Consider the following 72,089-nt stretch of genomic DNA (forward strand, 5'->3'; position numbering starts at 1 on the left):
AACAGACCAACAACTACACTATCTGATCAAAAGCATCTGAACACCCCTACGTAATGCCGAACTTCCCACTAGATGTGACAAGATCGGGAACCGCAAGTATAGGAAGCAGGGAGTAATGTGTTGTCGCTAGTGGAGCAGCAACGGCAGAATGGGTCGGTCGGGAGAACTCATTGACTTAGAACCTTGACTTGTCACTGGACGTCACCTGAGTAACAAATCCATCAGGGACATTTCAACCCTGCTACAGCTGCCCAAGCCTACTGTTCGCAACTGTGAAGTGAAATACCAAGGTGCAACCACAGATAAACCGAGAACAGGCAGGTGACATGTAGTGATGGACAAGGACCGTCGAGCAGTGTGGAGGGTGGCTGTATAAAAACCGCACGAAATCAGCGGAAGAAATCAACCGTGAGTTCCAAAGTACTAGCAGTAGTGCAGCTGCCACGATGACTGTGCGTAGGGAGTTGGAAGGTATGGGGTACTATGGTCGAGCAGTTCCTCATGAACCAATGTCAATGTTAAGCGACGCTTGAGCTGGTTATGTTTAATTAACCCATAACTTGCTGGAGAGCCAGATAATTTTGTACTATCAAATCCTCTTGTACCGCCAGATGTAAAGAGCGACACCATTGGACAATGGATGACTGGAAACGAAGGATTTGGAGTGATGAACCACATTATAGTTTGTGGCAGTCCGATGGAAGCGTTTGGGTTTGGCGAATGCCTGGAGAATGTTACCTGCCATCATGTGTAGTAGCAGGAAATGCAGAGGAGGTGGTGTTACGGTACTGGCGTGTTTACCGTGGCTGGCGTGTTGTACACAACACATTTTCAGCATTGCGTTCTGCGTACAGTAGAAGAACAGTTTGGAGATGATCACTGTTTGTACCAGCATTACAATGCAAGCTTTTTTATACACTGAAGAGCCAAAGAAACTGGTACACCTGCCTAATATCGTGTAGGGCGCCGGAGAGCACGCAGAAGCGCCGAAACACGACTCGGCATGGAATAATGTCTGAAATAGTGCTGGAGGCAATTGACACCATAAATCCTGCAGTACTGTCCATAAATCCGTAAGAGTACGAGGGGGTGAGATTTCTTCTGAACAGCACGTTGCAAGGCGTCCCAGATATACTCAATAATATTCATGTCTGGGGAGTTTGGTGGCCAGTGGAAGTGTTTAAACTGAGAAGAGTGTTCCTGGAGCCACTCAGTAGCAATTCTGGACGAGTGGGTGTCGCATTGTCCTGCTGGAACTTCCCAACTCCGTCGGAATGAAAAATGGACACGAATGGATGCAGGTGATCAGAAAGGATGCATACATGCGTGTCACCTGTCAAAGTCTTATCTAGACGTTTTAAGGGTCCCATATCACTTCAATTGCACAAGCCCCACACCATTACAGAGCCTCCACCAGCTTGAGCTGTCCCCCTGCTGACATGCAGGTCCCATGGATTCATGAAGTTGTCTCCATACCCATAATCGTCCATCCGCTCGATACAATTTGAAACGAGACTCGTCCGACCAGGCAGCATGTTTCCAGTCATCAACAGTCCAATGTCGGCGTTTATGGGCCCAGGCGAGGCATAAAGCTTTGTGTCGTGCAGTCTTCAAGGGTACTCGATTTGGCCTTCGGCCCGGAAAACTCATATTTATAATGTTTCGTTGAACAGTTCGCACGCTGACACTTGTTGATGGCCCAGCATTGAAATCTGCAGCAATTTGCGGGTTGCACTTCTGTCACATTGAGCTATTGTCTTCAGTCGTCGTTGGTCCCGTTCTCGCAGGAACGTTTCCCGGTCGGGGCGATATCGGGGATTTGATGTTTTACCGGATTTCTGATATCCACGGTACAGTCGTGAAATGGTCGCAAAGGAAAATCCCCACTTCATCTCTACCTCGGAGGTGCTGTGTCCCATCACTTGTGCGCCGACTATAACACCACTTTCAAAGTCACTTAAACCTTGATAACCTGCCATTGCAGCCGCAGTAACCGATCTAACAACTGCGACAGCCACTAGTTGTCTTAAACAGTTGTTACCGACCGCAGTGCCGTATTCTGTCTGTTTACATACGTCTATAGTTGAATATGCATGCCTATATCAGTTTCTTCGGCGCTTCAGTGTTGCATCTGTGAGTCAATGATATGAGGACAACGAGATTCCGGAAATGGAGTGGCCGTTACAGAGTTTCGACCTGAACCCGATGCAACACATTTGGGATGAGTTGGAACGTCGACTTCGCTCCAGGCGCCAGCGTCCTTACTTCACTATTTTTACTGGTTTCGGCTCTTGAGGAAGAATGGGCTGCCATTTCTCCACAGACGTTCAGACACCTCACTGTTAGTGCCTCCCCCCTCCACATAGTTCAAACCGTTTTAAAGGCGAACTGTGGGCTCATCCCTGTTAACGTCCACTAGTAGGCGTCGGGTACTTTCGATCAGGTAGTATATACCTGCACAAACGTTTGCAGGAATTACGACATTAAGAATGAAACGAACTTGTACCAGAATGTAAATAGGCTACTATGAACAGACCGCTGAACGAATAATCGTAGCCAAAATGGATGCAAAGCTGCCAGCCACAACAGAGCATAACTATACAGAGTGTAAAAAAGTTACATCGACAAACTTTAACAGGTTGTACGGGATATCTTGAAGAACGAATTGAGGATACGAAATCACGCCTTCGAATGTCATTCAACAACGCTACGGAACACAGAAGTAATAAGGGCCAACGCCTTTTGTGAGGACACACCTTCAGCAGCAAACGTGAGTTAGCACAAAGACAAGCCGCAGGCGGAAATTCTCGTAATGAGCCTGACAGCATTCAAGACGTTACATGGTGTGGAAAGTGTCCTCTCTTATCACAACAACACTGTAGAGAATGATAAACGCAACGTCATCTTACAGACACACATATGAAGCCGAAGCGATGGACTAGGCGCAACTATTGGTGGTTTTATTCGACAGCTTTTAGCTTTGTGAAAACGCGTTTCCTAACATGGAGCCCAATCATTTTGTTCCGCAAGATGCCTCTACAGTCCCCAGATGTAGTCGATATCGTTTGGTACGTCTTGTTCATGCTTACTAGCTCCACAGCTCATGAATAGTTTGGAAAAAAATGCACACAGAAATAAGAAATTGTTCGGTATGTTAAAAAGAGATTAACATTTAATAGTCGTGCAAGACTGGCGTTCCATAATGTGAATGGGAAGTGGAGCAGGCGTCGTAGCGGAACATGAGTCTAGGAAGAACAGGAATTTGCCTGGTACAATTTTCCACAATGCAAACTTCAATCATTGTCAGCAGGCGTGAATAGTACTCAGTCACCAGTTTAATAAAGTAGGATTCGAGTTATTTATGGAAGAATGGAAAATATTACAGAAGCCGCTACGGGGAATATCGGTATGGGTTTTGGAGAGACGTAGAAACACGGGAGGCAATACTGACCCTGCAACTTATCTTTGAACATGCACTGAAGGCAAATCTCCGGCTATATAGTTTGTAAACTTAGAGAAAAGTTATGAAAATGTTGACTAGAATAATCTCTTTGAAATTCTGAAGACAACACGATTAAAATATAGGGCGAAATGAGACTCCAGAAACAAGTCGAAGGACATGACAAGAAAGCAGAAGTCGAGACGAGAGTGAGGCGAGGTTATATACCATCCCCAGTGTTATTCTGTCTCTACAAAGCACAAGCAATAAAGAAAACGAAGGAGAAATTTGGAGAGGTAATTAAAGTTCAGCAGGCTGAAATGAAATTTTTACGAGCAATCAAACATTGCAGTCAATTGCAGTATGTTGGATGGGGTTCCTAACAAAAGCATTACACAAGAACCAGATATTTTTGCTGTAAATTACTAAATATAAGGCCATAAACAAATTTGAAGGAACGTCAGGACCGATTGGAAGAAAGAAAGAGTCCAAAGATGGCCGTACAGCAGGAAGCTAAAGGAAAAATGGAATAACGACGGTCAGTTAAAAGCTGGAACGAAGACTAGAACAGGTCGATAGGCCTAATCTATGAAAATCAGAAGAAGAAATAAAGTTCAGGGAGAAGAAATAAACGTTTTGAGGTGTGCTATTGACGTAATTCTGTCAGAGACGGCAAAGGACTTGGAAGAGCGGAATGGATAGTGTCTTTAAAAGAAGTTATAATGTGTACAGCAGTAAAAGCAACACATGAGTAATGGAATAGGGTCACCCGGTGATAAATTATACTGGCAATACGACACTAGAAGCAATAGATGGGTTTTGATGTCTGAGTATCAAAATATCTGACGGTGGCAAAAGTGCAGACGAAATAAATTGCAGAATGGCATTATCAAGGAAAGAATTTCTCAAAACCAAAAAGTTATTAACACTGAATATAAATTTATGTATTAGGAAGTATTTTATGAATGTATTTGGCTGAACTGTAGTCTCGTACACATGTGAAACGCGGACTATAAACGGTTCAGACAAGAAAGGAATAGCAATCTTTGAAATGTAGTGCTACAGAAGAATGCCGAAGATGAGTAGATCGGGTAGCTTATGTCGAGGTATTGAATCAAACTAAGGACAAAATAAATATGTGGCACAATTTGACTAAAATAAGGGATCGATTGATGAATTCATCAGTTCAATAATGGAGGTATGTGTGAAGTATGTAAATTGAAGCGGGAGACCAAGGTTTGACAACAGTAGGTAGTTCAAACGGATGTAGGCTGCAGTACTGCAATAGGTGAAAGTAATACATAGATGATCAATGGTTACCTTAGAGGGATGTAGTGAAGGCGGTAGAGAAACAACCATGCAAAATTATATAGCCCAGTTGAATAGATGACACTAAGAAATTCATTTCAGAAGAAAACATAGAAATGCAGGAAATGAAGCTTGAAACTTAGATTTAAATTGCAGCTTTCCGTAATTAAGCTGAGACCTTTACAGTTAAATCAATTTCACGCACTAGTTACCGCAGACTAACTGCAAAGTTGCAGTTTTGTGGCCAGTGTCGATTTCGAAGAACATATAACATATGATTACGAAGAACTAAGTTACCTTTGGGACAGTTTGCGAGTTATCCACGAAATCTTTTTTGAGTTCCAGTTAAGCCAACCAATCAAGTCACTGCCCATCTCACAGAGAATCGTGGGGCATGAGTTTAAGTAAGAACCCTTGTGCTCTGCCATCTTGAGTGGTTCGCGCTTGTTGTCAAATGACGTGAGCTGCTGGCTGCTGGACGGTGAATTGGTGGAATGTAACTTGGCTGCATGCGGGAAGTGCGTACTCATGGAACGATTTCGTTAATCAATTGAACGTGTGGTTCACTCTTAACTATTTCCTTGAAGTTGCTGTAACCTTCATGTGGTGGACACGCGTCTCAGATATGGATGTCGGGTCCTGTCTCTTTGTGAGACGAGTATGTTTCCGGACTCACTGCAGAATCTGTTTGCTGCCAATTCGCTCGAATGTTAGCAGCCACTTCAATCACACTTCCTACCAATGAACCTGTGTAAATGCTTTTCAACTTTTATTTATTGTATTTTGATTTTCTTACGTCTGGAACACTGTGTACCACGTGTTTTCTGGGTACCAGTAATACATGTGCCATTGTAATTTACTTACTTTTCTGAAACTAGTTGTATGAATTTAGATGCCAGTATTCTTTAAAATCAGTTTTCCTTGGCACTCGGCTTGCAGTTTAAACGAATTAGATCGGCTTTTACTTACAGTCAGTACACATTCGCATGATGCGAAATGTGCCTTTTGCCTTAAGCCAGGGCCGGCAACGGCATGCGAAACTGAACGTGACCCTAAGGTTCAGGCCGCGTGTAGGCCGAGTTTTAGCCTGTCTCGGCTTTGCTTCGACCTTCTCGGAAGTACTGGGTACAGCCAGACATTTTATTTACTATTGCGGTGCTGCATTCGTCGGTCGGCACGACTCTCTTCAGTTTGGTAGAATCATGGAGTCAGTGCTGTTTACCATTTGCTACTTGTTCCTGGTAAGAATTTCACAGGTCCAGTGGCTGTTTGAACGAAAAGAAGCAGTCTAGTGATCTGTCGCCAAAAGCCTTTGAACATGAATGGGAATTACAGATAAGAAAGATGAGAATTCTCAACATTTGTCGTTGGGTACTGCAAATTTGCTATGAAACCACGACACCACACAGGATGAATTTAAAGGTTCAGTTAAAAATGAAAGAATAAAAAATTACAACGATCGACAGACGGGATTCATTGTTCTGTACATCCAGAACAGCATTGTGTCAAGTTTGCAGGCATGCAGCGCGTGAAGAAATTAGTGTTACGAATAGTAAATTTTCGAAAGTCGCATGCATTATTCCACTGCAAGTTGCAACAACTTTCAGTGGAACTGAACTAAGAGTGTGGAGACTTTATATATTATTGTAGAGTACACTGGTTAAGTCAAGGGTCATGCCTGGAACGAATTTTCAATTAAAACCATTTATTGTTGAATTTATGAAAGAAAAAATAGAGCAGGAACGAAAATTAACACATCCAGAATGGATTTCTGACCTCGTATTTTAAGTATACTTGGCTGCCCACTGCCAACAGAAAGCCATCGAGGTGAGAAACAATTTACTTATAATATAAATATAAGGAAAATCACATTGGGGAAGTGACAGATTCTGACAAACAACACAGCAGAGTTTCCTAACCTTACTGGTGTTAAAAAAAAACGCGAGGATCGGAGAATTCATTCTGACCTTGAAAGAATTACAAGGGTAGTTTTCTAAACGACTGCCAATCTTCCATCTGTTTTCGAGCCGTTTTCGAGGCCGTTTGTCGTTTCAGTTGAAAGCACCCCTGTGGAACTCATTGATCTGCAGTGTAGTTCCCACTTTAAAAAAATCCTTGTACGATGAAACTGTCCAGGACGTCTGTATTGTTTTCCTCAGGTAGAGTTTCCCCATTCCCATTATAAGCTTGCAAAAGTGCTAATATGTGTCGATCAAAATATGCACTTCAAAAACCTTTTTTCGATTATGAAAGTGAATAAGTTACGATTACGTGCAAACTGAGTGCTAAAATCTATGAAATTGTCTGTGTCTGTCTGTATGCTGACAGTTTGTACCAGATAAATAAATTATGTCTTCAGGAAGACAAAAATAATTAAATAATGCTGTGATGTATGTTGATGAGAGACACGAAATTTGAAATCAAATCATATACAGTGTGACTGCATTGTAATCAAAATGCGCACGTACGCAAATTCGCTCAGGTAGCGTGGTGTGGTGGTGGGGGTGTGTGCAGCCTAGCGATTGAGCTACGGCACACGAGCCAGAGAATAGCTTGCAAGGCTGATTCTTGGCCACCTCTGTCTTAAGCAGTCAATACAAACGCTCTTGTTCCATTTTACGTAATAGTAGGAATCACTATGAAACTGTACTTCACATTTCTTTGCATGCTGTACAACAGGAAAGCTACGTTTTGGTGTTGATGCAGGCGGCATAGACGTTTTGCTCTGTTCTTCAGAAACTGTGTTTATTTGATGCCTTACATTTGCGTATAACAGATTGGGTCAGCAAGCCCATTTGCACGGCGCAGAGCTACACTTAAACAGTCTTATTATGGGTGAAACGTCTGGTACACACACAGTTCATAGATGAAATTATAGCCGTCTATAAACGGATTCGTTGTATTCAGTAAATTTAGCACAATATAACCGTAAGGTTTCCTAGCCGCAAATCACAGATTCAGATACACAAGACGATCAGTAGAACACAAAGGAGAAATTCTGCCTAGCCCCCATATAGACGTAAGCACAGGATAAACCGATGGGAATCACATATGAATGTTTGCAAAAGAATCGCAGGAGGGTGATTGATTGTCAGAACGATTAGAGAAAAATTTAGATTACCAGAAACCAGAACAGGGGCCTATCGCTCATAATACATGAAATTTGTAACAAGTGATCAACTGCACTTGTATTGAATGCTATGAGAAACTTGCACTAGATGAACTTGCAAGCATTAATTATCGGGAGAGGGAGGTGGAAGTGGGGAAGCATTTTACCTAACTAAAAAGATTATGGAGCAAGCATGTGGTCGTATCTGGAGAAAGAACAAAGCACAGTCATGAGCCCATGCATTTTATGCAAATTTATTTGTATTCAAAACACGAACCTTACTAAAAACATTGACCGCTAAACTGAAATAAATTCGTTGAGTCCTTCATTATCGTCCACACTCTATACTATACAAAACAATCTGAACTCGCAACGAACCACATTCTGAAGAACAGAGATAAGAGACGACTGCCGCATTGAGAGTACCTTAAGATATGCGGCACCTGGACGGCTGTTGGAAATGCGGCCCCTTTTTTCACGTGGTGGGGGGAGAGTCTGCTATGTGGGCCTAGCCAATAGAACAGACAAAGAAAAGTGGGAAAGCTCCGAGTTTAAAGCCTGCTATGTTACTGGAAACATATGGAAGCTCTGCTACAGCGGCCCGTAGGTATTATACAGGGAATGGCAAGGGAAAGGAAAAGGCTGCTGATTTTAAAAGAAATAAAACAATAATTTTACATCGTATTCTTTTCCCAAGTACTGACAAATGCTCCGTTAGACATCAAAAACAACATATGACGTTATCGATGCATGAGATTAGAAAAAAGTGTGAAAAGGGGCAAAAAGAAAGACTCCTTTCATCACACTAATTCTTGGGAAAAAATTACACTTGAGCTGGTCTTTTTATATGAAAAAATAGAAATAAGTAAATTTTCCTCCTTGCTAACTCGAGATATGTGGCCGCAGGAGAGGACCCTAAATGCTTGGCAGGATCAAATCAAGTATTCAAAAACAAGTTTTGATATAGATTGTCTCTTTTATTGGCAAATAACGTTGAAATATATTTGCATCTTACAAGTATCTCGAAAAAAGCCTGTCACCCCATTTGAACCACATGTTAACCATAAGAGATGAAACACCAAAGGCATATTTAAAGTTAATGATTATTCATTATGAGCCAAGTCAACAAACACAAGAAAATTACTAATGTTTTAAGTTCAAGTGATTACCTCGGTAAGTATGGCTGTACGTCTCCAAAGAAACCAAGTTTGTGTCCCCGAGAAAACATAGATCCCAAAGTAATAGATCTGGCGGGTATGATTTATACTGCTAACGCCAATCCTAAACATACAGACACAGCCTTGCAAACACCAAAAAGAAACTTTAAACGTAGTATTATGAGTACTGTCTTCCTCCTGCAATAAAATAATCACAAAATGTACACGACACTACAGCTAAAGCATATCGCGAGTATCCTTTATCACTGCATTTCCCTCAAGCATGACAGGGTTGAAAGAAGAAGAACTTTTTGATGTATGGATAATAGGTTAGGTAGTCGTCTCTTCGACGAGGGGCGTTCACTAAGTAATGAAAAAAATTTTACTCCGCCTTTTTCAGTTGAAAACATGCGAAGCTTTTTGTGGGACATTGCGGAATATTCCCGCTTTAGCCCCTGTAGTTTCATGAAGCTACAATAGATGGTGAAGCTATAGGTAGCCGTGAAAATGGTGTCTGTAATGGAGGTGGTTCTAAGCAGTGAGCTGTCATTGAGTTTCTTTTGGCGGAAACTGCACTCAGCTACCGCAGGCTACACTTCAGTGTGTTCGTCGCCAGAAAGCAAACGAACTTTTCCATCACAGCGCAAGGCCTCACTCAAGGCTGCGCACCCGATAAGAGCTGACAAAACTTTGTTGTACTTCTCTTGCACGTCCACCCTACAGCCCGGATCCCGCACCTACAGAATTCCGCCTGTTTGGCCCAATGAAAGGTGTAGACAGTGGAAAGGAGTATGTGAATGATGGGGAAATTACTGATTATACCGACCCGTACAGGCACAGTACGGTGGTGTAAGGCCGTCCCATTGAACGGAGATTATGTTGAAAAATATGGTTTTGTAACCATATGAGTGTGGAATCATATGGTGTAATAGTATTCTGAATAAAACTAACCTGCTTTCAGAAAAAATTATTAAACACCCCTTGTACAAGCGACTTGGACATGGCGTGAAATCTTCGCTGATGCAGCTCACCTGAAATCATTGTCCACCAGTTCAACCAAAACACGGCCTCACCACAAACTTTTACTAACCAGATCCTCCCAGTGCCTGTTTCCCTCCAGCATTTTGTAAACATAAGAGATAGTTCAACTTCAATATTTGTAGCTCTCGTACTGGTTTCACCGTTAATTACGTTTTAATGAACCATTTGGCACAAGCTCCTGCACGATTCATTTTAGAAAAAGTCCCCATCAACAAAATTTCATGACTTTTAGTAAACAGGAGGAGTTAATTTTTGCTAATGATTACTTAGCCCCATTTTAGAAAAAGTTCCCATCAACAAAATTTCATGACTTTTAGTAAACAGGAGGAGTTAATTTTTGCCTAATGATTACTTAGCCCTAGCAAATGTTCTTTCATTTTGTCATGATACAAAGTTCAATTTAGGTCATAAAAGATTATTGTGCATAATTACTTAGCCCCAGCAAATGTTCTTTCATTTCGTCATGATACAAAGTCTAATTTAGGTCATAAAAGATTATTGTGAAGAATATGGTAATGATAGGCAATAATAGTGAACTCTTTAACAGTCCACACAGATAGTCCCTTTTCGGTGGTATTCAGGCGAAGCTGGGCGCAGCTGGGGCAGGGAGAGCCTCGCCACGCGCCATGGTCCCATTAAGCCTGAACTCAGAGGGGTGTCAGACAGTATCATAGACAATGACAGCTCTTCACCGGTGGACCGGGTGCTGTATTCCCAAGTCGCTGCGAATAGCCTCACAAACAGAACAACAGCATTTTCCAGTACACAGAAAAAAATAGTTTCACCAAATCGGTGCGATTTCATTAACTTAATTTCGTGTCACAGCTACAAGAACAGCATCTGCTATTTACAGGAATAATTACTTTAAAAAAGGGGTGCGACTGGCATCAAATTGCTATGTAAAATGGATGATACACACAGTTCTCCTATTCGTACAAAGATAGTTTCAGTACATATTCTTACCAATCTATGTTACACTATGGAAACATCATGGAAGATCTAGAAGTAAGGCTTTACCCAGGAAAGAAAGAATAGGGACTCTGAACTCACACCAAACTACCGGCTGTTTCGAATGATCAACCACGTATCTTAACACTATCATTTTACTTACGCAATACCCATCGATACAGTTGCAGATTACTCGTTTTATCAACCTACTGATTAAATTACCATGGACATTCCACAACACTTAACATCTAGTCAGAAAATTACTTCTTCACCTATTAAACCACTGAGTAGAAACAAAATGGTCTACAAAATTCTACCAATAAAATTTACCCAAGTAACTACACATACCACTGCGAACCTTCTCTTCGTCGTCACAGTACTCCCACCCGAAATCCTTCTGAAATCAAACCTATGAAAACTCCAATGATTATTCGCACCATTCCATGCGCACAAAGAAATAAAACATTCTATTTTCACCATCAAATAGTCTCTCAATGGTCTAAACACCAATCATGTGTCTTTTAGATATGTTGCCACCTGCAATGATTTGGAAGTCAAACAAGTCAGTTCCTTCTTCTTAACACCTCTTATTGGACTTTCAGCTTTGGAACGGATAAAGATTAAGACAGTTCTTATACCTGCAATAATGAATCACAATAAGATTTCTCTGAGAGCAACATTAACTTACTTATAGGATTGCTTCAGAGGGGTCTGAGTGTTCCCATCTATTCTCCTTTTTCCTTTAGCTGTTGGTCGATCGCTCCTTTTTATTTTACCTGTCGGTCGATCAGATGTCATACAATCTCTAGCATCTTTGCTCGTGGTTCCTCCTAGACATTCTCAGTACAGAAATTAAAAAAATCACGCCACTTCTGAAAAAAAAGAGAAACATTACCACAGATTCTCATGCTGCACTGGTGCCATAACGCATTTATCTCCCTGCTCTGGCAGGAAACTTTGTAAAAAAGGTGGGCACAGTGCTTCTTCCATTACTGGCAGATTAATAAAAAATACTTCTGAAAACTCATATTCATCATCACACCTCTGCATTTGCTTATTGAATACATAATTACCTTACAGAAATCCTTCTTGTGGTTTCAGTCAAGCCTTCCTACATGTGACTCATACAAACCAACTCAAAAACTCGTCATATTCAAGAAAACAGGGAAATAATACTTAAATAAAATAGATTTTTAATATGATACATTTTTATATCGGACTAAAAAGTGTAAAATAATTTCTCTTAATCCCACACAGTTTCCTAACGCCTTAGAAATAATTCTGAAAATATATGATACTGAAATTTTAATAGTTATAGAGTCATAACAAAAAAATGTGAGGTGCGTGCAATAGATAATAGTTAGTAAGTGAAATATTCAATGCTCAGTTATGTTAACTGTAAAAAACTCCTAATCACAAATTCCCAAAACTTTCTGTATGAGGCAAGAAATTTAAATGGAGCTAGGAGAAATTGATTTCACCTGAGTCAACCAGTATATAGTTTTCTCCCATGTATATCTTGCGAAAAGGGAGCAAAGGTAAACATTAGACACATTCGCACTCACACGGAAGTTTACCAGCAACCGTTCTTTTCACAAACCATTTGTGACTGGAATATGAAAAGGGCGAAGTGGTACACAAAGTACCCCCTCACAAATCAAACAAGAAAGCGAGTTAACATTGCGTCGTCATCCAGTCCTAAGTTATTTTGGAAGTTTTAAATGTTTAGCTCACTGGGATGTTAGTTTAAAATTAATTGCAAAATACGTACCGAAAATACCGCGAGACAAGATAACAAAATGAGTTACCTATATACCAAATTTGGTTGAAATTGCTCCAAGTGTCCCTAAACCATGATTCATGGTTTCTTATCATCCTTTTCATCCCAACCCTCAGCCGTAGGGATGCTATGGAGGGCTTACTGTCGCAGTATTTTTTTTTTTTCAGCTTGCAAGTGATACATAAGCCCAGGTTGATAGAAATTACCTCAGGCTTTACAGATGTGCACTTATAAATCGCATGAGTTGTCGTAGACTCTCTTTACAGCAGGTAATTTACGCCGTTGCACCAGAAGGGGCTGTGATGGAATCTGCTTAGAGCAGCCATCTTACAGGAGTTCCAACTGGACAGGCAGTGCTCTGCGCTATGCTTCATTGTAACCCCGTTTTCACCCTCACCCCGTCACCCATTGCAGGTACGATGTTCCTATGCGCACAGTATAGCACCGTCATCCAGCTCTGAACTATGTTTAAAATTTCCAGCCTCTAGCTCACCAGGAAGTTAGTTTAAAATCAATTGCAAAGTTTGCACTGAAGAGACAGACACATGAGAAAGCGACCTGATAAAAACATGTTAATAACTTGCTTCTACACAATGGGAAGGAATAAACGGGATTAGCTATTACCGCACTGTGAATGTTCCGGAAAGACTGGTCACAAACTGTGTGGAATGCTCCTTCAAGATTACTCCTTCAACCTCTCAGTTGTACACACCTACGTGGCTATCCACGAAAATCCTTCATTTCGCACAACACAAATGATTATCCATGCTCCAGTGTGTCAGCTTCGCAGGAATGAACATCAATGCTTTACAACTTTCAAAACATCGAGTGAAAACTGAATAAACAGGTTTGCTCTCACGTGACTCACACACAGTCAGTCGAATGTGCCGTTACTATCATTAACATAACATTGTCTGACACCACTCATAACCTTCATCGTTATTCCACCAAGTTCAGGATTGCAAGCGGATAACTCTCATTACAGGAAAAATGGAAAAGAGGGTTTGTTCGTCGTACACAAGCTAATAACACTATTTCTGCTTCCTTTCTGTAACAACATTTGTATCAGCAAAATACAATACTCACAGACACAGCCCTGTTCCATTCTGGTACCTGCAAAAACACTAAATCGTAGATTCCTTCTACATCATCAAGTCGCCACTTATTGAGTCATAAGTCACCTTCAGAAGAAGTTTGAATGTAACTTGTGCAACCATTGCTCTACTCCGTCCAAAAATGCACGACGAAAATTTACCATGCAAGAGCCCGTACCTGGAGAAAAGCAACAAGAAAATATATTCCACTGTAAACAGTTCACCACAATGTACCATCGTCCTCTTCCTGAGGAAATCAATAAACAAATAAAACCAACTTGTACACAACTTCATGAGCAATAATCATAGCAGTATTCAGATAGAAAAGAGAGACAACCATAATATTGCCATATGCAACTGATAAATCTCTGCGGGCGCAAAATGGAAAAAAAATCGCTTCCTTGTTTTATCCGTTACTAGTGCCACTGTCCATATTTACCCAGTCTCTGGCATTGCCTCGTCACAGACTGCTACACGCTCAAGTTGTCATACTGCTTCCTGATTCTTACAACTAATTTGAGTCTCGTTTTGCTCAAACTGGAGTAACGACTTCTTTAGTTCCACTCACTTCGACTGGATGCGTACAATCCGAATCCACCTCACACTGAAGGACACAACTCAACTGCAGTCACCAGATCCGATCCACCGCCTTGCTTACTTCTTCTCCCCATTGCTACACAACTTCATCACGTCACAACACTTGCTAGCATATGCTTTGCAAAATCTCTGTATTCAGTAATCTTAATGCCTGAATTCTGCTTACCTATCATCGATTTCTGTGCTATTGCGCTGGGCGCAGTAACCTCTGCTCCACAAGAGTTTCTTCCTGCCGTGGTGGGATCGTTAACTTCTGCCTCTACCTGTTAGAGCTGTGTGGCTGATCCAAAAAGTGCCCCCTCATGGACTTTCGCTGAACTTGGGGTGTGTTCGCATGTGCCAGAGCTAATGGAACTAATTACACCATTGTATTTTTTGACAAGAAAATCTTTTAGGAGACAGGTGGCTTTGGTTACTGAACTCGCAGTGATTACAAGCGAAAAAGAGGTGTGAGAGGAACTTGGACCAACTCTAGGTTATATATGACAAAAATGGACATTCATACGAATGAAACTCTTTTGTTATACAGAAGACGGTGGATACGTCATTGACAAATAATGATTTCACGCAGTCCCTCATACACACATAGAAAACCATTAACACACCTCAATACACCTCGTTAACCTGATCACTCGTGGTCGTGCGGTAGCGTTCTCGCTTCCCACGCCCGAGTTCCCGAGTTCGATTCCCGGCGGGGTCAGGGATTTTCTCTGCCTCGTGATGGCTGGGTGTTGTGTGCTGTCCTTAGGTTAGTTAGGTTTACGTAGTTCTAAGTTCTAGGGGACTGATGACCATAGATGTTAAGTCCCATAGTGCTCAGAGCCATAACCTGATCAACAGCAAACGTTTTGGTGATATTTACGATGTGACTATCAGGAATTGTTGATGAATGAATAATTCAGAACTGTACGGAATAATGAATCACACAGGGTATAACAAGGAAAATAACTGCATACTGTGTCAATAGAAGCAGAGTCTTTTGATCACAGGAAGTCAGAAAGGATGGAAACCCAAGTCCACTACATCCAACAAAAAACAGTTTATTCTGATAAATCTCGACAAGTGAAATATTGCCATACGTATAGGGATTCATTTAAGTCAGTAAATTTAGTGTTACTTGATTACACAGGATATTTAGGGAAAGTCATCGTCATCAGAGCCAGCTCGCAAAGAACACAATAATAACGATAAAATGTGATGCGTGAAATAATTGACATCTTTATAGGGGTAGACTATATTTAGTAAATAATAGCCTACTCTATACAGAAGGCTTCCTAACCGCAAATCACAGATTAAAATACAGGGTGATTACAATTAAAGTTAAACTTTCAAATTGCTGTAGAAATAACACCACTGGTCAGAATGACGTCAAATTGCAACGGAGTATTATCGGAGAAGAAAAAAAATAGTGTGAAAATTGATCAATAGACGGCGCTGGATGTGTCAGAATACGTCAATGAAAACATCTGTCATGCACACGACTCATTGAAGTTGGTATAAACACGCCTGGTACACGGTTTTTCCTCCTTCCGCGTCTGCGACGTTCGCCATGACTGTCTCAATGCAGGATCGCGCTCTGCTTGTAAAGCTGTATTACAAGAATGACGACTGTCGCTCTGCAGAAGTTCCGGACACTGAAGGGTTTGAAAAAAGGCGTTGGTCCGACGATTCCCGTGGGTTCGGAGAAAATTATTCGGAGATTCAAAAAGACGGGTTCTTTTGGTGTGCAACCTGGTATAGGGAGGAAACGAATTGATTCGACGTCAGTGGAAGCAGTAGCCGTAGCAGTGCAGGAGGAGACGAATGGTGGTGTGCAAACGTGTGGTGTACGGAGAATTGTCCAATCATTGGACATATACGTGAGCACGGTGCGTAAAATCCTACGAAACATCCTTCTTTGCTATACATTAAAAATTATCCATGTGCTTCCTGTTGACTTGCTAGCAAGAGAGACCTTTGCTTTAGAATTTTTTGCTCGCATGGAAGTGGACAATGATTGGTCGTGGAAGATTTTGTGGATATACGAAGCCCACTTCCATCTGACGGGATATGTCAATACACAGAATTGTCGAATATGGGCAACGGAAAATCCACACGCAAATCAAACATTACCATTTCATACAGAAAAGGTCACTGTGTGATGCGGGTTTTCGGCATGATTTATCATAGGGCCATATTTTTTCAAGAGAGAGAGAGGTGCTTCCGGTCCTGTTATCTGTACCGTCACTGGTAGGCGCTATGAGTGTCTTTTGCGCCACCGCGTCATTCCGGCTTTCCAACAGCGTGGATGTGTGGATGTGATCATTTTTATGCAAGATGGCGCACCTCCGCATATTGCAAATCCAGTAAAGCAGCTGCTGAGGCGACATTTCGGAAATGCTACAATTATCAGCCACCATTTCCCTACAGCCGGGCCGTCCCGGTCACCTGATCTTAATCGCGTGTCCTCTGGCAGTGGGGCTATCTGAAAGATGTGTTCAGTGTTCCGGTTGCAAACTTAGCTGCATTGAAGGCACGCATTGCGCAACAGGTTCTGAACGTGACCCCGGAAAAATTTCGGTCAGTTGTGGAACGTGCTCGATTTCAGCTTGTTGCCGAAAACGGTGGACAGTATTGAACATGTTCTGAGCTAGTCACACAGAAATTAATAATCCGATTTGATTTTGATTAATGCTTTTTATAGGGTTTTTGGCCTCAGGACAATTAAAAACCGATTTTTCCCATCCGATGTGATATGACCTTGCCGTGGTGGATGGACTTACGTGACTAACAGAATCACACTTGTACATCCATGAACACTGAGTAGTGCAGTTTGTTTAACGTCAAACGTACACCTTAGGCACTGTTGTATGATTCATTTGGCATTTGTAGTCGACCATTATTAAATTATGATGGTTACAGCGCCATCTATTGCTACATTTTGTAAGTATTTATTTTTCTTGTGCTGTATGTTTTTCCCGTTTTCCGATATACTCCGCTGCAATTTTACGTCACTCTGACCAGTGGTGTTATTTCTACAGCGGTTTGAAAGTTTAGCTTTAATTATAATCATCTTGTACATATGGCAGACGGTACCATATAAATGACAAGTTCGACCTAGAGAATGTGTAGTTGTAAAAGCACGATAAACCAATGGGAAGCGCACGAGAATGCTTGCAAAAGAAACGTCGGGAGTGGTTAACTGATAGACTGATTAGGGGAAAATGTTCGGTACTAGAAACCAGAATAGGGGACTTTCACTCATGATACACGAATCCTGTTGCACTTGATCGGTTTCATTCGTATTACCCGCTAGGATAAACCTACACTTCATGAACTCGCATGCATTAATTATAAGGGAAGGGGGGAAACACTGAACTCAAACTAGATGATTATGCAGAAGGCACATTGTCTTATCCAGACGAAGAACAGATCACAATCATAACACAGGAAGAGTCTTTTAAAAATAAGCCATTCATCGGATGGCCGTTGGAGAAATTATTCAGGACATGGCAAGGAAAACGAAAAGATCGTTGATATTAAGGGAAATAAAACAATAGTGCTTCGTTGAATTCTTTTTCCAGGTAACTTCGACAAAGCAGCAGAGACAACATCCATGAGACACTAGCGATGCATGAGATTAGAAAATATGAAAGGTGGTAAAAAGGCAGATCTCTACCAACAAAGACGTTGCCACACCATAGTTGCACCTCCGCTGTTTAACACTGCTTTTGCTCGCAACTGACTGGTAGAAGGCACATCTGTTGTTTACAACTGTCAGCTCAGGTCTGCCACCGTAGTTACTGCGTTGACGTCGCTAATATGCCAGGAGTAAAATCAGTCTCGGAACTTTCTGGACGGGCTGCATATACTAAGAGATAAAAATGTGAAAGAAGGACGCTACTGGTTTATACTATTGAATTTAGTTCGTTTACTGAAACAAACATTCGAAGTAGAAGAAGCTTTGCTTCTAGACGTTCAATCGACATAGAACACTCTTACCTGGAGCATTCAGTGTTTTTACTGTGGACTAAAAGAGTAAAAATTAAATACTGACTTGTAAGTCAGAGGTTTTTGATATGAGTCGTACTGCCGTTTCTGTGTTCTACGTCAGAGACCATATCCACATTTAAACATACCTTCCGTAGTACCAGAGCAAGGGTCCGTGACATGTCCACATCCACATACGAATTTTATTTTGAACCTCTTGCTAAACTCTTGTCTATAGTTACCAACAACTATAGAATATTATTATACTCATTATGGGTCTCCCAACTGTGTAGGGTTAGCAATATGAGCGCCAGCTCTGGGCACAGAGGCCTTGTCCGAGGATATCACCCGGGAAGCCCCACAAGGCGAGGGTTTGGGGCGATCATGTTTCGGGACCAGTACGCCTCCGTCATTTATTACTTACATCAACTGCTGTTTATGAATAATATCATTCATAACCATAGCAAAGCCAACGTTAAGTTGCTTATGCAACATTTCCCTATACGGTCGACAGGCGTGACATTTCTTGGGTTTCTTGAATTTCGCTCTGAAACTTACTTTGTCGTAATTTGATTTTTCGTAAAAATCGACCATCTTATTCAGTCTCACGTTAGTTTGCTGTAATCACACGTAATATTATTACATTATAAAGTCCTGCATCGTATAAAAAAACACGTTGGTCGCAAAATGCGTGAAAAGTTTCCGTAGCGAACCAAGCGAAAGAGGGCCGTATCTTCGAAAATATTGTTCTTCTTCCGGGATTGGCAGGCAGAGCTACTTGGACAGCGTCATTATGTGTGTATGTCGGGACTCTTTTCCTCGTACGCATCTGGTTTTCTATTGTTAACACTAATCAGCAACTGACTCGGCTGGCTGATCTGTTACAGCCACAAGCGGCATCCTAAGATCGTTCAAAGATCGTTCCTATAAACAATATACTTTGGTATTATTAACTAAGTCGTTGGCCAAGCAATAGACAGCGAGAAGAATTTTCGTCTGCAAGCTTCCTATAATTTCTAAAGCTGATGATGTTTATCTTGTTAACTATAAAGCACTAAAGGAGGAAAACGTTACATTCCTATCAAATCTGTGTCAACAAACCACTGGAGTCTGGCAATAAATAATTCAGGTATTGTTAACAACAAAGTCGGCTATGAAGGTACTGAAGATTACGTGTCGCTCATGTGTTGGCGGGAACCGTGGTGAGATATGAACTGCAACCGTAAATTTTACGAGGGTTTAGGAATCTAGGGTTAAGAACGATTGTCCTATTTCCAGCAAACTCATCAGTTAAACCACACATCTGTCGTTTACTAGGTGGAAGTGTAACAATCAAGGACTCAAGAAACCTGCCATCACACTAGGTTCTATTATCTAAAGTAAATAAGCTAAAGGACTCAGGAGAGCTTCAAGTAGCTAGTCGAAAATGTGTCGTGTCAGACCGACAAGCCAAAAGCCGTTGTGCGGCTGACAAAAGAAATCGAGTGGTCTGCACAGAGAGGCGAGAGGAAAAATGCTGGTTCCCGAAATGAGATGAAAGGACTTACTGGAGCCCGTAGTTTTCCAAACGGCCTTATAAACGATAAAAATGGGAAACTTCTGCTCACAAAAGTTGAACAAGCTGCCCAATGGTTTGAATAAGAAACGCTGAACCAGCTCAACCCACTTAACTCTTACAACTTCTAAAAAGAGCAAAAAATGCAACAGCTAATGCTAAAAACAGATGATATCGCAGAACCAAAGTTGTGCATAGCAATCAAACCACTTAAAAACAGTGAAGCAGTTGGCTATCGAAGTTCTGAGATACAGAAGTCAGGACTTTATTCATTATCTAAACTGTGCAACATCTGTTGACAAAGAAGGCAAGTTCCAGAAGACAGGACGTGTGGTAACACTGTTAAACTACCGAAGAAAAGAAATCTAAGAGATTGTGGAAACTGTAGAGGTATCACGCTTCCCTCAGTGCCGCCAAAGTCTTTTGCCTCGTTCTTCAAAAAACGACTCAAGAAGCAACAGACTGTCGACTGCGCGAAGAACTGGCTGGTTTTCGAAGTGGAAGATTGTGCTCCGAACAGTTAGTCATTTTACGTAACGTAATAGGACAATACGTAGAAATCAGCTGTCCACTGCACCTAAACTTCGCTCATTTTGCAAATGCTTTTGACAGTATTCACCGAGAATCGGTATGGATTATTGTAAGCCTATACGGAATTCAGGAATCTCTATCGAGACCTGTGTTTCTTGGTAAGAACAGAACGCGGTTCTTTACCATTTCGAGAGACGTCTCACTACGATGTATTTTGTCACTACTGTTTTTCACATTTGCCAGAGACTTCACAATGAGAAAAACTATGTAGAATTTCAACATCGGCATGTATTGGAATGAACAATCTAGGCGTAAGATCTGTGTTTTGCTGATAACATTGTTCTTCTGGCAGAACCGCCATAAAGATTACAACTAATGACTACCAAGCTGGATGGAATCGCCAGTACCGTAGGGCTAAAAATAAATTGTAATTAGACAATTACAATGTACATAAGAAGTGGAAACGTTTCTACCCAAATTACAGTGCAACAGAAGATACTACTTGCTGTTGACCAGTTTCAATATCTCAGCAGCCTTATCTGTGATAACTGGGACGCAGATGCAGACATTTGTAGCAGACCTGGGAAGCTTCTGCAGCTTTCCAACGAATTAGACTCTATAAGCACATCCACCAACTTAGACTGTTCTCCTCTATCATCCTACAAATAGCCGTTACGCACGCCGTTTCACCAACGATACTTAAGGTGAATTCTGAAGATAATCTTTAGCGACCACGTTTCAAATGATGAAGTGCTGAGAGGAACTGGTCTACGGAGCCTGCACAAAATCGTTTCTGTAAGAAGACTGAAGCTTTCGGGACATGTTTTACGCATGAAAAATGGAAGAAGCCCCCAATCAGCACTGTTGTGGAAACCAACGCATGAATACAGATGGCCCGCATCTCGTGGTCGTGCGGTAGCGTTCTCGCTTCCCACGCCCGGGTTCCCGGGTTCGATTCCCGGCGGGGTCAGGGATTTTCTCTGCCTCGTGATGGCTGGGTGCTGTGTGCTGTCCTTAGGTTAGTTAGGTTTAAGTAGTTCTAAGTTCTAGGGGACTGATGACCATAGATGTTAAGTCCCATAGTGCTCAGAGCCATTTGAACCATTTTGAATACAGATGTAGAGGAAGACCTCATAACACCAACAAACAAACTTTTGCAAAAGACCTGTGCACAGACATAAACTGGGAGGAAGCTGAACATCTGGCAACTGATTGAGCTCTTCGTGGAAACTTGTAGCCCAATATGCTCCTTAGCATGGGAGGAACTAAGTCTAATTAAGCATTTACGCTCTTCGTAAATAAACAAACTAAGTTCAATCTCACGGTGGCCTTGCCAGTGGAATCAATGTGATTTTTGTGGTAGATTATCGCTAAAAGCGAGTACAAACCCGTCCAGCCGTCCTGATTTAGGCTTTCCGTAATTTCCCTAAATGCTTTGAAAGGGCACGGCCGACTTCCCACCCCATCCTTCCCTAATCCGATGGGACCGATGTTTGGTCTCCTCCCCCAAAACAAACTAACCAACCAGCCAACGAACCAACCAATGAGTACAAAAATGCTCTGTGATGTCGCGGCAAAGGACGTCACTGGATAGGTCTGTCTTTGTGTCCATCTGTCCATATATTCTTTCTAAAGAGTGGAACGAGCTTCGCCTTCTTTCTAATCACGAAGGATGCTCCATAGTTCGGACAGTCTACCTTGTACTTTTGTCAAAAGAGGCTAGCTGTTCAGCACACTATATCTAGAATCTAAGGGTACCTCATCTGGCCCTTTGTATTTTCCTCTGTGCAACAGCTGTAGACTGGCCGACTACAATGGCAAGGGCTACCTGCCGATTCGTAGTAGGTTTTCCGTATTTGAAAAATTTGTTGGTTACCAAGTTCCTCTAAAGCTCGATTTGAGAACAGCAAAGGGTCAAAAGACACCTTCTAACCTTTATTTCCTCAATACCGAATTCGGTCTTTAATATCTTTCCATCATATTTTGTGACGTGTCTTCATTTGCTGAACCTTCAGAATTTCATGAAGTGGACCTATAAAAGCGGGAGGGGTCAATAGACACCTGCCGTGACTCCTCTTTAGAGTACTGCTGTTCTCATAATTACAAGGGCACTTGCACTTCATTTTGCTTTGTTCAACAAACGCTGCCTCGAATGATAACTGACGCCAAGATCTCCACGCAGGACCTTGTAAAGTAAGTTTCCAGTCGTTTTCCGTATGTTGCTGTTCTTACTCATCCCACCAGTTAGTCACTGCTCTTTCCTTGTAACAGGCGTTTTCAATAATGCCGCGTCAGAGTGGCATCACTAATGTATTTCTTTTGCATCCTGTAGAGCTCAGGTATTGAATCATACAGTGACTTACCGAGTTGAGATAGTGATTTGCTGCCAGAGACAGCTGATGATGAAGACAACGAAACTGGGAATGAGTTACTGTTTGTGTCTGTCCCTCCACATCAGTTTTTTTCCAGATTGAGGATTCAGTTGGCGCAACAGTGAGGATGGCAGCTAGAGATGGAACGAAATAGAAGGTCGCTAATATTCCGTCGCCACGAAGAAGGACTGCTTTCAGCGTTCTAGAGGAGAGAAAGAGGCCCACTGCATATACCTGTCACCGATTAGACGACTCCGTCATCAGTGCCTTCCAACTTCTTTTTCATGGATCAGTGCTGTGTATCATAAAAAATACACACACACGCGCGGAATCAAACACTGTTAATTAAATAAGAAACATCAGCTGGAGAGCTGGAGAGTACGGATGGAAATGGCGAGACAATGATTGGCATCTAGTATGTCAGAAGTGCTTTCTATGCTGAAAGTGTTCTCTTTTGTTATTGTTCTTGGAGACCTAATTTCAGCAGAGATAAAATGATGAGAGATTCCACGAACTTAGCAGACTCCTCCACTTCGATAAGAAGTCATCTCAAGCTCAATGTATCCCACTTTAAAAGTTCGCTCCTATTTATGAAATATGGAAGAAGTTCGTGAAAAACTGCGTGTGTTGTACCGCGCCGGTGGAAATTTTAAGATTTGTGAGGAGTTACTTCCAAACAAAACAAGCTACCGATGTATCGACATTACGTCAAATAAACCAGATAGATACGGACTTATTTTTTGGATCACGGCATAAGTGGCATCCAAGTACATTTGCAACACCTTTCCATATCTTAGTAAGTAGGAAGGCAAATCAGACAACCAGCCCTAGGCAGCATAAGTCATTCTTTACATCATTGAGCCATTTATAACCCAAGGAAGCAACATCCCTCTAGCTTGCCAAAAACAGAAGAAAACATTGTTAGTGGGAAGGAAGAGCAAGATTCCACTAGAAATCCCCAACTATATGAAGAAGAAGAATTCTGACTTACTCCTCCACCATGTTGAAAAAGAATGATAAACAAGAGTGCGTACCAACGGAAGAAGAATAGGAATGTCAAATCCCCAGCATACTGCATCCTGGTATAGCTGTGAGTGAAGAAAGAAAGAAGAAACCAGGAAACCTTACATTATGCAGCGCCATAAAGTACGGTGTGAACGTCATTGATGAAATGATCAACGAAGATTGGTTGCAGGAGGTGAATGATGCGTGTCTTTTACAACATCCTAGATATCGCTGCAATAAATGTGTAGATCATCTACACTCAAATAACCAAACATAACCTGAAGAGGAAGGCGTCTATTCTTCAGAGTGAAAATGAACCGACGGACGCGAACACTGCAAAGGGCGCGTCCGAGCAAGAAATCCAGTTGACAGAAGAAACGGCTGTAGGACAGGAGGACTAAAAAACAGTGAAACAACTATCGAATAACAATTTGCAAAGGAAATGAGGCCAATGACATGTGCGAGAAATCCAAAAAGGCCACCCCAGAAAAATAGGTACGTAAAGTACCATTCGAATGAAACAAAAAGTTTACTGTTTCTCGCCACTATTTATTTATCTCCACGACGCGTTTCGAAGGTTTCAACGTCCGTCATCAGGTGGATTTACATTTGTTAGTATGACATGTGTATGTGTTGTGTTACGATTTTTTTGGAGGAGCTTGTGGCACTGTCTAGTGGAGAAACAAGATACTATTTCAGATCATGGTTTTGGGGATTTTTTTGACTAAAACTAAACGTGTATGTAAAAATAAAATAAGTAAAATAGAATACCTCCTGTGATCACAGGTTTCTTTCTCTGTCGTAATACATCACATGTATAGTATTATATTTTGTAAACAAAGATGACGTCTGGAAACGATTACGTGCAAGGAGCATATAGCAAAAGAGAAACATTATCACGAAGTACAAAGAGTATAAACAACAACAGTATTATTATGGAATAAGTTTCAAAGGATTTTGATATCTTTGTTTTGAGCTGTTGAATACCTACATTGGAATAAATATTTCAGGTGGAATATGAATCCGATTCAATCAGGTTTATATAGCTTAAATTTCATACGCGTTTATATAATCAGGTGATATGTTACAAACTTTAAGTAAAATGATTATGCTGACAACAGTGATAAAATTATACATAAATAACAATTTTGGTTGAGATTCAGAGATAGGGATGAAAGACTGGAGGTGGAAGTAGAGGGAGAGAAAGTGAAAGAGACAGGAGGAGAGAGAGAGAGAGAGAGAGAGAGAGAGTGGAAGGAGCGATTGGATGAGAGCAAACTTTTCAAAGCAAGGGGATCTTAAGACTATACTAGTTACATGTAATAACTAACTAAAGGCTGGGTTAATATATTGGTTAATGCTTTAAAATATGCAAATAGATGTACAATTTGTGTCGTTAGTTAATTTACATATAGTGTCAAGCTCACAGGGGCTACGAGTTGCTTGTGTGATGGCATATTTGTAAATGAGGCCAGTCCATTGTACATTTGGGAGATGTTATGGTAACATAACTAAATATTTATGACAAATATTAAGGTGTGTGTGTGTGTGTGTGTGTGTGTGTGTGTGTGTGTGCGTGCATGTGTGTGTGTGTGCATTGCAAATTTAATAATACGGGCTGCTGCTGAAAACAGAGATGATACTATTGTAAATGTTGTTATTTTCGTCATTTACTATGGATTCAGGTAGTTTTCTTTGGTGTTTGTATATATGGAGCGTTCTAACAAGAATGTCTAGTTTTTTGTCTTTAGGCTGGATGTGTAGGAGTCTGATACTTGTATTATTAACATGGTGTTTTGTTTCGTGCAGGTGGGTGGCTGTTGTTGATATTTTTTTTGTTGCTGCCAGGTATTGTTTGAATCTAATGTCAAATGACCTACCTTTCTGGCCTATGTAGAAACTGTCACAGTCCAAACATTCAATTTTGTACACACCCATGTGATGAAGTGGGTTTTGTGTGTTGCTGATGTGAGGTAATTTCTGTCCAATCTTGTTGTTTGTGATAAAGGATATGTCTATGCCTTTTCGTTTGAAGAAATTTGAAAACATTGGCAATCTGATATGAAATATTACTAACAAATGGGATTGTATGGAAGACTTTTTTTCTCCTTTTTTGTGATGTGATTGCTTTGCCACTATTGGGAGTTTTAGGGTATCTGCTATGGAGCTGTTACAGCCATCTGTAATAGCTGTTTGTTTTATTATTTCAATGTCTTGTTCACATTTATAAGTAGAGAGTGGTAGTTGGATAGCTCTACTGGTCATGTACCAGAATTCTGCCATTTTGTGGGGTGTGGGGTGACAGAAGGAGCTGTGGATGATCGTATGTGTTGTGGTAAGCATCCGATAAATTTCAAACTGATGTCTATTATACTCTATTCTAAGGATAAGGTCACCTGCTTGGTGTTCAGCAGTGAATTTTATGTTTTCATGGGAAATGCTGAATAATCCGTTCAACTCATTGATGTCATCTTTTGTGCCATTGGTTAAAATAATGGTATCATCTACATATATGTAGTAATAGATGATCAGGAGGTGGTGACTGGAATTCAGGACTTTGTATTCTCAATTGTTTATAAATATTTCAGCTAACAATCCTAGATATGAGCCCATTGCTAGGCCATCTGTTTGTTTTTAGAGTTTAGTGTTGAATTTGAAATAGTGAAAGTGTGAATTTTTGCAGGTCCATTAGCTCAGTAATGTGGGTTGAAGGAACTTTTTGTGCTTCTGTAAGTTGGCGTTAGTTATTGGGATTGATTGGCACAGAGGAATAAAGATTTGTACTCAAAACGAGGCAAGTGTGGCTCCATCAGGAAGTTCTGTTTTTGACATGTTGTGTAAATTCTGCTCTGTATTTAAGTGTTCTATTATTGTTAAATGTGTATGCTTGTTGAGAATTTTGAAGGGCATTTTGTTGACTTTTAATGTTGGGCTGTTCCTGCAATTCACTATAGGCCTGATAGAGGTCCCTTTTTTGTTTCTTTACGTATTTCTGTTATGTTGTTGGCTTTCTATGTATGGTTCTCTGTTTATTGCAACGGTTATATTACCCTTGTCAGCTTACAGTTATCGTATTGTTCAGTTTTAATTTAGTCTTATTGCTGCAAGTGAGGGTTTCTTCTCTTTTCTTGAATGTTGGGAATAGTTTTGCATTTTCCTTCTCAATAATTTCGCTAACTTTGTGGCAGCCTGCTATATTGTCATTTCGCTTATTAAGGGTTGTGGTTGAAATCTGTGTGACACTAGTGATGAGCTTGTCTTGGTTGTTTTGGTCCAGTGGAGCCTGAACGTTGTGTTTCAATCCTTTGCAGAGTAGAACCTCTTCTTCTGCTGTGAATATTATGTTGGTGTTGTTGAGGAAAGCTGTGTACAATGTATGTTTTCTTCGTCTGTATTGATTCAATTTGGGTGCAACCGTTGTTTCATAAAATTAGCTAGTTTTTCCCTTCTGTGTGGCTTTCGTTTTCTGCACGATGTATTCGGTGTACTTTATGACTTCTGCGGTTATAAAATCCTATCCTAATCTATTAAGCAACTTAACCAACTGTAATTCTGCATTATAAAGCTGTGTGTTGAACATTTGTTTTTTAATGTGAAATTCTTTCAGTTGGTTTTTGACCCAGAGTTTTTGAGCGTTTTCCAATTTTTTCTTTGCAGTTGTTGTGGTAGTTTTGCCGTCAATCTTAACATAATTTGTAATACAGTTATTCAGTGTCAATAATAGTCATAGTAAATCGTAAGCTAAAATGTTCGCTTTTAAAGAAAAAGTAACAATAATACGGTTGTTGTGAGATTTCAAAGTTTAAGAAGAAACAAGTGAAATAAACGCAAGAAAGTTAGGAACTTAAGGAATGGTCACATTTCTGGGTTGACATGGAATATTTCGTATCCAAAACAGTAATTTAAAAGTTTTAGAACATCTAGGTCAGACAAACGTTGCTTAAATGCATCATGTACAATGTTTTCCTGTTACTGCTGTGAATGCTGGGAGTTAAAGAATAGAGGAAGAGAAAAAAGTGAAACGTTCGAGATGTAAGTTTGGAAGAAAATGGAGGAAATAAAATGGCTGGATAAAGCTATCACCAGTGAAGTAATGGAAATGGCAAAAGAAAAAAGAAGTCTCCCAAACTTCATTTAAAAAAAAGCAGACTACATATTACAACAAACGTCAAACAGAAGATTATAGGAAAGATAAGAATAAAAAACGTGGATGAAATGAAAGAGTAAGATACGAGACTACAAAGCAGTTATCCTGGAACATCATTATTTAATACAGCAATGGCGTCAGCAACCTGGAAATTGAGAGGACACCTTGTGGTGATGATAATTCTCAACGCAGTGATGATAAATAAGAAATCTATCAGTAAAATCGGACTGTTTCAATAACGGCGTTTATTGCCACTTGAAACCAGGCTGCAGCAGTGCAACTAGTTTCGAAAAGTTGAAGATACGAGTAATTATATTGGAAACCGGCCGTCATAGACACACACTCCAAAGGCCGATAGGCTGCCCTGTTGCCAATTAATAGGTCACTATTGGTACTACTCGTTCTATAGCACTCGCTGTCGACAGCAAATGTGGCTGGCACCTTGACAAGCCCATCCTACGAAACGTCATCGAGCAACTGACTAAAGGACTATCACTGAATCTCTAACATGGTGAATATTTCCGGGTGATTCTTGACGGCCCTGCAGTGGAGATGCCAAGCCTGTACGTTAGTCACGCTATTGCGAGGTCTTGAGACATGAGGACTGCTTACATTCCACTCACTAACCACTGACCTCATATCCGGATAGCTGAACGGCCACTTAAGCAGCCAACTAGGTCTTCGGAAAAACCGGTTAACTCTTCACAAAAATGATGTCAAATTCAAACTTAGCCAGTTCTTTGTAGCGTGGCATGGTGATAACATAAAACTGCGACTTCACAATTCTCTGCTTATAGATTACCCAGTGCAATTATCAGTGAAACAGCCATTTCAGAGACAAAAGCAGAAGTTTGTACTACAATCAGACGGAGAGCGTTTGGACATTGTTGTCTTAGGCGATCTCTCATTCTTTCCTGGTGTTGCAATTTTTTCCCAGAAACTGAGCGGGAAGAAAGACTAAGTGAATGAGTGTTCTCTTGCCGGGACTTGGGTAGAACTTCCAGGGAAAACTGCCCCCAGAAAGAGTATGGAGCAGTCAGTAGCATACCATCAGCAGACGACGATATTGGTGATTCCAAACCCGCGTTAGTAAGACACACCGGTACAGGAACAAGCCACGCCCAGCATTTGCCTAAGCGGCTCCGAACGTTCCTGGTGCGGCAGGAAGAGGAAGAGGAATTCATCGGTCGCAGAAGACGAAGTACAGGCTCTGCTAAGGACACTCAGTAGCCGAAAAGCAGGTGGTCCTGATTCGCTAACCAACCTGATGCTACGACAGATGACATATCACGTCACTCACTGTCTAATAAGAGCTCTGAATACATGAGAATCTTTCCGACGGTGTGGAATAACGCTGAGATAATGGCCATACTCAAGGCTTGTATAAATCTTCACCTGCCAAAGCGTTAGCGGCCTACAACATGTCACCTACACTGTAGAAGGTTCTCGAGAGGTCATATCACAGGTGCTTCCTTCGCCATGTGAAAGGTTAGCGCGTGATCTTTTCAGGAACAGTTTGGCTTGAGAAAAGAACATGCTGCTAAGCATTAACTTCTTAGGCTTTTCGAAGAAGCGGTGAAGGCACTTGGGAGAGATGTACCTGGTTGTCTCAGACGTACTTGATTCCTTGGGGAGCGAGGTTCCCTTCTAGAAACTGAGCACACCGCACGTGCGTCTCCTGAAATGCGACATAGAAGGCAGAACTTTTCATGTCAGGACACAAGCCTCTCAAAGTGCTGGGTCCTAGAAAGAGTTTTGCGAAGTTCAGCACTCGGTCGCTTGCTCAACACTCTGTAAACAGCAGCTGTTATGCCATCGTGTCTATCCTGGGCTCGCGTTGTACGCCGACGACTCGGCTCTACACACGCGCAGCATGAAAGCTCTGCTTCACCAAATAGCTGGGTGTCACTCTCGACTGGCTCCGTCACGTCCAAGAACAGGGAAAAAACGGCGGGGATGCGCCAGCCATACTTGCTGCTATACCCGACATCCACATTCCCACAGGAACTTGGAGCTGATCTGTACAAGATGCTATTGAACCCAGCTTTGGAGTATGCACCTGATGTCTGGGGAAACACGGCCGATTGTCATAGCGATAGCATACACAGGGTGCAAAATCGACCTCGCTTTGCGCCTACTTTGGAATTTCTCGATGGCTAAACTTCATCAGGTAACCGGAATATCTTAACGACGGGAGGGGTTAAGGCGTTCGGCTGTTTACTTCTACGAAAAACATAGGGCTTCAGAGAGCCGACACATCCGCAACCTGGGTACCGGGACGCAACGTTACAACACAACCAGGTGGCCGGCCACACCTACTACCTTCTTCGTTCCATACTATTGTAACTCTTTCTTTGTGTTTTTCATATCGAAACTAGAAAGGAGAACCGAGTAAGAAAAGAAGATAGAAATGGACATCAAACGTTTGAAGGAACATTCCGCAGAGCAGGAAGAACTACAGCAGCACAAGAGCGGTTGTGATGTTACACCACACCTGCTCACCGCTTCAGCTAATAAATGGCAGCCAATGAAGGTGATGCCACACCTTTTGGCCTTGGAACGGTCTGACTCTATCTATCCTACTTGCAGCTGTGAATCAAGCAGTTACTAATCCTGGAATGTAGGTGAGCAGGAAGAGAAATAAGACAGTTCTAATAATAGGAAGCGCCCCAGTTCGACTCCTTAATTGCGTTGTGTTCTGAATTCAATACTTTACAAGCCAACAGAAAAAGAATATTAAGCAATGAAATCTGGAGGAAAGAGTGCATTAATGTTCAATATCATGTTTTATAAAATATCAACTAAAATAACTTATAAAAGTATAATTTGCTGTAACGTAGAGAGAGAGAGGAAGAGAGGGAGAGAGAGAGATGAAAGACACGAGAAGCAGGAATGAAGCATGATAGCGTGTTGCGTATATCTTGGGCTGTAGGATCCCGCCATATGGTGCCGATAGCAGCTGGCGGTTATCCACGAGGTTCTTCTGAGGTGGACTACAAGAGAATGCAAACGTGAGGCCGAGTGACCCTGCCGCCTCCTATTTTAAAACTAGGTCCCAAAAAGAAAACAGCACACCGTCATGGTAGGCACTATTTTCCATAGCTAACTTAAACGACCTCTCCTTCAAAAAGCTAAATGTGTTCCCAGCGCATTCTGAGGAAATTACTCTTGCAAAGTAGCAGTTTGAAATGTGTCTCTGCGTATGCTATCAGGTGGTGCTCATGCTTCCCATAGGTGGCGTATTGCAGCAGCACTTGTTCCGCTTTGCGACTTGTTCCGCTTTGCGTGTGCGCTGGTGGACACTTGTAAGAAAACATGCAAGCAAACAAGCATGGACAACAATGAACAGTGTAGTTTCTCTGGAGGGAAGGACTAACTGTGTCAGACATCCACAAGGGATTATTAACCGTATGTGGGGAGACAGTAGCAAGTCGACGATCCGTGTTTCGTTGGATATCAGAGACCGCAGGGACTATGCTGAAAAACGCAGAAGCACTTGGCGTCCAGCCAGTCAGACAAAGATCAGCCTGTCAATGGCTTCATAATGGGGCACAGGCGAAACACATTTCATGACGTAAATAAGGCTTCAGTGTTTCGTTGGATATCAGAGACCGCAGGGACTATGCTGAAAAACGCAGAAGCACTTGGCGTCCAGCCAGCCAGACAAAGATCAGCCTGTCAATGGCTTCATAATGGGGCACAGGCGAAACACATTTCATGACGTAAATAAGGCTTCAGGTCTACCACGGTGAACTTTCACACCACCACCCATCAAGATTTGAAGATGAACAAGGTGGCTGCACAATAGGTGCCCCTTTCCGTCGCCACTGCGCAGAAACAGAAGCGTGTGGATATATGCCAATAGTTGGTGCAACAGCACAGTACAGCCGAGTTGCTTGAGCGACTCGCCACACTCAATGAGTCATGGTCCTTCCGCGAAGCTACATGAAAAAAAAATCGCCAGTCTGTGGGGTGGAAGCATGCTCGGGGCCCTCGTCCCAAGAACTCACGGTCTGGACCATTCGTGCAGAAACAAATGGTGTCTGTGTCCTGGGACCAGGATACTGTTGGTGGAATGGCTCCTTCCCCATACAAACCTCAACAGTTTATTGCACCAACTCCGCTGACGCATTTACGGAAAATAGGGTCGTGGCGCTCTAATCCAAAACAAGGTCACCGGACCATTGCACCAAACGTGAAATAGGGTTTACCGTGCAGCCACATTCTCCATATTCGCCGGATCTGTTGTAGCGACTACGTCCGACTCGATACAATGAAAGCAGTCATGGGGATTAAGAAGTTTTCAACGTTAATAACGAACTTCATGCAGTTGTCCACCAGTGGCGCCGCGATATCCCCAAAGAATGGTTTGCTAAGAAAATACGAAATCTGACAGATCGATGGTAAAAGTGCTTAGGTATTGGTGGGGAATACCTGTATCCGTTTTTTTTCGTAAATGGCTCCCGTGAAAACAAAAAATCGTAGTGCCCATCATTCTTGAAACCTTCTTGTAAAATAAATGTAGTACCACACCTACCCCCATAACCATGGACCTTGCCGTTGGTGGGGAGGCTTGCGTGCCTCAGCGATACAGATGGCCGTACCGTAGGTGCAACCACAACGGAGGGGTATCTGTTGAGACGTGAGACAAACGTGTGGTTCCTGAAGAGGGGCAGTAGCCTTTTCAGTAGTTGCAGGGGCAACAGTCTGGATGATTGACTGATCTGGCCTTGCAACACTAACCAAAACGGCCTTGCTGTGCTGGTACTGCGAACGGCTGAAAGCAAGGAGAAACTACAGCCGTAATTTTTCCCGAGGGCATGCTGCTTTACTGTATGGTTAAATGATGATGGCCTCCTCATGGGTAAAATATTCCGGAGGTAAAATAGTCCCCCATTCGGATCTCCGGGCGGGGACTACACAGGAGGACGTCGTTATCAGGAGAAAGAAAACTGGCGTTCTACGGATCGGAGCGTGGAATGTCACATCCCTTAATCGGGCAGGTAGGTTAGAAAATTTAAAAAGGGAAATGGATAGGTTGAAGCTAGATATAGTGGGAATTAGTGAAGTTCGGTGGCAGGAGGAAAGACTTTTGGTCAGATGAATACAGGGTTATAAATACAAAATCAAATAGGGGTAATGCAGGAGTAGGTTTAATAATGAATAAAAAAATAGGAGTGCGGGTAAGCTACTACCAACAGCATAGTGAACGCATTATTGTGGCCAAAATAGACACGAAGCCCATGCCTACTACAGTAGTACAAGTTTATATGCCAACTAGCTCTGCAGATGATGAAGACATGGATGAAATGTATGATGAGATAAAAGAAATTATTCGGGTAGTGAAGGGAGACGAAAATTTAATAGTCATGGGTGACTGGAATTCGAGAGTAGGAGAAGGGAGAGAAGGAACCATAGTGGGTGAATATGAGTTGGGGGAGAGAAGTGAAAGAGGAAGCCGTCTGGTAGAATTTTGCACAGAGCATAACTTAATCATAGCTAACACTTGGTTCAAGAATCATAAAAGAAGGTTGTATACATGGAAGAATCCTGGAGATACTAGAAGGTATCAGATAGATTATGTAATGGTAAGACAGAGATTTAGGAACCATGTTTTAAATTGTAAGACATTTACAGGGGCAGATATGGACTCTAACCACAATCTATTGATTATGAACTGTAGATTAAAACTGAAGAAACTGCAAAAAGGTGGAAATTTAAGGAGATGGGACCTGGATAAACTGACTAAACCAGAGGTTGTACAGAGTTCCAGGGAGAGCATAAGGGAACAATTGACAGGAATGGGGGAAAGAAATACAGTAGAAGAATAATGGGTAGCTCTGAGGGATGAAGTAGTGAAGGCAGCAGAGGATCTAGTAGGTAAAAAGACGAGGGCTAGTAGAAATCCTTGGGTAACAGAAGAAATATTGAATTTAATTGATGAAAGGAGAAAATATAAAAACGCACTAAATGAAGCAGGCAAAAGGGAATACAAACGTCTCAAAAATGATATAGACAGGAAGTGCAAAATGGCTAAGCAGGGATGGCTAGAGGACAAATGTAAGGATGTAGAGGCTTATCTCACTAGGGGTAAGGTACATACTGCCTACAGGAAAAATAAAGAGACCTTTGGAGAAAAGAGAGCCACTTGTATGAATATCAAGAGCTCAGATGGAAACCCAGTTCTAAGCAAAGAAGGGAAAGCAGAAAGGTGTAAGGAGTATATAGAGGTCTATACAGGGGCTATGTACTTGAGGACAATATTATGGAAATGGAAGAGGATGTAGATGAAGATGTAGATGCGTGAAGAGTTTGACAGAGCACTGAAAGACCTGAGTCGAAACAAGGCCCCGGGAGTAGACAACATTCCATTGAAACTACTGACGGGCTTGGGAGAGCCAGTCCTGACAAAACTCTACCATCTGGTGAGCAAGATGTATGAGACAGGCGAAATACCCTCAGACTTTAAGAAGAATGTAATAATTCCAAACCCAAAGAAAGCAGGTGTTGACAGATGTGAAAATTACCGAACTATCAGTTTAATAAGTCACAGCTGCAAAATACTAACGTGAATTCTTTACAGACGAATGGAAAAATTGAGAGAAGCCGACCTCGGGGAAGATCAGTTTGGATTCCGCAGAAATGTTGAAACACGTGAGGCAATACTGACCCTACGACTTATCTTAGAAAATAGATTAAGGAAAGGCAAACCTACATTTCTAGAATTTGTAGACTTAGAGAAATCTTTTGACAATGTTGACTGGAATACTCTCTTTCAAATTCTTAAGGTGGCAGGGGTAAAATACTGGGAGCGAAAGGCTATTTACAATTTGTACAGAAACCAGATGGCAGTTATAAGGGTCGAGGGGCATGAAAGGGAAGCAGCGGTTGGGAAGAGAGTGAGACAGGGTTGTAGCCTGTCCCCGATGTTATTCAATCTGTATATTGAGCAAGCAGTGAAGGAAACAAAAGAAAATTCGGAGCAGGTATTTAAGTCCATGGAGAAGAAATAAAAACGTTGAGGTTCGCCGATGACATTATAATTCTGTCAGAGACAGCAAAAGACTTGCAAGAGTAGTTGAACGGAATGGACAGTGTCTTGAAAGAAGGATACAAGATGAACATCAACAAAAGCAAAACTAGGATAATGGAATGTAGTCGAATTAAGTCAGGTGATGCTAAGGGAATTAGATTAGGAAATGAGACACTTAAAGTAGTAAAGGAGTTTTGCTATTTGGGGAGCAAAATAACTGATGATGGTCGAAGTAGAGAGGATATAAAATGTAGACTGGCAATGGCAAGGAAAGCGTTTCTGAAGAAGAGAAATTTGTTAACATCGAGTATTGATTTAAGTGTCAGGAAAAACGTTTCTGAAAGTATTTGTATGGAGTGTAGCCATGTATGGAAGTGAAACATGGACGATCAATAGTTTGGACAAGAAGAGAATAGAAGCTTTCGAAATGTGGTGCTACAGAAGAATGCTGAAGATTAGATGGGTAGATCACACAACTAATGAGGAGGTACTGAACAGAATTGGGGAGAAGAGGTGTTTGTGGCACAACTTGACGAGAAGGAGGAACCGGTTGGTAGGACATGTTCTGAGGCATCAAGGAATCACAAATTTGGCATTGGAGGGCAGCGTGGAGGATGAAAATCGTAGAGGGAGACCAAGAGATGAATACACTAAGCAGGTTCAGAAGAATGTAGGTTGCAGTAAGTACTGGGAGATGAAGAAGCTTGCACAGGATAGAGTAGCATGGAGAGCTGCATCAAACCAGTCTCAGGACTGAAGACAACAACAACAACAACAACAACAACCACAAGCCGAGTAGAGTGTTAAGTTTAAGTTACGTAGGCTAGAGCCAGACCGCTATGGACACCATTTCACTTTAGATAACAAGGAAAAATATCGATTCAACCACCCAGAGTGTCACTGTGTGATATTTCATCTTTGTACCTATAAACCGTATCTGACTCTCTCTCCCCACCTTCTTCTTCTGACTGTTGATACTGTCATATGTTACTAAACGTCTCTTACCAGTGGGTCGCCAGCATGACAAACTAGTAACACCGAGCTAAGGTTTTGGCGTAAGATGGCTGTCACTCCCGTCTCACAACTCCAAGTGCCATAAGCGACAAAGTCAGCGCTTTGTAACCACTTTGTTACCTGTCCTATACAAAAGTCCAAAGTTCTCACACATTATGAATTGAATGATAATTAAATCAAGACCCTAAGCTGTCGACAGGCGTTGATACACATCAACGGGGACAGTTGAAAATGTGTGCCCCGGGAGCTCCTGGTTGCATGGCAGACGCTCTATCCATCTGAGCCACCGAGGGCTGAGAGGAGAGTGCGACTGCAGGGATTTATCCCTTGCACGCTCCCCGTGAGACCCACATTCCCAACTTAATGTCCACACAGTACATTCGTAGTGCCCCTGCGCACTACACTCATTACTCGCGGCAGACAATCTTACCGAGTCCCGTAAGAGTTCGGTCAATGCGTGTCCATACGCACAGAATAAGAAGGTCAATCGTCAGTTAGCCTTAACTATATGAAGATGGGGTATCTGTTCTTTCGGACACGTCCGAAAGTACAGATACCATCTTCATGTTCATTATGAATTATGTTGAAGAAAGCAGTTCATTGACAAATACTAATACGGATTCAGAAAACGTCGAGAAACTCAACTAGCTCTTTATTCTGAGGAAGTAATGAGTACTGTAGACAGGGACGTCGAACTGATTCCATATTTTTAGAGTTTCAGAAGTCTTTTGACACAGTTCTTCACAAGCGAGTTCTAATTAAATTATCTGTGGAGTATCGTCTCAGTTGTGTGACTGGATTCGGGACTTCCTGTGGGAGAGGTGGCAGTTCGTAATAACTGACGGAAAGTCATCGCGTAAAAAAGAAGTTATATCTGACATTCCCCGAGGAAGTGTTATAGGCCCTCCGTTGTTCCTGTTCTACATAAACGATTTACGAGACAATCGATTAGCCCTCTTACATTGTGTGCATGTGATGTCATTTAACGTCTTATGAAGTCATCGGATGAGCGAAACGAATTGCTTAACGATTTAGACAAGATATATGTATTGTGCAAAAACTGTTAACTGACTCTAAATAATGAACAATGTTACGTCATTCACATGAATACTAAAAGGAATCCATTAAATTTCGATTCCACGATAAATCACACAAATATAAAGGCTGTAAATGCAGCTGAATGCTTGGGGATTATAATTACGAATAGCTTAAACTGTAACGATCACATAGATAATGTTGTGAGGAAGGCAAACCAAAGACTGCGATTTACTGGCAGAACGCTTGGCAAATGTAACAGATCTACTACGCAGACTGCTTACACTACCTTGTCCACTCTCTTCTGAAGTACTGTTGTGTGCTGTGGGACCCGCATCAGATAGGACTGACGGAGGGCATCAAAAAAGTAGAATGAAGGGCAGCTTGTTTTGTACCATCGCGAAGTAGGGGAGACTGTGACACGAATATAATACACGATTTGGGGTGACAGTCATCAAAACAAACAAAATTTTTGGTAACATTTTTGGGAAACAGCAAAGTTGTAAGCTACATAAAATTAGTAAAAAACCGCTCTAGATCGCGATGGTTATTTTATTGAAAATGACCAGTTTCGGCCTAGCCTTAGGCTGTTTTCAGAATTGCCGCATCAGCAGCAATTGACGATGCGTAGAATTGTCAGTAGACCTCAATCAATGAATCAGCATACATAATTGAAACGAAGATTTTTTCGCTGCGGCAGGCCCTTTCCAAGAAATTTCATTCACCAAATTTCTCCTCAGAGTGTGAAAATATTTTGTTGGCACCCACGCACAAAGGGAGAAATGATCATCGTAGCAAAATAAGAGAAATCAGAGCTCGAAAAGAAAGACCTAAGTGTCTGTTTCTCCAGCGCGCAGTTCGAGAGTGGAACGGTGGAGAATTAGCTTAAAGATGGTTCGCTGAACCCTTTACCATGCATTAAATCGTGAACTACAGAGTACGTATGTTGATGATAATGTAATTTTTTCTAGGGCTCGACCGGCTTATTAAAAGTTCTTACGCCGAAGAATTTGTGTAGTCTGTCCCGGCAGAATACAGGACGCCGCCGCACACGCGTCGTGGCTGGTTGTGACAGTTTTCCGGGAACAGAGGAAGCGGGCCGCTATGCGGACGGGGTGGTGACGGGGCGCTGCGTGGGCGGCCTTCCAGGTAGCACTCACTGGCCGGGGCGGGGCGGGGCGGCCGCACCTGGCGCGGATGGCGCAGCTGTAGCAGCCGAGCGCCGCGACGCCACTCACGCCGCAGCCGGACGCGGCGCCCACTCGCGCTCTGCCGTCATCGCCTACCGGAAACACCGTGGTTCTCACCTTGTCCGCGCTGTTCTGCCCCGTAGCAGAGAGTACGAGGATGTTGTCATAAAGCTATGATTGTCACGTCGTGAAAACCAAACTGCAGCCGTCTAACTTAGTTTACAGAATCAACCAATGGAAAATCCATGATGGAATAATGACAATAATATGAAAAGGACAGATTGCTAGTCACCTTATAGTCGCAGACAGGTACAACAAAAAGACGGTCAAACAAGTAAGTTTTCGGCCAGGAAGGCATTCATCCGAATTAGATAAAACACACACACACACACACACACAGACACACGCACGCACACACAACTCACATACACATGACTTGCCTCGGCAGCCAGAGACTTTGTGTGTGTGTGTGTGTGAGTGTGTGTGTGTGTGAGTGTGTGTGTGTTGTCTAATGCGGATGAAGGCCTCTCTGGCCGTAAGCTTACTTTGTGCATGATATACAACAGGCTCTAGATACCGGCTCCCAGGTTGATGCCACATTTCTCGACTTTCGAAAGGCGTTCGACTCAGTTCCGTACTGTCGCTTACTCCAAAAAGTGCGCGCTTACGGCCTATCCGATGACATATGCGGTTGGATAGATACGTTTCGTAACCGACAGGGAGCAGTATGTCGTCCTGAACGGGGTGACTTCAACAGAAACAAGCGTAACTTCAGGTGTGCCACAGAGCAGTGTAATAGGTCCGCTGCTTTTTACGACTTACACAAACGATCTGGTTGACGGTACTGACAGCGGCATTAGACTGTTTGCCGATGATGCTGTAGTCTACAGGAAAGTAGGATCACACGAAAATTGTGAACAAATTTGAAGAAAGTAAATGAGGGTGCAATGACTGGCAGTTATCTCTCAATATTAATAAGTGTAACATACTGCGTATAACAAGGCGAAAATCCCCATTATTGTACAAGTACAAAATAAATTTCCAGAATGAGATTTTCACTCTGCAGCGGAGTGTGCGCTGATATGAAACTTCCTGGCAGATTAAAACTGTGTGCCCGACCGAGACTCGAACTCGAGACCTTTGCCTTTCGCGGGCAAGTGCTTGCCCGCGAAAGGCAAAGGTCCCGAGTTCGAGTCTCGGTCGGGCACACAGTTTTAATCTGCCAGCAAGTTTCGTTTTACAAAATAAATGCCCAGTCTTTGGAAGCGTTAACATCCGTCAAGTATCTGGGTGTGACTATTCGAAATGATCTCAAATGGAATGATCAGATTACACAAGTAACGGGCAAGACGAACTCTAGATTGCGGTTTATTGGTAGAATCCTGAAGCGATGCAGTCCTTCAACAAAGGAAATAGCTTACAATACGTTAGTTCGTCCAGTCTTAGAGTATTGTTCGGCTGTATGGAACCCTTACCAGTTGCGTCTGATTCAAGAAATTGAGAAGGTCCAAAGAAAAGCGGAAAGATTCGTGACTGGAACATTTAGCCATCGCGAGAGCGTTAAAAATCTCATAGAAAGTTTGAAGTGGGACACATTTGCAGACAGATGGCGTGCTAAGCGGAAGGGGCTGCTCACTAAATCCCGAAATCCGATGTTCGCCGAGGATGTAGAGCATATATTATTACCACCAACTTTCTAATCGCGCAATGATCACCATTCAAAGACAAGGGAAATTAGAGCTCGTACTGAGGCGTTCAGACAGTCGTTTTTCCCTCTCGCGATTCGCGAGTGGAACAGACGGGGCGAAATATGACTTTGGCGCAAATTCTGCCCTCCGCCACACACAGCTTGGTGGCTACCGGAGTATATATGTAGATGTAGAATTAGACAGTCTTTCTATCGTACCTATCTGTGACTCAGCACGTTAATTTAGAGAATACATCTTTACTTTGCAGCGCAGTATAAGCTGATTTGATATTTCCTGGAAGATTAACCTTTTGACTACAAATTTTGTTTCAAAAACACTAATGCAAGGTTATTTTAATTAATATCTTAGCCTAAAGTAACAGTATGAGAAGAACGTTTCCCTCCTTTTCGTTTTCCGTGGGTGTTGAGGGGTTGGGGTGTGGGTCGGACGTGCACGATTACTCGTGCGTACCTCCAGGGTTTCAGGAGATGACGGCACAAAAACTACAAGACATGCTGGAAACAGACACACATCAGTGGGCAGAGCGTCTCTCCAAGACTGTAATTCTCGCTACAGGTGCTCAATATGGGATTCGTTTGTGATGTGGCAAGCGTCAGTTCGTGGGTGCAAGTCGTTGATGCGATGTGTTCGGGGAGGAGCGAAGCCAACCCGCTATGCGAAACTGGTAATTCTGTTGCCTATCTGCAGATGCGAATTAATTCTACGTGACAATAATGGAGACGAGGGTTGACAATGAAACTTGACGCCAGCATAACCGAGTATGTGTGCAATCTGTAATTGTAAGAATTATGCAAACCATGAGAAGGCTTCCCTTCCCATTGGGATCCAAATACATAGCAAAACATGCAACAAATTCCAATTAGCTCTCCGATAATCTGTCGTGGAACTCATACGTCCCGATGGTAGTTGAAGGATTAAAACGGTGTGCTGGATGTGGACTCAAACCTCAGACCTTAGCCATTCACCGACGAGTTAACTACTGACTGAGCTACCTTTTGTTAAGTTATTTATTATATGTTATTCACATGATGCAATCCTTCCATCGCAATGTGCTGGACGATTTGCAGCTGTAGTAGCGAGAATTATTCTACATTAAAATGTTCCGTAGTGAACGCAGTTACTCTTGTGCATTCTAACAAGGAATTATTTACCACAATGTTCCCAGACACGATTTTAAATATCAACAACAGTAACCTGAAGAGAGGATCCAAACGTTTACTAAACAATGAACCATTAAAGCAACAACACGTGTTGAGGGATAACAGAAATGTTTCGGGTTTTGCTTGCGTTCTTCATTTACTGCTACACATTCAGGCAGCGTTACTTTAACCATTTTCAATTAAAAACCTGTAGTAATGTCTTAACTACCTGAAAGGATGCAACTTTAAGGCTTTTTCACTGTTAAGCAATCGTTAATTTTCTATAGTATTCTAATTTGTAGGAAGGAACAGGAAAAAAGCTGACTGCCAACCTCGATAACAATCTACACCTTCTGTGGCGTCGTACGAAGAGTGAGGTCCCAGGTTGTGGACGGCGCCTCACGACGGCGCCTCAAGCTAAAGAGAATCGCTGCCAGACGCAGCCCGAATGAGAGACGTCGACGAAGACACGCCCTCAGAGGTTCCATACCCCGCTGCCGGCTGGATTTCTACTTGTGTCAGAGCGCAGCGCCGCCTGCCGCTCTCTGCGATAGCTAATTAGGAGAGTAGCATCCACCTAGTTCAGATACGTCTGCAAAGGTATTATTAGTCAAAAGTTTGAAGTTAAATGTACGTTTATATGCGACTGTCCTTAAGTACCATTAAAGAATACAGTCATTCTGGTTCTCTGTAAAAGGGACATGAAATGTGTCGAAGTTAAGTATTCTACAGGGTGATTTTCTTCCGCCACGTACAAACTCTAGGTACTGATGGATGACAAGATGCGGAACAGAAAAGGTCTAATGAACTTATGCCCGGAAATTTATGGTTTCCATGGTTCAAATGGCTCTAAGCACTATTGGATTTAATATCTGAGACAGAACTACATAAACCTAACTAATCTAAGGGCAACACACAAATCCATGCCCGAGGCAGGATTCGAACCTGCGACCATAGCAGCAGTGCGGTTTCGGACTGAAGCGCCTAGAACCGCTCGGCGAAAGCGGCCGCCATTGTTTCCATGTTAGAGACCATTTATTCAATCACACGTTGTTACAGAGGCTGCAGTCTAATACACGCTGTACTAAGCAGCCACGGTTACAGTATCTGTTGAAAATGGTTTGCACGTGCCTCAACCCATACGTGTACGCGCCGTAGCATGTTCTGTCTCACACTTCCACATCGATGAGGCTGCATCCGAACAGTGTCAAAGGCAGCAGGAATACGCTGCTCCATTGTCTCCAAATCCGGCATGGGCTCTGCATACACGATATTGTTCAGATGATGCCATAACCAGACCAAAAAATGGTTCAAATGGCTCTGAGCACTATGGGACTTAACATCTGAGGTCATCAGTCCCCTAGAACTTAGAACTACTTAAGCCTAACTAACCTAAGGACATCACACACATCCATGCCCCAGGCAGGATTCGAACCTGCGACCGTAGCGGTCACGCGGTTCCAGACTGAAGCGCCTAGAACCGCACGGCCACACCGGCCGGCTTAACCAGATGCGGTTGAGATCCGGTGAACGAGCAGGCCATGCAACTGGACCCCTCGTACGATCCATCGACCAGGGAAGGCACGATTGAGATGCGTCCGGACGTTAATGGCGAAGTGGGCTGGAGCATCATCATGTAGCAGCCACATAACCCTTCGAATCATCAATGGTACTTCCTCCAGCGGGGGAGGCAAAGTCACCCGCAAGAAACACCGGTAGTTCCGGCCTGTTAGGCTACGTGGAACGATGTCTGGTCCTAAAATGCGGTCGCCAATTATCTCGGTCCACACCTACAAGCTGCACTGATGCTGATGATTGGCTGTCACAATTTCGTGGGGGTTCTGCTTACTATCCCACAGATAACAGTTAAGAAAGTTGAAGTCGCCAATCCTCATCTGTGAGTAGCATGGATGACACAAATCCCGGAATCGTGGTTGCCTGGTGAAGAAGACAGTGACAAAACTTTTGCCGATGTGGAAAGTCTGTCGCTAGTAAGCCGTGCACAAGCTGTAAGTGATCAGGGAAGTAACAGTTGTCATGGAGAATGTTCCACACGGTCGTCTGGCTTACCCCGTACTGGAGGGACAACTGCCTGGTACTGACACGGCGGTCACCATTGTGTACAGCGCTGTATCACATCCACAACAAGGTGAGTCAGCAAGAGAAGTGAATCGGACCCAACATAACCAATTACTGTGGCAGGAGATGCCGTTAGGGCGTGACGCATAAGGAACAGTACCTACCTCTAGGAGGAAACCATGCATACTGTAATTGTGGTTGCATGGTACAACGCGTATTAGACGGCAGTCTCTGTAACAAAGTATGATCGAATAAATGTTCTCTAGTATGGACATAAGTTCATTGCACCTTTTTTTGTTCCGTATCCTCTCATCGATCGATCCCTAAAGTCTGTGGTCCGTGGAAAAAAATCACCCTGTATATTAAAGAGTAATAGTAAAATGAACTAATATCTTATCTGTGTTATAGTAACGCTAGACCTCCTCCAGAATTTTCCAAGACACATCGGGCCCATATTGTCTCCAGTTTTCTGGTTCACCTTGCTATGTGTGCCATCACAGTATGGAAACCTCTTGTTTCGCCAACAACTGCAGAAGGTCACTTTGTCACCGACATCCTCGATATCAAAGACATCTGCTACTTGAGCCAGATCTATCCTTATGTCAGCACTGATCATGTTTTTCTTCTTCGAGCGCGGCCCGAAATCCCTGTAGGTTCCGAACGTTACAATCACTATTGGTGCAGCAATAGAAGTAAGAGTTACCTAACGGCTTTCAAATAAGTCACTCTAGTCAGAGTGAAAATTCATTCTGGAAACAGTCACCGAGTCTAAGCCAAGTCTCTGCCATATCCTTTCTTCCAGGTGTACCAGAACCGCAAGGTACGCAAGAAATTTCTGCGAAGTTTGGAATCTAGATCAGGTACTGGTACTGGTGAAAGTAAGGCTACGAGGGAGGGTCGTCTATCGTACTTGGATACGTCTGTCAGTAGAGCATTGGTCCTCGAAATGCAAAGGTCCCAGATTCGAGTCCCAGTCCGACACACAGTTTCATCCAACTTAGAGATTACGTTAGTCCGTCTCTGCATATTCACCCTTCAGTGTGACAATTTTTTGCCAATAATGTATGACCTGGCACAGACCTTATTTGTAGAACTCTGTAATCTGGCTGTTCAGAAACCTTTCCACCTTCAAAATTACCTCGTTACTCCGGGAGTGCCTACCACCCAAAGGGCTCTTCATTCGAGAATAGTAGGTCACTGGCTGGCCATGTGAGGAAAGTGTGGGTGGTAGAGAAAACTGATAGCCCACAGAGGCAGACTGAACCAAGTTGCAGTCGTACAGCAAAAATAATCACTCCGTACGGTTCCCGCCACCGGTGCCACGCACCTGTAACAGTCTGCATCTTTACGAGTACAATGTGGCAGCATCGGTGAACCGATGATGGTCGTGTCTTCAACATTCTCGACGGTGGTGAATCCACATGTTTCCACTGGTTACTTTGCACTTTTGTCTCAGAGTCTTAGGGATACACTCATCACTAACCTATGGTGATTAAGTGGATAAAGAAGGCAGAAGTCTTCTGAGTGAAAAAAAGAAAAACGACGTACCGCGAAGGAATTATTCGAATGAATTACTTCCATGTGACGGACATCGCTTGATGTGCTGTATATATGCAGAGAAACGAATGATTAAAATTCCAGAAAAACTGGACGATTTATTCAAGAGAAAGAATGGCATAAATTGAGCAACAGAATAACGCGTTCACCTGTGGAACTGATTCAAGCTGTTATTCAGACTGGCACTGATCATTGATTGATAGAATTGTCGGATATTCTCCTGAGGGGTGTGCCAAATTCTGTCCACCTGGCGCGTTAGATCGTCAAAATCCTGAGCTGGGTGGTGGATCCTGCTCATGACGTCGAAACATTCTCAATTGCGGAGAGATTCGGACAGGGTTTGGCAAGCATGAAGATAATCGGTAGAAATTCTCACCCTGTGCGAGTGATCTTTATCTTGTTGAAGTGTATAACCAAGATGGCTTGCCATGAGAGGCAACAAAAGAGAGAGAATATCGTCGACGTACCGCTCTGCTGTAAGGGAACCGTGGATGACAACCAAAGGGGGCCTGCTTTGGAAAAGATTACGGTCCAGCCCATCACTCTTGATTGACGGGGCCGTATGGGGGGCGACAGACAGGTAGCCCATTGCTGCCGGAACGTCTCCAGCCACGTCTGGGCATCGTGTCTGAACTCTAAGCGGGACTCATGAATGAATACCACTCCAGTCAAGGAGATTCCAGGCCGAAGACGTGTCTGGAGATGTCCCAGACGGAGGTGGGATACCAACAGGACTGTCGCTCGGCTTCTGACTGGTTTGTTGCGGCCCGCCATAGCGGCTTTCAATGTACTCTTTCCATCTATCTGCTCTCATCTCTGCAATTAACTGTGGAACTTCCACTGCACTCTTAATGTTAAAAACCTTGCTTTTAATTTCACCGAAGGTGTTTTGACTTTCCTATACGCTGAGTCTGTCCTTCCGACATTCATTTATTTTTCGATTTCTTCACATTTTTCGTGCAGCCACTTTGTCTTATCGTCCCTGCACTTCCTATTTATTTCATTCCTTAGTGACTTCTATTTCTGTATTCCTAAATTTCTCTGAACATTTTTGTACTTCCTTCTTTCATCGATTAGCTGAAGTATTTCTTCTGTTACCCATTGTTTCTTCGCAGTTACATTCTGTCTACCCACGTTTATCTTCCCAACTTCCGTGATTGTCCTTTCTAGTGATGTCCATTCCTCTTCAACTGTAATGCACACTGGGTTGTTCTTATTGGTGTATCTATGGCCTTAGAGAACTTCAACCGTATCTCGTCATTTCTTAGTGCTTTCATATCCCACTTCTTTGCGTGTTGTTTGTTCCTGACTAATCCCTTACGCTTCAACCTATTCTTCATCAGTACTACATTGTGGTCTGAGTCTGTATCTGCTCCTGGGTACAATCTCTATCTATATCTATATCTGATTACGGAATCTCTGACCATGATGTAATGAAACTGAAATCTTCCCGCATCTTCCGGTCTTTTCCAAGTTTACCTCCTCCACTTTTATTCCTCGAACAGAGCATTCGTTATTATTAGCTGAAATTTTATACAGAACTCTATTAGTCTTTCTGCTCTCTCATCCCTTGTGCCAAGTCCATATTCTCCTGTAACTTTTTCTTCTACTCCTTCCCCTACAACTGCATTCCAGTCCCACATGACTACTAAATTTTCATCTCCCTTTACGTACTGTATTACTCTTTTAATATTCTCAAATATTTTCTCTGTCTCTTCACCTTCACCTGCGACGTTGGCATGTGTACCTGAACTATCGTTGTCAGTGTAGGTCTACTGACGACACTAATAAGAACAACCCTATCACTGAACTGTTCACAGTAACACACTCTCTGCCCTACCTTCCTATTCATAACGAATCCTACTCCCGTTAAAACCATTTTCGGCTGCTCTTGATAATACCCTATACTCATCTGACCAGGAATCCTTGTCTTTCTTCCATTTCAGTTCACTGACACGTACTATATATAGATCGAGCCTTTGTATTTTCCTTTTCAGGTTTTCTAGTTTCCCTACCATGTTCAAGCTTCTGACAGTTCAGGTTACGTGCTGTTTGAGGCTTTCCCGGCGCTGCATCTGCTTGACAGGTTCCCGTGAATTATGCCGGATAATATTGTAGAAACCGCGCAATATTTCAGGAGACAACTGCCCACCATCTTCAGGTGCAACTGTCGCGTCGCTGAGAAGCTCGCCAATTTATATGTTGGCTTTATAGAACAGCGCAGGCGCCATCGGAGCATAACGTCATCGTCACGTTATGCCCTGCTGGCACCTGCTCTGTTCTATAAAGCCAACATATAAATTGGCGAACTTCTCAGCGACGCGACAGTTGCACCTGAAGATGGCGGGTTGTTGTCTCGCTGAAATATTGTGTGGTTTCTACAATATTAACCGACGTAATTCCCGGGAACCTATCAAGCAGATCAGGTTACCTTTCGATGGTTATTCATATTTTTTCTCATGGTAACCACCCCCTGGCAGTCCCCTCCCGAAGATTCGAAGGGAGACTATTGCGGAATCTTTTGCCAGTGGAGAGATCGTCAAGACACTTCTTCAATTACAGGTCACATGTCCTGTGGATACATGTTTTGTGTCTTTAATGCAGTTGTTTCCATTGTCTTCTGCGTACTTATGCCGTTGATCATTGCTGATTCTCCCGCCTTTAGTGGCAGTTTCCCAGCCTTAGGACAAAAGAGTGCCTGAACCTATGTCCACTCCTCCTTCTTCTTTGACAAGGCTGTTGGCTGAATGTGAGTGACGTCTTATGCCGGATGTCTTCGGCCGCTAAAGTTGTTTATTAATCAAACTTTAAATGACGGTGGGTTCAAACCCGGAACCCACGACGCTTTAATTACGAATGAAAGACGGTACCCGTACGTCCGTCATACAGCCCGACAAACAGGAGCGATGCTCTGTGGTGCCATTCCTTTTGATAGCAAGGCCTCTTTGGTTGTCATTGTCGACAATCTTACAGCACACCGGTACGTCGACGATATTCTACTCCCCGGTTTGCTGCCCCTTAACGGCAAGCCATCTTGAGAATATATTTCAGAATGATAATGTCTGCCCGCACATGGCGAGAGTTTCTGCTTGTCTTTGTGCTTTCCGAAGTGTATCTCTTCCAGCAAGGTCGCCGGATTTCCCACCAATTAGAGCATCGTGGGCAGGATCCTCCAATCAGCTCGAGATTTTGACGATCTTACCCGCCAATTGAGCAAATTTGGCACGATATGCCTCAAGAGGACACCCAACTGTTTCAGTCAATGACAAGTCGAATAACTGTTTGCATAAGGGCCAAGGGTGAACAAATGCATTATTGAGTTGCTCATTTTTTGAAGGCAGAGTGTAATTACTGAGCGAAAGTAGGAAGAACGTACATCACAAACTGATACGTTTGTCAGTTGCTTTAGACTGCGCCTGTTAAAACAATGTTGTGCTTGATACAACTTTCAAGAATCTTGAACTTTATGGATAATCGAAAATGTGATTCTATGAATGAAGAAAATTATCTCTATTATGTTATAAATGGGCCTTTCGTAACTCTGCGAAGTTGGTGGCCTAAGATGCCCAATATTAAAAATGACAAACAGCCAATTTTGATTTTCCGATGGGAATATTCGAAAAATGTAATTGTTAATGACGTACCAAGGCAAACGGAGGAAATATCATTGTGCTTACGTTAATTACCTTCAGACTGAGTCACCGTGACGCGCGGTTCTCTTCACGTTATACTTCTCCCAGGAGACAAACCGCTGCATGCAAGTGCCCAGGGACCGGTTTGTGCGTCACTTCTATTGCCTCTGTGTAACTTGCACTGCCAGCTTCTAGTAAATGTTACTTCCGTACTACTTAAATCTTCCTGGTTGTTAAGTACGGAAGAAACGGCAGCTCGACCTCAGAAGTCAACTGAAGGGGATGAACGGGAGGAGTTTAACGACAGACAAAAAGATGACGACGTGAGTGATACAGAATTTGACAAAACTCTAAGGTTTTAGAAGGTTTTAGCTCAAACAAGCAGGCAGAAAACTGTATTATGTGTAGAGTGCTCAGAGGGAAAGATTATGACAGTGATATGAGGCACTCGAATGGCAGCAGAAACACATAAATTACGAAGCAGACCTGTTGCAAACAAATATGCAATGGTCACTCCAAAAAAAATTGCACAACATTTGTTTCAAATATCGACTTTTGTCTTAGATCTTTGCTGTTCATGGAGCTCATATAGCATTCTAGTCCCTTGCATTCAAATTTAATTCAATGTTGTCGCACTTGACGTTCGTCTGAAGTAGCGTGCTTTAGAGGATTCTTGTGTTGTGAGGACCAAACTGTGACATTCACAAAAAACTGAAGAAGGTGTGTGGGGGGTGACACAGATGACTGCAGTACAGTCAGTAGCTGGACAAGCAGATTATCCGGTGAAAGTGGACACACCAATACTCGGGAGCTCCCGTGTAGCGCCAGATCGAGCGAGCACTGCTTGCACTCCTGAAAACGTACGGCGTATTCACAGTCTGATTTTGGCTGACCAGTGCATAAAAGTGAGCGAACTGTGGGAGTAGGAGAGCGTAGTGTGTGCAGAAAACTGAGACAGCTGAAAATCAAGAAGGTTTCCGCCAGGTAGATTCCGAGAATGTTGATGGTTACGCACAAAGATACACTCAATACAGTGCGCAGCGAGTTTCTGGAAGAGTACGAGAATTCTGGAGATCACTTCCAAGCAAGAATTATGACCGGAGATGAAACCTGGTTGCATCACTTTGAACCGGAGGCGAAAAGGCAATGGATGGAATGACATCGTAGAGACTATCCGAAAAAGAAGAAATTCAAAACTGCGCCTTCAGCAGGAAAAGTGATGGCTGATGTGTTTTTGATTCAGAAGGACTGTTGCTTGTGGACATCATACCACACGGGAACGACTATCAGTTTTCACGCGTGTGTGACAACGCTTAGAAAGCTTCATACTAGAGTGTGTCACGTTCGACAACAGTGGAAAAAACAGGATGTACGGCTGTTGAGTGTTAACGCCTGGCCACATATCCGTGAGAGAGCTACCACAAATGTCGCAAAACTTGGATGGACAACACTAAAACACCCTCCCTACAGCACTGATCTAACTGCTAACTTTTCGGTAAACTGAAGCAATCCTTTGGCGGAACGAGCTTTGAAGTCGATCACTCCCTTGTGACGGCTCCCAAACAGTGCTTCAAACGTACTGGTCTTGATTTCCACTGAGTAGATACACAGGTCCTCGTCCCACGGTAACGTAAGGCAGTTGAAAGGCACGGAGATTATGTGGAAAAATGACATTTTGTCTCTCAAAAATGTATCAGTATTCTATACCATAAAATGTCAAATGTGTGGAAAATAGATTGGATGTTTAAAAAGCATCGCGCGGTTCTCTTGGACTGACTCACGCAGGAAAATTGCAATATGTGCTTACGGGAAAAGAATGAGTATTTTACAGGTACATCCAAAGAGTGGATATTAGAAACCCAACAATGAAAACTGAAGACGTTGAAATGTATAAAGTGATATTTGGACGAATTTGCATAAATAAACTGGATGGTATTCACCCTCAGGCAAATACCTTGTAAAGCAGATTCAAGCCTTGACAATCGGTTCAGTTCGACAAAGACTCCCAAAAGGTCTCACGTATCAAACTAAAGCTACTCACTGATGATTGAACCCTGTGGAACTTGTTGATTTCGGGGATGTGACTGATACATTTCATCCCGACATAGTCTCAGATATTTTCTGTTGTGTTAACGCAAAAATCATACTGCCACAGACGAAGAGAGCATTTCTGACCAGAAGAAGTCTACTATTACCAAAGACGGGTGTTAGCGTGAGAAACAAATTTCTGAGAATGTACGTTTCGAACAAAGCATTGTGTGGAAGCGAATCATGGACTTAACGGAAAATTGGAAACGAGAGAAACCGTAGCGTCTAAGACGTGGTGTTCTGCAGAAGTCCCAGTGTACTGAAGATTGGATGGAATGACAAGAAATGTGGTCCTCTGCTGAGTCAGCAAAGAGAAGAAACTTTGGAAAACATTGACAAGAAGAAGAGACAACGTGACAGTACCTGCGTCAGGGCATCAGGGAATAACTTCAAAAGTGTTGAGTGGTTACAATTAAACTTTCGCTACTTGACAGGGCCCGCATGAAAAACGAGTGATCGTGAGACAATGAAACTTGGTGGAAACATTTGTAACGACATGCGGAAGAGAAATAACGAATAAAAGTTTGAAAGAAACATACTTTAATTTCCACTTGAGAGGGTATAATTGCGAATTGCGTACAGTGTTTACCTACCAGGGTACAAACTTTACTCAGTGTGACGACAGCCTGGAACTGCACTAAAGATACATTTTCAGAATTGCTTGCAGTATCTTTCGAATGGTGCAACGTGGTACGTCCACATGCCGTGACACAGATCGTGCACTGCTTGGAGATCGCACATTGCGTCCACATTCTCATCCATGGACAGTAATTTCTTCAACATCGGCCGTCAGCCTCTCCCAGGAGCAATCTCCAAATCGCTGGTTATTTCCGAATCACGTTCTTCAACTGAGGTGCGGAAAAGGATCTCTTCACATTCCTTTAACGCGTCAATACTCCTGAAGAGCACCAGCACAACTGCGTTGTTTTGATAAAGCAGCTTTACGAGTGAAGCTCTGCTCACCTCTTCAAGACCCATGTTGACTGTCTGCAACTTTAATGCACACTGATGCTTGTGTTTCAACACTACGTCGCATTGCTTGTACCGGCGCGTAGCGGCGAATCATGACACTAACATTAATAAAAAAAATGCAAATCCTAGAGTGCGCAGACTGATGATCATTCCCATAATGTTGGGTACGCGTACGGTAAATAGTTTTCCATCTGCGCTGGCCCAAATGTTGAAAGTTTAATTAGGGCCAACCTATCCTTGCGCAAACTGTACATCTTCGCTTGTGGTGCTTAGACATAGTTGACAGGAACCTCAACGACAAGTATACCTGTCCTCATGTTGCTATGCAGTGTAACACTGAACCGCTGTCACAACTGAAAGCCCTGTAAAACTGGGTCCTGCACGATTTAACCAGGCAGCCAGATGAAGCCCCACAATGAGGCACCTTTCAATCTCTGTGAGGTGCTGATAACGCTGTCTCACTCGTGCACATGGCATCCCCGTGTCCTTCACAGTGAATACTCAACATCTGATGTTGTTCACATCCCTTACGTACCCTACCAGAACTGGTAACAGCATTAAACATGAACAATACTAATACACTAGTATGGTAGTTCTGCCTGTCACAGACCATAATGATTTACATACACGCCGAAAGTGTGTACATGTACAAAGTTCTATTGACATACGACCATTTCTTCTGGGTCCTTCACCTTTTTTGTCTGGAAGTGCGTATCAGAGCTCTGAAGCACTGTTAAAAAAAAAAAAATACTAGCTGAGTGCCCGGCATTGCCTGAACATGTATTTATTCCGATTCTATTATTCTGTATGCTCCTTGCTTCTCTATTCGTCCATCTCCTCATCCCCCTCTCCCTGATCATCTCCTCCTCCACCTCCGTCTGACCATCACGCCTTCCCCTCTCTCTGACGATCTCCCCCTCATCATTCTCCGTCTACGTACCTTTCTCTATCCTTTCCCTTCGCCCCATCTCTCTTCAGCTCCTCCTAACTCATTTCTCTGTCCATCTCCTCCTTTTTCCTTTATGCCTCTCCTCTGCCCATATATCTGTATCCATCTCCTCTTTCTCCATATTTGTTTGTGCATTTCTTCCCCTCCTTTTGTCTCCACATGATAACCATCACCCAGTAGGTAAGTTGCTGGTTTTTACCCCACAGTAATATGTGGAAAATGGAAATGCCGTCTGGCTAGGGCCTCCCATCGGGTAGACCGTTCGCCCGGTGCAAGTCTTTGGAGTTGACGCCACTTCGGCGACTTGCGTGTCGATGGGGATGAGATGATGATGATACGGATAACACAACACCCAGTCCCTGAGCGGAGAAAATCTTCGACCCAGCTGGGAATCGAATTCGGGCTGTTAGGCATGACATTCCGTCGCGCTGACCACTCAGCTACCAGGGGCGGACAGAGTAATATGTGAACCAAGTATATTCGAAATCTCTCGATTGATTATGATTTTTCAGTTGCCAATTTTCCTTCGTAGTTGTCTCGACTTTTTTTCCCGAAAATTTTTCCAGAACCATAACGAACACAACAAAGAACGAATAAAGCATATTATCGCTCTAATCCTGAGTTATGGTCTAGAGTCCATAAAAAAATCCCGTAGAAAACAGCACTTTCAGGTTTTCCCAAATTTTGCAATTTTCTGCGCAATTTTTTCGGTTTTAATTTCCTAAAAACCTTTTTCAAAGTATTCCAGAAATGAAAAAAGCGAAGCCAAATTGGTCCAGTTGTTCTTAATTGATGCGCGTAGCAGCGACCATAATTTTATTTTCATTTATATAAAAGTTCATTTGGTTTTTTGTGACTCATATAGGTGTGGTAATATTATACAATAATTTACGATGTAAGGCGGAGGCAGTAGCGTATGAGAGTTTTATCAGCGCGACTTAAAAAGAAACAGAGTTGTGCTCTGTTTAGAGACCCTCAGAGTGGTGCTAATACTCCGAAGCCGTATTTGTAGCGGCCTGTTGCCCGCCGGCGGGAGCGGCGACAGCGTTGGGAAACCTTGTGGTCTCCGCGGTTTCGGGCAGGGAGCGAGGCAGCAGGAAGAAGGACGCCCGCTGCCTCTTCGGGTTACTACGCGGCCAGCGCGAGGGCCGCCGCTGCGTTTGGTGCGCTACACGCGGCGGCAGCGAGCTAGCGACAGCGAGGACGGGGCAGCCGGAGCCGCGCCGAGGACAATCGCCCGCCAGCCGCCAGTCTCCAGCCGCCACTGTGCGGGCCGCCTAGACATGTTACGAGGATACGTGTCCCGCCTGCAGAACCGGTCCCGCGCCTAGATGAAACTGAGAAGCCGGGGGCAGAACCGCAGACAGCCTTAATTTAGAGAACCGGTAACAAGTCGCCGGTGCTCCGAGTGACAGCGGCGCGCGCAAGGTGAACCAAGGTTATGTTAACCGCCGCTCCGCTTCCTATCAGTGCTGACAAAATGGAAGATCTAAATCCTGCAGGATGGGACAGTAGTGTCGGGTCCGGGTCCGGGTCGCGAAAGATTGAAGGTGTTATCAACAGGTGTCTGTCCAAGTTAAGATGTCCGATTGTGAAGTGAGAGGAACACAGACGAAAAACGAGGCCTCCTCCCTCCTACTATCATCCTAGAGCAAATGTCTGAGAGCGGCACATCCACGATCGTAACTTTGTTTATCCTACTCTACCCTTCAACATCTCTTCTTCAATCTGTATTCGTTTTGTAGACAAAGAAATCGCTACACTAAACGAAAAGTTTACGTTGGAGCCAGTTTCAAAGCCTCTCTTTCATTTGGTGGTCGGCTGCCGTCTCCCTCGTGCAGCTAGCTTGGTCACTAAGTCGGTCGTTCTTTGCCCAAAGAGCGTCGAGCCGAGAGGGCGACAACGCATCGACTAAAGGCGTTTTGCCTATCCGTTTCAGTTATAATGGGCAGTAAAATGGAAACTAGACAGCCGCCAAAAAGTAAGTAAACTGTTTATTATGTCGATGATCGGACCATCTTTATATACCATAAAATTATGTATAGCAGCCTTCATGACAATGTTCTCATTGTGTTAGACTCATGGACAATTGGCAACGAAATAATAAGTCTTTTAAATAAGAATCAACTTAATTATGAAAGTGAAACAAAAGAATAACCAAAATAAATACGGTCTGTTCGAAAGTGTGCGTATGTGAAATCAAAATATACTGCATGGTAACATTCAGTCTCATTCTTCTCTATCCTGTACGTAGAAACATGCGTTGATATTCCACGCCATGCTGCTCACAAGGTCGTCGACGACTTGCTGATCAAACCTGTCCCAGTATTCAATGGCGTCCATACTGAGGCCATAAAGGTGTGTGTAGGGTCGCAGCAGCCGTGGTCTACGTGTCGTCGACACAGTAGCTCACTCTGTAATAATAATAATAATAAAAAAAACTGAGTGAATGGAAAAGCGATGAACTTGAACAAGTGTCATGGGACGTCCACTCGAACAATTACAACGACCAATAACGAACAAAATGTGATGAAAAAAGCGTAGGGTCTTCGGTTAGTAACCAAAACGTCCTCGGTCCTGGGTTCGAATTCCGCAACTGCTTAAATTTTGATTGATAACCAGCATGAGCGACCGATAAAGGCGCTACAGTCTGGAACCGCACTACAGCTACGGTCGCAGGTTCGAATCCTGCCTCGGGCATGGCTGTGTGTGATGTCCTTAGGTTAGTTAGGTTTAAGTAGTTCTAAGTTCTAGGGGACTTATGACCACAGCAGTTGAGTCCCATAGTGCTCAGAGCCATTTGAACAATTTTAAGCGACCGAAGACTTCCAGCGTAAGATGACTCTGAGCACTATGGGACTCAACTGCTGAGGTCATTAGTCCCCTAGAACTTAGACCTACTTAAACCTAACTAACCTAAGGACAACACAAACATCCATTCCCGAGGCAGGATTCGATCCTGCGACCGTAGCGGTCTCGCGGTTCCAGACTGCAGCGCCTTTAACCGCACGGCCATTTCGGCCGGCAAATCCCAGCGTAAGATGTCACCCTCATTCTGCCAACAGCCCTGTCAAAGAAAGCGGACGAGCAGACAGCGATTCAGGCACTCTCTTGTCCTAAGGGTGGGAAACAGCCCCTAAAGGCGGAAGAAGCAGCAACGACAAGAATCAACGACATGAGGATGCAGAAGGCAATGGAAAGCACTGCACTAAAGACATGTAACGTGTACCCACAGGACATGAAGCCTGTAAATGAAAACGTGTCATGATGATCTTTCCAATGGCAAAAGAGGACCAGTGAATACATAAGCCTCATACTTGCTTACAATGGTCGAACAGATTTGCTGTTGCAGAACACTGCCTTGGTAACTGTCATTATATGGTGTAAACACAGAGATTCGTCCTATGATGTAAACACAGAAATTCTGGCGTGCACTTCCATCTATTAGAATAGTATTGTTAAGGGATCAGTTGACATTAAATTTGCAAATGACGCAAATAGAGATCGAGGTGGTTGTTTGCATTCTTGCTCTCTCCCTGGTCGAGCAACAAAGGAACCGACTTAATGATACTTACTCATTCCTTGGTAAGTAATATTCACTATCGATAACTTCTGACTTTGGTTGTCTTTGGTTGTGTGTTGTCGCTACTTGCTTATGATTTTATGATGGTTGCGCAACTTAATCTCTGGTGGTGCTAAACTCTGATGCCAGCAACGTAATCTACCAACTAATATATTTTAAACAGTATTTCTGTGCTCTTGTACAGCTTAATCTCTGGTGCCGGCAATGTAATCAGCCAACTACTGTATTTTAAACGGTTTCTGATGATGCTCTTGCAAAATTATAAAGTGAAACCAGTAAAAATGAAGCATATTGAATGCGACTTGTGGCTGTCCTGCTAAAGTTAATTTCAACAATCGCTGTTTCCCCTGCGGGCACTGCCTGCTCTCGCTAAGTTCGTGATAAGTGTTTTTTTTTTTTGTCTTTCAGCTTATGCCGTACTATGGGCCTTGGTGGCCGTAGCTCTACCTACCGACGATTTAAATTCCCTTAACAGCGGTCGCTCGTTGCTTTTTGGTCTTGAAAGTGACGGTCTTCACCTGTCGAAATATCGGCGGTTGTCGAAGATATTCGCGCAAGTTACTTGAGCATTTTATACGCTTTGGGAAACTTAGGTTTCACTGACCTTAAAAAGGTTGACGTCAACGGATACCGCAAGCCTTTCCATTCCGTTGATTTCCACTTCTTGGAAGAAAGTGTGCATAAGGCGACCACTGTGCGGTTGTGCTCTATCAGCATCTGAAAGGTCTGAAGAGAGGTCCGTTGTCATTAAATGGTTTAAAGATGGCGGTAATGAAATTCGAAGAAAAAGGTGAGCTTGGTGTGACTTCTGGAAGAGGAAGCAGTCCCATCCTGCCAAAAGTTATTGACGAGGTTGCTGTCGCTGTAACTGACCATGCAACACGTGACCCGGGTAGCGCTAGTGCTCGTGCAGTGTCACGGGAATTGTCCACCCCATAGACAACAGTACGGTAAATTTTGCGGTCTATTTTGCACTTGTACCTGTACAAGATCTAGACGGTGCAGCAACTGAAACCTCATGATCATTAGCAATGTTCTTAATTTGCTCGTCGGTTCCTAGCACGGATCGAAGTTAATGACACATGGTCGGGCAATATTCTACTGAGTGGCGAGACACTAAAAGTTGCAGTGAATACACAGAACTGCCGAATTTGGGGTTGTGTTAAACCGCATGTTATGCACGAAGAGCCATTGCAGTTTCCATGTGTGACTGTGTGGCGTGGACCCACAAGCGTCTTCATTCTCGGTCCTTTCTTCTTCGAAGAGAATACACCCAGAGGACCTGTCAGATGTATAGTGACATCCGCACATTATCGGGTTCTCCTCTTCCAGCATGTAACTTTTGCTTTGGAAGAACGCTACTGTGTAGAAACCACTGTTTTCATGCAAGATGCGGTAACATCTCATGTCGCTCGCTTAGTGAAATATCTGCCTTATGAAACCTTCGACGAACGTATTACCTCCAGAGATTTTCCAGACGCATGGCTTGTAAGATCACCTGACCTGAAACCATCTGAGATTTCGCTCTAGGGATGTCTAAAAGAATGCGTTTAGCAGGGACAAAAAATGTTCAAAATGTGTGTGTAATCTTATGGGACTTAACTGCTAAGGTCATCAGTCCCTAAGCTTACACACTACTTAACCTAAATTATCCTAAGGACAAACACACACCCATGCCCGAGGGAGGACTCGAACCTCCGCCAGGACCAGCCGCACAGTCCATGACTGCAGCGCCTAGACCGCTCGGCTAATTTAGAAGGGACACCTTCGGTTTCTACCTGTTCTGAAGGCCAGTATACAGGAACACGTTGCTCAGATTCCAGCGGAAATGCTGCGAGGAACTGTTGATCACGTCATTTTACGGATGCAGCGGTAATAAAATAACTGAATGCCTTTCTCATTTGTTTGCCTTTCTGTCCATGTCTCACTCCTGATCAGTAACATACAGAAACATTTATGTGCGTATTTCTTGTTTTCATAGCCCCACCATCATCCCCATCATACTACGCCGAAGAAGTCTGCCCTTCACACTTTAACCAGGAGGTCCCGCAGGATTAGGACGACGAATACCTGAAGGCGAAACTACGAAACCTTAGATCCGTTCTTACGGCTGACGTCCCATATAAAATCGAACAAGGCTAAGAATACCTGTTTACAAGCGAGTAAGGCTTTTCTGAGGGAGAGGACCCTGTTCATACGTGTTTCCTGTACATAAGTGTTAGCCTAGACAAAAACAACAGAAAACTGTGTGAATTGCACCTCTTCCTGACGAGAAAGCTGGAAATGGAAGACTGGTAGATGGTCGACAGGCTAATCTCTCAGCAAGCCACAAGATCGAGCTACAGTATCACTGACCGTTAGATGAGGAAGTCCGCCAAACTGCAGCCGAAATTGACGGAAGAAGAACCAATGTAGGACATGCGAAGGACGGTGGTCAACCTCTCCAGCCAAATCTAAAGCGACGCAGCCACAGAAATCACGGCGAGTTCCAAAAGAGGATGTCAGAGAAACTGCTGAGACTTCGGTATGTCATCTACCACAAGCTGAAGCGGAGAAGATCCGACAAGAAACGGTACGAGTCCTGACTCATGTAGAGCTACCCAAACAAAATATCAGCATGGAGGAACGCCGTGCTATCAGGGTGCTGAAAAACCACCCTCACTTAGAAGTAATGGAGCATACAAGGGCAACGCCACCGTGGTACTGGACAAAACAGTTACAACAAACGAATGGACGATCTTCTTACAGAATTTATGTATAAGAAACTTGCCATCCGACGGCCAAGATAATCAAATCGACACAAGCACTGCTGAAGCAAACTAGAATTAACTATGACACGGCCATAAGACTCATCCCTCAAGTTCCACAGGCACCAAGGGGTATTGAAGGTCCACAAAGAGGATTTTCCTTTAAGGCCCATAGTGGCTAGTATTAATTCACCGACATAGAAACTAGCGAAAGAACTGGCACCGAGACTCCGACATCTAGTAAGCCACACAGATTCGTATGTCAAAGACTCTACGCATTTTGTGACACTTTTAAAACAGTGTCTTAACTACGGATCTGATGGTTAGTTTTGACGTGAAGTCTGTAATCACGAATGTATCAGTGTAAGACACGATGATCATCTAAGAGGAACGCGTGGCACCTAACATCTGCGAACTGAACAAGTGCGTATCTGTTTAAAAACCACCCACTTTATGAGCAGACGGACGGTATAGCTATGGGTTCCCCTCTCTTGCCTATTGCAGCAGACATCTTCATGGATGCATTTGAAGAAACAGATCTCCAGTCCTCACAGTTACGCCCTGATTGCTGGTTCCGAAATACTGACGACACGTTCGTCATCTGGACACATGGAAAGGAAGAACTACAGAAGTTCCATCAACAGCATTGTAAAATACAATTTACTGTGGGGATTGAACAGCATGGGGTGCTGTCTTTCCTCGACGTGGTTTACCGAAATCCTGAAGGCAAACTTGGCAACAGAGTATACAGAAAATCAACCAGCATGGGCGGGAGCCATCAGATCTCCTCCTACCATCATCCTATGCAGAAGAAGTCCGCCTTCACAATTTAACCAGGAGGGCTCACAAGATCAGCGACGACGAACACCTGAAGGCGGAACTACGAAACCTTAGATCCATTTTGGAGCCAATGGTTATGGCAAAAATACTGTAGATAAAACTATGACGACAAAGGATGAAGGCAATAGGAAAGAGCAGAAGGAAGTACAGAACATAGCCCTATTACCGTATGTACCAGGGGTCAGTGGACGTGTGGGCAAAATTCTCCGTCGAGCCGCCATCAAGCCAATCCTTCGGAGCAATAACAAAATAAAATATCATGACTCAACGAAAGATGTGGTTGAGGAGCTAAGCACCGCAGGAGTCTACGAAATCGATTCCGAATGTGGACCGCTGCGTGTAGGCGAGACGGGTGGCCGATCAGCACACGAATTGCAGAGCATCAAACATGTGTCCATCTGGGACAACGCACCCGGTCAGAGGTGGTGCGATGAAGAGAAATTCTGTGAAGCCCGCGTACTGGCGAAACAGTCATTTACATTGAGCAGCAAGATTAGAGAGCTGATGGAAATAGCCAAGGACGGGTATATGCTTCCGGCGTCCTGGCTGCCAGCAGTGACAAAGCAGTGTGTGCAAATGATGATAATGAGGTCCCATACTCCTTGACAGAGCGTAGGGGACGAAGCGGGGGACCCGCACCGACGTACTAGGTAAGGTCCTAGCGGAGGTGGTTTGCCATTGCCTTCCTCCGACCGTAATGGTGATGAATGATGATGATCAGGACGGCACAACAACACCCAGTCATCTCGAGGCAGGTGAAAATCCCTGACCCCGCCGGGAGAACGCTACCGCGAGACCTCGAGCTGCGGACTGTGGGCAAATAATAATAAATTTATTTCCGGCCGGAGTGGTCGAGCGGTTATGGTGCTACATTCTGAAGCCACGCGACCGCTTCGGTCGCAGGTTCGAATTCTGCCTCGGGTATGGATGTGTGTGATGTTCTTAGGTTAGTTAGGTTTAACTAGTTCTAAGTTCTAGGGGACTGATGACCTCAGATGTTAAGTCCAATAGTGCTCAGAACCATTTGAACCATTTTTTGAATAAGTTTATTGCTGCCAAATAGCCATAGAAATTCAAAGTACTATGATAATAATAAACTAAATTAGAAATTTTACATATTGTGATTTGTATAGTCACCTACTGAGCTCAAAGTAACTCACCCAGGCGCGCGGGAGACCGCGATGGTCGTACGTACACAGAGCGCAGGCACGTCGTTGCCCGCTCCCGGCAACAAGTAAACAGCGCTACGTCACAGCTATCTCCCGTTTCTCATTGGCCTTGGTTCAAATGGCTCTAAGCACTATGGGACTTACTCTCTGAAGTTATCAGTCCCCTAGACTCAGAACTACTTAAACCTAACTAACGGGGGACATCACACACATCCATGCCCCATGCCCGAGGCAGGATTCGAACCTGCGACCGTAACAGCCGCGCGTTTCCGGACTGAATCGCCTAGAACCGCTCGACCATCTGGTTCGCCTGTTTCCGGCAATGCAACAAATATTGTAAACACCAATAAACCACGTTTTTATCCACCAATGACACGGACTAATATAACAATCAGTAAACAACGCCAAACAGCTCTCCGCCTATCCTCAAGTACCCTATCAAATTACGTTGACAGTTTCGTCCACTACTATATAAAATATAAAGTCTGTCTCATTCAGCAGTTAGCTCAGCACAAAGTCCTGAGGATGGCCGTTTGCTACAATGGCCGAAACGTCGGACAGTTTTGTAGAATGACAAAGCCCTCAACAGCCCAGAACAATTTTATTGACAGTGACAACGGGCGCTGAAGCCTATGCGTACATATATATGCATGCGTCAATGTTTTGTTCACAGAATGGCTGAGTCGTCCATTTGATTTCCGGTAGACCAACACATCTAAGAGAGATAACTTTTGTCCTTCTCCACTTCCACTGTAAATCTTATTTTGGAATGTATAGCATTCAAATGATCAAAGAACTGCTGCGACCCCTAAGTGCCATGCGGCCGGATTAAAAATGTATCGTCAAGATATCTAAAGAAGTAAGATGGCTGTAAAGAAGCACTGTCCAACGCTAGTTTTTTAGTACCTTCCATGTTAATGTTAGTTACGGCTAGTGCCAGGGGCGAACCCATCGCTGTTACATCAGTCATTTCATAATAATTTTCACCGTACAAGAAGTAAGTGGTCTGCCGCTTCCTCAGAAGGCAGGTGAGGTAAGGCCTGCCACTGGCGGGTTTCTGGTGACAGTCCAATATTAGCAGAGTGGAAAAACAAGGGCTGAAATGGTTGGAGAAGAATGAATAGCTTGGTTTACTTACCAGATGACAAGGGGAACACTACGGTTATCCTCAATGCTACAGATTATCGTAAGAAAGTGGGTTTGTTATTGGAAGATAGTACATACCGAATTCTCAAACGGAATGTTACATAGGCACTTTGCAGAAGGACAGGAGAGCTTCTTAAGAACTGTGGCGTCTCTGACGAATCTGTGAAGAATTTTTAGGCCAAGGGCACAGAGGCCACCCAGGATGTATGGTCTGTCTAAAATGCACAAGGTTGGCGGTCCGTTAAGACCAATTATTAGTCCTACCTGTTTTCCTACATACAGACTGGCAAAGTATCTGACTAAACTATTGCTACCTACAGTCGTTCGCTGTAGAAATATTACTAAAAACTCACAAATGTTTTTTTTTTTGACATCATAAAGCAATTGAGGACTGGCCCCAGTGAAGCCATGGTTAGCCTGTTTACGAACGTACCAGTGGAAGACACATTAAACTGTTGGCCACTCATTTCTCCCCGAATATTTTGAAATTATTTCCCCTCACTTTGACGACCACGTTCGTCTTGTATGTGGAAATTATAGTGAAATGACTAATGGAAGAGCCAGGGGTTCGCCACTATCATCTGCCGTCGCTAAACTTTTCAGGGAATACAGTTCACGACAGTCAGTTTTAGCCCCTGTGGAACATGATGGCGGATACCATCGAAAGGCTGGAATTTTACGCGGCAAGTGAACCGAGAATTTTTATGTAAGGACTCCACCGCGCAAAACTCCGACGCACATCTACACTGAAGCCCCAAAGAAACTGGTACAGGCATACTTATTCAAATACAGAGAGGTTTGTGAACAAGCAGAATACGGCGCTGCGGTCGGCAACGCCTATATAAAACAAGTGTCTGGCACAGTTGTTAGATCGGTTACTGCTGCTGCAATGGCAGGTTGCGAGGTTCCGGGGCTAGCAGTGTATTTAACACTAAATTCTTCTAGAATTTCCATATGTAAATGATGCTCTAAGCCCCCCCCCCCCCCTTATTCTAACTCCGACTTTTGCTGTTGCACATGGATTAAGAAGAAACGCGAACTGACTGTAATCGACCCTGCAAGTGGAGTAGAAAAGAGTTTGGCACCTGCAATAGTGTAATTTGTTAGATATTAATTAAATAAAGGAAAGTTTCATTAACATAGTGAGAAATGAAAGGTTTGCTCTACCGATTAACAGAATGAAAGTTCTGTCCAAAATAGCAATTTCATTTATTATGACTAAACTCAAAATAATAAACGAAACACATGACACATTTACAATTCATCAAATTGGATACTCAAGTAAATGCTGTGAAGGTGAAGTTGTGCATAAACTAGATTGTGATATTTATGACGAAGTTGTATGTGGAGCCAATTCTTTGCAACTCAAATCTTAAGAGAAACACACAGCCAACCCAACATTAATTGCTGCTACAGCAGTGAGAACTCAGACAATGAACACCTAGCAAAATTCCCTAAGCTGCCAGTGCTGCGGACATACATTACCAAGCTGTCTTCTTAACTGCAAGAACACGATTTGGCGTACCGGAAGCGGTGGCTGGTTGCTTCGACGTCCCGTCGTGGTGATGGTAATGTCGCGAGTATAGCCCGAAACAAATTATTCTGGTCTGGTTGTTCCAGACTAAAGACTTCCTATCAATACAAATACGCCTCTGAGGGAGACGAAAAGGCTCGCCACACAATCACTGATGGTACAGTGATTATATTAACAAGCGAAGTCATACAGTAACTCTGATACAGTCAACTTTAGCCAAAACTGCTCAACACAGACAACATAGGACGCTTGTATGCAGAACGCTCAATTGCCAACTGTACTCGGAAAGTTATGTTGAAGTCGAAACTTCAGCAACTTCGTCAAACAGTTACAATTAAATAAAAGTATATTAGACAGCCAACGGAAGGCAGGCCGTCCAGAGCAGCGAGAGCTCAGTCTTGTAACCTACTCCGACCGAAAGGCGAGAGCCGACTACCACAAGAGCACCCGTACAAACTGAACACAGAACATTCCCGACCCCACGACAGTGGCCGTGGTTAAACGTTCCAATCAGCAACTCGAAAACCGGCGGAAAATTCCACTCTATTGCCGAAGCACTACCATTCCATCAATGGAGATTCTTGGCGCCAATTTCTGCGCCGATTTTGCTACGTCACGGAGCTATGCCCTGATCAAGCCAATCACAGTTACCATTTTGCAGAAAACGCGGAAATTTGCCCGCCAACACTGCCTGGGTACACAAGTCATTCCCAAGCCTCGCTGGTAGCCCGCCAGAAAGTGTTTTCGCTAAGTTTCTGCGAAGTAACGGAATCTATAGCTCAGCCGCTCCTTCAGGTCCCTGCGGGCGTGTCTCCGCCGCTATTATGACAATGTCGGCGTCTGGAAAGCATTCACTCGACTCCCTCACACCCATCGGCTTAACCCTTTCAAGATCAGCAGTGCCTGCCTGTCACCAGACCACCCGGGTGACGGGCGACGCTGCGTGGGAAGTCCGCGTGTGAAGGAATAGCAGCTTTTCACCGCATGCAGTTAGAGAGGAAAATCGAATTACTCAGAGTAATATAGAAATATGAGAGGGGATTTATGCCACCTCTCAAGGTTATCAAGATTTAAATGAGTTTGAACGTGGTGTTATAGTTGGCGCACTTGTGATGGGACACAGCATCTCTGAGGTAGTGATAAAGAGGGGATTTTACCGTATGACCGTTTCACAAGTGTACCGTGAACATCAGCAGCCTGGTAAAATATCAAGTCTCCGACTTCGCTGTGGCCGGAAAAGGATCCTGCAACACTGGGACCAACAACGACTGAAATGAATCAACGTGGCAGTTGTGCAGCCCTTCTGCAAATTGCTGTTCAGAAGTGATCTCCACCCCCTCACACTCTTATGGATTTATGAAAACCCTACACGATTTGTGGTGTCAATTCCTTTAAGCACTATTCAAACATTAGTGAAGTCCATGCCATGTCGTGTTGTGGCACTACTGTGTGCTCGTGGGGGTCCTACACGATATTAGACAGGTGTACCAGTTTCTTTAGCTCTTCAGTGTATATAAAATAAGACAAAGTTATTCTCCCACTGAACTCAGCCAAGTGCAGTGGACAACAAAATTATAAAATAAGGTAAACGAAAATTACAATCGTACGTAAATAACGAATGTTCTTGCGTGACTACAAGCACTCTTCTAACACATCCACCCAACACATGTAAGTATGGTACAGTCAGCCTGCCCAGTTGGCCGTGCAGTCTAACGCACAGCTTTCCAGGCAGGAAGGAGCCCTGGTCCCCGGCACGATTCCTCCCGGCAGATTTGTGTCGAGGTCCAGTGAACCGGCCAGTCTGTGGATGGTTTTTAGGCGGTTTTCCATCTGCCTTGGCGAATACGGGCTGGTTCCCCTTATTCCGCCTCTGTTACACTATGTCGGCGATTGCTGCACAAACAAGTTCTCCACGTACGTGTACACCACCATTACTCAACCACTCAAACATAGGGGTTACACTCGTCTGGTGTGTGACGTTCCCTGAGGGGGTCCACCGAGGGCCGAACCGCACAATATCTCTGAGTTCGGTGTGGGGCGGCGGAGGGGTGAAGTGGACTGCGGTAGTCTTCGTGGGGTTGTGGATCACTGCGGCTGCGGCGGTGACGGAGCCTCTCCGTCGTTTCTAGGTCCCTGGTTAACATACAGTACAATACAATACAGTGGTCCAGCCATGAAACAACAAGCCAGAAAGCTATGTCGTTTCATATAAAAATGTGAGTGCGGCATGTAAGCGAACAGAGATATTGAATCGTGCCACTGGAATTATATTCAATTTGTGTAACTGCACAGAGGCGTTTTGCGTTAAAGTGTCTGCAGCCTTGCTGGCCGATCCCGACTCATCAGCAGCGACCCCCTGGCGGCTGACCCTGGGTCGCGCTGCCTCTGCCTGCTGTAGTGTCGAGAGTCCAGATCCTCTGCATCCCACCGCTCTGCCCCTCCCCTATACATAAAGGGTGATCAGAAACATTCTGAAGAGTTTAAAAGGGTGTTTCCGGTAATGTTGTGCTGAGAAATAACTGTTAAGAAAAAAATCAATACGTTGCGCCGTTTCTCTGTTATTTAGCATTGAAGTTAGCCAATCAGGCCGTTGTGGGCGCAAATCAAAGCGGCCCATCAGACATAGCATTTAGCGTCAGTTGCTCTCACGGAGTAGATGACAGCCCACGAAAGTGCTCACCCTTTGGATTGGATTCGATTCTTACTACCGTCCTATGTCCAAGTTTTGTACCGCTAACTTGTTCGGTTTCAGGAAACCAAACGAACAACACATTGGCAGTACTGAGTCTACGGACCGATTGCATTTGCGCGGTCACATTAACGTGATTACAGCGCATATAAAAAGTAGGAAACTATCGTAATACTTAACATACTGTTTAGCTGCACAATAGCCGCGCGGGGCCTTACCATGGTCGGAGGTTCAAAATGGTTCAAATGGCTCTAAGCACTATGGGACACAACATCTGAGGTCATCAGTCCCCTAGAACTTGGAACTACTTAAACCTAACTAACCTAAGGACATCACACACATCCATGCCCGAGGCAGGATTCGAATCTGCGACCGTAGCAGTCGCGCGGTTCCGGACTGAAGCGCCTAGAACCGCTTGGCCACAGCGTCCATCAGTAATTAAGTAACTTTATTTTTTTGCCTGGGTGACAATTAAAACTTTGCGATTGCTGAATATGTAAGTCTGTAGGCTTTCGTAGTCATTTTCATTGTAGGTAAGATCTTCTGTGTGACAGGCTACGTCCGTAATTTTCTTTTGTCTTTTCTTGAGTCATCTTCAGACTGGTTTGATGCGACCTGCCACCAATTGATCTCTTCACCTCAGAACAGTACTTATACGCAACGTCCTCAGTTATTTGTTGCATATTTTCCAGTCACTGTCCTCTCCTACATTTTTATCCTCCACAGCTCCCTCTAATATAACGAAAGTTGTTGCCTGACGTTTAACACCTGTAATAGCATACTGTCCATTCTTCTTGTCACTGGTTTCCAAATATTCCTTTCTTCCTCAATTCTGCGGAGAATCTACTCATTACTTAACTTATCACACCACTTAATCTTCAACATACTTCTTTAGCACCGCATCACAAAAGTTCTGGTTCTCTTCAGTTCCAGTGTTCCCCCAGTCCATGGTGCGCTACTATGCAATGCTGTGCTCCAAATGTTCGTTCTCACACATTTCTTCGTCACATTGTGGCCGATATTGAAAGGTGGCTACACTGAGCCACTGCGCCAGAGATTGCGCCAGAGAGTATTATTCAGCCGCCTCCACAGTGCTTGGGGAGAGCTCGTAGTAGTCAGTGCCTGTCGAGGACTCGTGGTAGTCAGTTCTTGGGGAGATCTCGTAGTAGAGTGCTTGTTGAGATGTGCTAGTGAAGAGTGCTGGTCGAGAACTCGTAGCAGAGAGTGCTTGCTGAGATGTGATATTGGAGAGTTCTGGTTGAGATGTGGTAGTAGAGAGTCGGTGTGGAGATATTGTAATGATTAGAGTGCTTCTCATCAATATAAATTAAGGTAACATTCTTTTTTTTCTCAATGTCCTGAATAATGCGTCATTACAGGTTCAGTCAACAAAGCATCTGGCTTGTGTTCTTGTATTAGAGTGTAATTCTGCTTTCCTTACGCAATTATAGTATTTCTAATTTTTTTATCACGTCAGTATAAATGGTATTTAAAATTTCTTGTCTCGTTGAAGAAGAATCGTGCCAGATGTGTACGTTGAGTCACACTCCCACACACAGAACAATTACACTTGTGCTTTGGTTTCGTAGGTTTTATAGTTGCTGGGGACTTAATTAATTAATTGTGTTAACAGAAAATTTTCATTTTATTCTTTGTTGTTGTTCTATGCAGTCAGATAGCGTAATAATACTAGTCAGGGCCAACCGTTTACGAGACAGCGTAATCGGACATACAGCTACCAAATACTAAAAAACATTTTCATTTTATTTAATTAAGCCCCCATGCAATATCTGAAATTTCGGACTTCTCTTGACTACGAACGATCTATTTCCCTGTGCTAAAGTGCTTCTTATGTCCTCCTTGCGTCGTACATCATGAGGTTGTTTTGATTATAAGGTAGTATAATCCATAGCTTCATCTACTGTATTTCGTGGTCACAAATTTTGATGTAAAGTTTATCACTGATATCATTTCTGCTACTCTTCATTACGTTCGGCCTTCTTCGATTTACACTCAATCCATATTGTGTGCGCGATAGACTGCCCATTCCACTCAACAGGTCCTGCAATACTTCCTTTCTTTTGCTGAGCACTCTGAATTTCATTCCTACTCTTTAACTACTGGTATTGCTTTTCAGTCTTCTCCAACAATCGACGTTTCAAACCCTCTACTGAGGGTCTTCTTCGGGAGAATTCAGTGTCTCATATTGGCTGAGCATTCATTATGATGTGCTACATGACTGAAGAGCCAAAGAAACAGTACACGTGCCTTACACCGTGTAGAGCCCCCACGAGCGCGCAGAAATGCCGCAACAGGACGTGGCAAGGTCTCGAATATTGTTTGAAGTAGTGCTGGATGGAATTGACACCATGAATCCCGCGGGTCTGTCCACAAATCCGTAAGAGAACGAGGGGTTGGAGATCTCTTCCGGACAGCACGTTGCAAGGCATCCCAGATATGCTCAATAATGTTCATGCTAGGGAGTCTGGCCGTCAGCGGAAGTGTTTAAACTCAGAAGAGTGTTCCTGGAGCCAAACTGAAGCAATTCTGGACGTGTGAGGTGTCGCGCTGTCCTGCTAGAATTGCCCAAGTTCGTCGGAATGCACAATAGACGTGAGTGGATGCAGATGATCAGATAGGATGCTTACGTACGTGTCACCTGTCAGAGTTGTGTCTAGACATATCTGGGGTCCCATATCATTCCAACTGCACACGCGCCACATCATTACAGAGCCTCTACCAGCTTAAACATTCCCCCGCAGGATCCATGGATTCTTGAGGATGTCTCCACACCCGTACACGTCCATTCGCTCGATAGAATTTGAAACGAGAGGCGCCCGACCAGGCAACATATTTCCAGGCATCAACAGTCCAATGTCGGGATTGAGGAGCTCTGGTGAGGCGTACAAAAAAAGGCTCTGAGCACTATGGGACTCAACTGCTGTGGTCGTAAGTCCCCTAGAACTTAGAACTACTTAAACCTAACTAACCTAAGGACGTCACACACATCCATGCCCGAGGCAGAATTCGAACCTGCGACCGTAGCGGTCGTGCGGTTCCAGACTGTAGCGCCTTTAACCGCTCGGCCTCTCCGGCCGGCTGAGGCGTACAGCTTAGTGTGGTACTGTCACCAAGTGTACACAAGTGGGCCTTCGGCTCCGAAAGGGTATGTCGATGATGTTTCGTTGATTGGTTCACTCGCTCGTTTTGATGGCCCAGGATTTAAATCTGCAGCGATTTGCGTAAGAGTTACAGTTCTGTCGCGCTGAACGAATCTCTTCAGTTGTCGTTGGTCCCGTTCTTGCAGGATCTTTCTCCGGTCGCGGCGATGTCGGAGATCTGATGTTTTACCGGATTCCTGATATTCACGGGACACTTGTGAAATGGTGGTATGTGAAAATCCCCACTTCATCGTCACCTCGGAGGTATTGTGTCCCATCGCTCGTGCGCCGAGACTAACTAACAGCACGTTCAGACTGACTTAAAACTTGATAACCTGCCGTTGTAGCAGCAGTAACCGATGTAACAACTGCGACAGACACTTATAGTCTGATATAGGCGTTGCCGACCACAGCGCCCTATATTCTGCCTGAATACGCATGCAACAGGTTCCTTTGGCACTTCAGTGTATAACCTTAAAAAAACAGTACTGGCTGACCCCATTGTAATATATGAGAGTATGTTCAAGGAAAGATTAATCGTGAGAAATGCAGGTGCCACACACGCTACAGAATCACTTTGTGCTGCTACCATACTTACTGCCGTTGCCTCTAGTTATGTAATGAACAGCTCCAACTGCCTGGTAAGTTTAGGGTGGTGAAGAGTTCAGTTCATGCAAGGGAACTGCCTTACAAAGACACATCAATACGTTGCTGTGATATCGGCGGATGCGTTGCGACTAACATATGTGGCGATGGAGGTTAGGCAAGTAGAGCGTAATCCGCAAAGGGATGGACGTCCTTAGGGCAGTACAGCCGCCGTCTTTAGCGCGTAGCGGCGTCACACGGTGGAACGCGAAGGCAGCAGCGTGGCGGCGGCGTGGCGGCCGGCGCCGCTGGCCGGTGAGGCGGTTTCGCCACATCCTGCTTGTGGCACATCCTCCCGCGCGCCGGCCGCGGATGTTCCAATAGACCCACTCGTTCAATCAGACCGCCACGCCGCTACACCAGCGCCGCCACGCGGCTCCACTCCTGTCTGCCCAGCCGTCTGGCGGAGCGTTCGACAGCCCCAAGCTCGCGTGGGGGCTGCACCGGGTGCCCTGCAAGAGTCGTCATACTTTCTTTATTCTCTGATGCGCAACGTACACACTGCACACCTTCATCTGTTCATAACGTCTGCAAGCCACCGTACGGCTTCTGATGGAGAGTACTTCGTCTCCCATCGTAAGACTCGGCGCGCGTGATGCACTATCTCATCGAAAGTACCCGGACACCCCTACGTAATGCGGAACTGGCCACTAGATGTCACAAGAAGTGGATACTGTAGTGTAAAAAGACGCGGGGGAGTATTGTGTTGGCAGTGGAGAAGCAGAAACAGCAGAAAGGTTTGGACAGAACAGCTCAATGACTAGTCACTGGGTATTCCCTGGTTCACAAATGCTTCAGGGACATTTAAACCATTCTATAGGTGCTCAAGTCAACTGCTGTGATTTGTAACTGATAGGTTTGATCATCACGCGAGTGTTACGGAAATGCTTCAGGAACTCGTGTGGGAGTCTCTGCCGGCCGACGTGGCCGTGCGGTTAAAGGCGCTGCAGTCTGGAACCGCAAGACCGCTACGGTCGCAGGTTCGAATCCTGCCTCGGGCATGGATGTTTGTGATGTCCTTAGGTTAGTTAGGTTTAACTAGTTCTAAGTTCTAGGGGACTAATGACCTCAGCAGTTGAGTCCCATAGTGCTCAGAGCCATTTGGGAGTTTCTGGAGGAAAGGAGGCGTTCTTTTCGTGAGTCGCTACTGAGGAAATTTAGAGAACCAGCATTTGAGGCTGACTGCAGTACAATTTTACTGCCGCCAACTTATATTTCGCGCAAAGACCACAAAGATAAGAGAGATTAGGGCTCGTACAGATATATATAGGCAGTCATTTTTCCCTCGTTCTGTTTGGGAGTGGAACAGGGAGAGAAGATGCTAGTTGTGGTACGAGGTACCCTCCGCCACGCACCGTATGGTGGATTGCGAAGTATGTATGTAGATGTAGATTGCAAACTGGAAACGTGAAGTAATAACCACAACGAAACCAAGACTAGGCATAGCTCATGTACTCAGGCGCTAGAACCGTGAGGATTGCGTGAAGTCAGTGACAGGAATCACTTGTGAGTTCTGAAGTGCTACCAGCACTCCAGCTAGGTCAACGAATGTTAGAAGGAAGTTAACAGGAATGGGGCGCAGTGGTCAAGAAACTGCTCATAAAGCACACATTTCTGCAGTCAAGACTTAGCAATGGTTGAGGTGGTGTGAAGAGATATGTCATTCAACAGTGGATGGCTACAAATGAGTGATTTAAAGTTACGAATCACGGTAGACGTTGTGGTAAACCGATGGAAGGGTTTGCGTTTGGCGAATACTTGGGGAACGTTGGATGTCACTACGTACAGTGCCAACAATGAAATACTGAGCAGAGGATACCGTGGCATTGGGGCGTTTTTCCTGGTTAGGGTGTGTTCCCCTTATTTTTCTTAAGAAAACGCTAAATGTCGAGGCGTATGAACACACTTTCCATCACTGTCTACTGCGTACAGTAGAGAAACAGTTGGGAGACTATGACTGCTTGTATCAGCATGGCAATGCGTCCTGTCATAAAGCAGCATCTGTGAGGCAGTGGTCTCAATCCTGAAATGGACTGACGTGCCCAGAGCCCCGACCACAACACAGTGGGACACCTTTGGAATGAGCTGGAACATCGAATTCGCTCCAGACCCCTAGAGTCTAACAT

This window comes from Schistocerca piceifrons, chromosome 3 (assembly GCF_021461385.2).
Source record: "Schistocerca piceifrons isolate TAMUIC-IGC-003096 chromosome 3, iqSchPice1.1, whole genome shotgun sequence".
Lineage (NCBI taxonomy): Eukaryota > Metazoa > Arthropoda > Insecta > Orthoptera > Acrididae > Schistocerca > Schistocerca piceifrons.